The sequence below is a fragment of the Pleurodeles waltl genome, chromosome 7 (assembly GCF_031143425.1).
Source record: "Pleurodeles waltl isolate 20211129_DDA chromosome 7, aPleWal1.hap1.20221129, whole genome shotgun sequence".
Taxonomy (NCBI): Eukaryota; Metazoa; Chordata; class Amphibia; order Caudata; family Salamandridae; genus Pleurodeles; species Pleurodeles waltl.
Window position 1 is genome coordinate 956,620,387 of NC_090446.1, and position 72,089 is coordinate 956,692,475.

Here is a 72,089-nt window from a genome sequence, read left to right on the forward strand (position 1 = left end):
ACAAAGAGTCAGCTGTGCAGCACTGGAGGAGGAGAAGAGTTCCAGGAGTGATGCAGGTGATGTCCCACGATGGTATAAGAGTGGCAGTCAGTCAGTGGTGTTGGAAAACCACCAATAAGCCTTGGCAAAGGCAAAAGTTGTAGATGAAGATTTGCAGACTTGCCGGGGAACAGCAAGGTCTAGAGGGACTAAACCCAAGGAGGGGAGTCCCAGGTGACCCTCGGCAGTGATGAGAGTTGGAAGACAAGGATGCAGCCCCCACAGGCAACTCAAAGGCAGCAGGCACAGGAGTCGCAGCGTGGACCACTCAGCACACCTGGAGAGGAGTCCTACATCGCTGGAGTAGCAGGCAGGATACTGTGCTTTGCAGGGAAGAGTGCTGGAGGCTGGGGCTACACGGAGCCTGAGGATCCCTTGGAGGAGGAACAAACAAGCCATGGTAGCTGCAATAGTCACAGTGCACAGGGATACTGTCCTGCAAGGAGGGGCAAGGGCTTACTGTCTCCCAAGTTGGATAGCTGGCAGAGAAGTCTAAGTAGACCACTCCAGACTACCACCTGTGATGCAGGATCCATGCAGTTCTGGCGGGGAGAGGACCCATGCAGCCGGTCGTTGTTACTGTTGGTGCTTGCGGATGCAGGGGAGTGACTCCTTCACTCCAAGGAAGATTCCTTCTTGATTCTTGTGCAGGCTGAAGACTCGTCGCCCTCAGAGGATGCACAGCCAGGGAAACGTTCCAGGTGTTGGAAGGAGCCGGAGAAACAATTCTGCAGAGCAGAGTGGTTGCTGGAGTTGCAGATTATTGGTTCCTGGAGGGTCCAGTTGCAGTCCCGGTGGCCAGAAGATGAAGTAAACGGTGCAGAGGAGTCCTGCTGGAATCTTGCATGTCAACCCACCCTGGGGGGAGACCCTAAGTTGCCTAGGAAGGGGGATTGGTCATCTAGCAGGGTGATCACCTATCAGGATGGGGCTCTGACATCACTTGCCTGACCTGGCCACTCAGATGCAGCCAGGGGCCTCTGCCCACCTTGGATTTAAGATGGCAGAATCAAGTGACCACCTGGAGGACCTCTGGGCACCATCCCTTGGGTAGTGATGGACAGGGGAGTGGTTACTCCCCTTTCCATTGTCCATTTTCACGCCAGAGCAGGGACCGGGGGTCCCTGGACTGGTGCAAACCAGTTTATGCAAGGAAGGCACCAGATGTGCCCTTCAAAGCATACCAGTGGCTTGGAGAGGCTACCCCTCCCAAGCCATGTAACACATGCTTCCAAAGGGAGAGGGTGTTGCCTCCCTCTCCCAAAGGAAATTCTTTATTCTTCCTTCCTGTGCTTGGGCAGCCAAACAGCAGGAGGGCAGAAACCTGTCTATGGGGTGGCAGCAGCGCGGGTTGTCTGGAAAACCCCAGAAAATTGGTAGGAGTAATGCTGGAGTTCCTATAAGGAGCTCCCAGAGTGCATGGAATCATACAACCAATACTGGTAACAGTATTGGAGTATGATTCCGACGTGTTTGATACCAAACATGCCCAGGTTCAGAACGACCATTTTGTAGCTGGACACACAGTGACCTGTGTCCAGTGCAGGGGTAAAATGGCTTCCCCGCACTTACGAAGTCCAGAAAAATGGAGCTGGAGTTGGTAGGGGTACCTCCGCTCAAGCAGGTGTGCCCTTACACACAGATACTTACACCCTGCCGTCTGGGATAGGAGGGCCTGCCAGAGGGGTGACTTACAGTGACCTGGTGCAGTGACCTGTAATGAAAGGGTGCATGGACCTTTCCATGCAGGCTGCATTGGCAGGCCCACAGACACATTCTGCATGGGGCCCCAGGGGTGGCACAATAAGTGCTGCAGCCCATGGGCAACCCCTGGTACACCAAAGTACCACATAAAAGGGATTTACATGGGCGCACCAGTATGCCAAATGTGGAGTGTGCCAAGTCCTAAGCAACCAAATTTAGAGGGAGAGAGAGACATGTTTAAAATGCTATCCCTGACACCAGTTCTGTCTGACCTGGATCCAGTGTCACGACTGGAGTCCATTGAACAAGTGACTAGATTCTTGTTCTTGAATGTTCTGCCTTGGCCCAGATAGGGGCGACTCTTTCTGGTAGCCACGGTGCTGCAGGCGATAGGAACGCCAAGGGCAGTCCGTGTCCTTCAGAAGTAGTGCCAGAGGGAAAAAAAACCTAAAAGGGGAAAAAAACTCAAAAACGGGAAAACCTGGAATAGGAGCAAAGATCAATACTTAGAATACAAGACCAAAAATGAACAGGAAAATACTGGAACAAAAAGCGTAACCAGTATCTGACGCAAGGGAGAAGGAGCGAAGACACCATCCAACAGGAAGTGTTGCAGCGCAAGGAGGAAATTAATCACAGCCCTTAAATACCCATAGAACAGGAAGCGATCAGCAGGAAGTGCAAGGACACCATATTGGATAGGGAACAATACATAGAAAGCAATGGACAAGGCACCATAGTGAGTAAGGAACCAAGGTATGCTGGGAAGAGAAGGGAATAATGGGAAAAAGGAAAAACATAAAGGGGAGAACAAACAAGGGTGACAGCAAAGAAGGACACAATAGCAGGTGAGTGGGGGGAAATGCTATCTGTAAATGGAGGCGCGCTGCGCCAGAAAGAAACCAGGCCCCATGCCCAATTTGGGGCCTCGAGTGCTGCAGGAGAGGCTGGGGGCGCGTCGCGTCTCAGCGTCGCGCGCCGCAGCCCGAGCCGAGGGTTCGCCTCATGCTGTGCGCGGCCGCGCGACATCCAGGGGACTGGACAGTAGCACTAGATTTGCAGAGCACCTATTTTCACATTCCCGTCCTGCAATATCACAGAATGTTACCTGTGGTTTCAGGTAGGCCAAGAGCACTTTGTTTTCCGTGCTCCTCTTTGGTCTTACCACTGCACTTTGCGTGTTCACAAAGGTAATGGTAGTGGCAGAGCATCTGTGGATGTTAGGAATATCAATTTTCCTATACCTTGACGACTGGCTGCTGAAGGTGGCCTCATCTCAAACAGTGGTAAACTACCTCTAGACAATGGCCAACTGGTTAACATCGTTGGGTTTTTCCATCAACTTGCCAAAGTCACAACTTGCTCCTTCACAGAGGTTCGCCTTCATCAGAGCCATCCTGGATACAGTGGTCTTCCACAACTCTTCTCTGCCTCAACGACACCAAGACATTCAGACTATGATCCGATGTTTCATCCTTTGACCTGGGTCTCAGTGAGAGCAGCTGTGAGACTTCTTGGCCTCCTGAATCTTGCTTGCTTGTGGACCAAGCCAGGTAGGCACATGCCGTCTCTGTAGTGGGATCTGAATTCTTAGTGGGGTTGTGTCAGGAGAGACTGCAAAAGGTATGCAGTGGTAGCTGCTAGACTCCAATTCAACTGGTGGCAGACCCCTTTTTCTACCTTACCCAGAGCAAACAGTTGTGACAAGCCCATCATTGCTGGGTTGGGGAGGTCATCTGGGAGAGGGAGAGATCAGAGAATTCTGGTCTCTGGCAGAAGCTCATCTCCACATCTGCTTGCTGTAATTGCAAACCATTCACTTGGCACTGAAGGTCGTCTTCCTGATCATCAAGAGGCAACATTTACAGTACTCACAGGAAACACAACCACCATGTGGTACTGCAACAAAGAGGGATGTGTGGGGGTCATAGGTCCTGTGCCAGGAGGCTCTACGTCTCTGGAAGTGGCTAAGCGCTCAGAGCATCCCTCTGAAGGCCCAACACCTGGAAGGATCCTTAAGCGTCAGGATGGCCTAACTCAGCCGCAGGTATCTGGCAGATCACAAATTGCAGTTACACCCTGAGGTGGTACAGGGCATCTTCCAAAAGAACAAGTTACTTACCTTCGGTAACGCTTTTTCTGGTGGATACACTGACTACCTGTGGATTCCTCACCTTATGAATTCGATCCCTGCGCCAGCATCCGACGGAAAGTCTTCTTCCTAGCTGTCTACGTCGACGAGGACGTCATAATGGCACGGCTCCACGTGACTCCGTCTGACGTCAGTGTGCCAATAAGAGGTCCCCGTCGGCGTACTAACGTCAGTTTCACCTCACTTTTTTCATGCCTTTAAAGCAAATAGGAGCAAACCGACCATGAAAATTTATAAATAATATAGAAAGATATACACACAAAAACCTTGATCATTTAAATAATCCATTCTTATTGAAAGGTGGGATATATAAATATACAAAATAAATAGAAAAACATCACTATATACATATAAATATACATATATATATATATATATATATATATATATATATATATACACTTTCATTTATATAAATATAAGCTAAATACTGCAAGATAAAAGTGTAACCAGGCAGGCAACGGGGAGGCGGGAGGGACCGTGAGGAATCCACAGGTAGTCTGTGTATCCACCAGAAAAAGCGTTACCGAAGGTAAGTAACTTGTTCTTCTGATGGATACAACTACCTGTGGATTCCTCACCTTATGAATAGAGTCCCAAGCAGTACCGCACTCGGTGGTGGGTGCCCACCTGATTACACTAAGAAATCTTGCAATACCGAGCGAGCAAAGTGACCGTCCCTCCTCATCTCGGAGTCTAAACAGTAATGTTTCACAAAAGTATGGACGGACGCCCAAGTTGCCGCTTTACATATTTCTACCAATGGAACTCCCCTCGCTAGAGCCGAGGATGCAGATTTAGCTCTAGTAGAGTGGGCCCTGATACCTTCAGGAGGGACCTTTTTTGCCAAAGAGTAACAGATCTTGATACACAAGATGACCCACCTGGAGAGTGTCCTTTTCTGTACAGCTCTGCCTTTTTGTTGACCAGCATACCCAACAAACAGTTGCTCATCCAAACGAAAGTCTTTAGTTCTTTCGAGATAAAAACTCAGGGCCCTCCTAGGATCCAACCTATGGAGTCTCTCTTCTTCTTTAGACCGGTGGGGAGGAGGGTAAAAAGCAGGAAGAGTGATATTCTGCCCTAAATGAAAAGGGGTGACAACTTTCGGCAGAAAAGCAGCCCTGGTTTTTAGAGCCACTTTATCAGGGAAAAAAACAGTGAAAGGAGGCTTAACGGAGAGCGCCTGAAGCTCACCAATCCTTCTAGCAGAAGTAATCGCGATCAAGAAAACAGTCTTGAAGGCTAAATATCTCAATGGACATGAATGCATGGGCTCGAAAGGCGAACCCATTAAAAATGTTAAAACAAGATTTAAGTCCCACTGAGGCATGTGAAAAGGAGTAGGAGGAAAGCTATTCACCAAACCCTTAAGGAACCTATGTACAATGGGAGACTTGAATAAAGATGGCTGATCCGGAAGGCAAAGAAATGCCGACAGAGCTGCCAAATTACCCTTAACTGTAGCTATAGCACAGCCTTTCTTCGCCAAACCGAGAACAAACAAGAGTACATCTGAAAGATGGGCCTTTAAAGGATCTTTTTGGTTCTCTCCACACCACAACACAAATTTTGCCCACCTTCCGGCATAAATAGACTTAGTGGAGTGTCGCCTGGCCGATAGTATAACATCCACTACATCCGGTGGGAGAGAAAAGGAACTCAGGTTGCCCCGTTCAATCTCCAGGCATGAAGGTGCAGACTCTGGAGGTGGGGGTGTAGAACCTGCCCCTGCGATTGAGAGAGGAGATCTGCCCTGAGCGGGAGACGGAGCGGAGGGCACTGAGAGAGTTGAAGTAGGTCTGTATACCATACCCTTCTCAGCCAGTCCGGTGCTACCAATATGACTTGGGCCCGGTCTTGACGAACCTTCCTCAAAACCCGAGGAATCAAGGGTTAGGGGGGGAAACGCGTAAAGCAACTGGGCGCTCCAGGACATCTGAAACGCGTCCCCCAACGCCCCTTGCATCGGATACTGGAGGCTGCCGAACAACGGGCAATGCGCGTTCTCCCGAGTGGCAAATAAATCCACCTGAGGAGTACCCCATATCTCGAAGATGTGGAGGACTACATCCGGATGGAGACGCCACTCGTGATCTAATGAGAAGTGACAACTGAGAACGTCCGCATGTACATTCAACACTCCGGCCAAATGATTTGCTATTAAGCAAATCTGATGGTCCTGAGCCCAGGACCAGAGTCGTAGGGCTTCTCGGCAAAGAAGATACAACCCCACTCCTCCTTGTTTGTTTATATACCACATCGCGGTAGTGTTGTCCGTCAGGATCTGAACTGACTGACCGCGAAGGGAAGGTAGGAAGGCCTGGAGCGCCAAACGTACAGCCCGCAATTTCAACAGATTGATATGCAACATCTGCTCTACTGAAGACCAACGACCCTTGATCTCCAGGTCCCCCAGATGAGCTCCCCACCCTAGAGTGGAGGCATCCGATATCACCGTGGCCACCGGAGGTGGTAGTGAAAACGGTTTCCCTTGGGAAAGGTTGCCGTCCACTGACCACCAATGAAGATCTGCTACAGCGTCCCTGGAGATCTTGATTGAATCCCTGAGATCCCCTTTGTGCTGGAACCACTGTCTGCGGAGACACCACTGAAGAGCCCTCATATGACAGCGAGCATGAGTGACCAACAGAGTGCAAGAAGCAAACAGGCCTAGCAGGCGTAAGACTTTGAGGACTGGAACTGCCGCTCCTCTTTGAAACAAAGGAATCAGTGCCTGAATGTCCCGCACCCGCTGAGGCGGGGGTAGGCCCGAAACCTTGTCGTGTCCAATACTGCCCCTATGAACAGGAGGCGTTGAGAGGGCTCCAGGTGAGATTTGGGTACGTTCACCGAAAAACCCAGATCGAACAACAACTGCGTTGTCATTCGCAGATGAGACAACACAATCTCTGGAGACTTGGCTTTGATCAACCATTCGTCCAGGTAGGGAAAAACCACAACCTCCCTCTTTCTGAGATGTGCTGCAACAACTGCCATCACCTTTGTGAAGACCCGAGGTGCTGAAGTAAGACCAAACGGAAGGACCGCGAACTGGTAATGCTGCAATCCGACCACAAAACGGAGATACTTCCTGTGCGACCTGACTATGGGAACATGAAAGTACGCGTCCTGCAAATCGACAGACACCATCCAGTCTCCTTCGTTCAACGCCAACAGCACCTGCGCTAGGGTCAGCATTTTGAATTTTTCCTGCTTGAGGAACAAATTCAAAACCCTCAAGTCTAGTATCGGCCTTAAACGACCGTCCACTTTGGGAATCAGGAAATACCTTGAATAACACCCCTGACCCCTTTCCTGCAACGGTACCAACTCTATAGCGCCCTTTGCCAACATGACTACAACCTCCTGTTGCAACAACAGAAGATGTTCTTCTGAACAAAAGGAGGGACGGGGAGGGAAGGGAGGAGGAAACTCCTGAAAGGGGAGAGCATAGCCCTTTTCCACAATTCCTAGCACCCACGAGTCTGTTGTAATTGACCTCCATTGCTGCAGAAAAAGACTCAATCTTCCTCCTACAGGAGAAACGTGACTGATAAAGTGGGGAAAACTAGGGCTGCTCTGCTGCTGTCCACCTGAGGAGGATGAAGAAGAAGAGAGCTGCTGGGCTGGACCTCTAGCCCTGCCCCTACCTCGCCCCCTGAAGGCACGATAGGGCGGGTTGGCAGGTTGTTGGCCATAAAATTGAGACCTACGAAAGGCAGAACCTCTAGCAAACCCTCGAAACCTACGAAAAGGCCTGTACATAGTAGCAGAAGGGGTCTGCAAACCCAGGGACTTAGCTGTAGCCCGACAGTCCTTAAACCGTTCAAGGGCAGAATCTGCCTTGTCCCCAAACAGCTTTTCCCCATCAAATGGAAGGTCCATTAACGTGGATTGTACATCCGACGAGAAACCCGAAAACCTTAGCCAGGCATGCCTTCTCGTAGCCGCCGATGTTCCCATGGCCCTGGCTATAGAATCTGTAGTATTTAGGCCACATTGAATAATCTGCTGTGCAGCCGCTTGCGCGTCGAAGAAAAGGGCCCCAAAAGATTTTCGCACTTCCAGTGGCAGATCTTTTGCCATCTCCTTCGCAGAGTCCATCAGGGCATGAATGTATCTGCCTAGCACACAAGTGGAATTGGTAGCTTTCAGGGCCATGCTACAAGAAGAGAAAATTTTCTTCGAGGATTGCTCCATCCTCTTGGATTCTCTGTCTGTTGGAACACCAGGGAATGTACCAGGGGCAGATTTCGCAGAACATGATGCCTGAACCACCAAACTCTCCGGAGTCGGGTGATGAGATAGAAATGATGGATCTCCTGGGGCACTCCTATGCCTTCTCGCCACTGCCCTGTTCACTGCAGGAGAAGTCACCGGCTTCTTCCACAGGTCCATAATAGGCTCAGTCAACGCCTCATTAAAAGGCAACAAGGGGTCAGCACTGGAGGAAGAAGGATGAAGAACCTCCGTGAGCAGATTAGTCTTGACTTCTGCCGAGGACAAAGGCAAATCTAGATAGTCAGCCGCCTTCCTCACCACAGCATGGAAAGAAGAGGCCTCCTCAGTAAACTCCCCGGGAGAAGCAATGTCCCACTCCGGGGAAGTATCCAAGCCACTTGCAGTGGCAAGTCCTTGAAAATCATCAGAAGGCTCTCGCTCACCTTCCTCAAGCCTTCCATACTCCTCTTCCTCCAGAAGCCTCAACTCAGCACTGGAGGAAGAAGGATGAAGAACCTCCGTGAGCAGATTAGTCTTGACTTCTGCCGAGGACAAAGGCAAATCTAGATAGTCAGCCGCCTTCCTCACCACAGCATGGAAAGAAGAGGCCTCCTCAGTAAACTCCCCGGGAGAAGCAATGTCCCACTCCGGGGAAGTATCCAAGCCACTTGCAGTGGCAAGTCCTTGAAAATCATCAGAAGGCTCTCGCTCACCTTCCTCAAGCCTTCCATACTCCTCTTCCTCCAGAAGCCTCAACGCCTTCCTCCGAGATCTTAAATGGGTTTCCAGAGCCGGCGTCGACAAGGACTCCATCGACGCCGATGATCTCAGACCTTGAGTTGGTTCCGGAAGACCCCCGGATTCAACCGGCGTCGGTCGATGACCTCCTCGACGCCGAATGTGCAGAAGGAGATGGAGACAGTCTGGAAGAGGCCACCAATGACGCCGGATGGCGTGGAGAAGGAGTCGGACGAGAAGCCGACGGATCCACGGTCCCAGGCGAAGGACTCCTGCCAGGGGAAACCCCGGCGCTGGACCACCAGGCTCTAAAGGGCAGAAGGGCATGAATGGAGCCGCCTTGTACGACGCCGGCGAGCCCAAATTGAATGCCAATGGCCCGTGGGACCCGCCGGTGCACCAGCAGGGGCCATGGCTTGAAACACAGAATACATCGCATTCAAAAATGCGGCCGGATCCGTCCCTGGAGTCGGGAACGTCGGGTACTGCTGTGTAGACGTCTGGGGAACATCAGGATCCCTCGGCGCCGCTGAGAAACGAGGACTACCTTGAATGACCTCGTAGACTGAAGGCGCCGGTGACAACCCCGGACTCTCCGGTTGAGGCGTGACCGTAGGACTCATTTCCCACGTCTTCTGGCGCCGTGACGAACTCGACCTCGACCGACTCCTCGATCAGCTCCGCTCCGACCGGCGGCGAGAGTCATGACGACGCCTGGAGTCATGATGACGCCGCTTCTTATGTTTTTTGGGGGAAACATGGGAAGAAACCTTCTTGTGTTCCTTCTTCTTCGCCTTGGCCAAGAAGAGCTTTGCTTCTCGTTCCTTCAGAGCTTTCGGATTCATGCTCTGGCACGAAGAACAGCCTTCCACATCATGCTCAGAGCTCAAACACCAAATACAATCCGAATGGGGGTCGGTCACTGACATCCGACCCCCGCATTCCCTACACGGCTTAAACCCGGACTTCTTCGGAGGCGACATTGTAATCTCAAGAGATCGCTACAGTAACCAACGGGCCAGGAAGAAAAACCGTTGAAGTCGAATGCACGGAAAAAAGAAAACTGATGTTAGTACGCCGACGGGGACCTCTTATTGGCACGCTGACGTCAGACGGAGTCACGTGGAGCCGTGCCATTATGACGTCCTCGTCGACGTAGACAGCTAGGAAGAAGACTTTCCGTCGGATGCTGGCGCAGGGATCGAATTCATAAGGTGAGGAATCCACAGGTAGTTGTATCCATCAGAAATGGGAAGATCCCTGACATATATTTGCCATTGACGAGAATTTGCAGTGTCCAAGATTTTGCTCACTGGAGTTCCCAAGGCAAGTCTCCCGTGGAGATGCCTTTTGCCAAGGCTGAAGCTCTGGACTCCTGTACACCTTCGTTCCCCTACCCCTTCTACCCAAAGTTCTGAAAAAGTCCTGGACCTGGTTGAAGTCATCTTAGTGGCTCCAGACTCAGTAAGCAGTGTCTGGTACCCAGACGTTTCGTCCAGAAGCATTTGTCCTCTGATTTGGCTGTCCCTTTGTGAGGCCCTTCAGTCACAACAAAAAGGTTAAGCCTTGCACCAGAACCTGAACAATCTGGGCTGCCATGCATGGAGAATGAAAGGTGACAGCTTATTGATTTAAGTGTCTGGTATTCCTCTTGTAACATCCAACCCTCAATTGTAAAGTTGTTGGACATTCTTTTGTTTTGTCTTTCCTTAGCCCAGCGAGGCCTTGCTGTGGCAACTTAGGGTTATCTTTCGTCCCTTTCAGCCTTTTTGCATTTGCTGGACCTTCTTAAAAGGACTGATCCACATGTTCCCACTAACACCTTGTAATGTCACAGTGAGACCTTAATTTAGTTCTTACCCACCTGATGTACACTCCCTTTGAACCTTTGCACAGTTGCTTTCTATGCCTGCTAAACATAAAAACAGTGTTCCTCATCACCATAATATCTGCCAGGCGAGTGAGCAAACTCCCTGCCTTGTCTTCGAAATAACCTCAATCATCCTTTTTTCCCGGCAAGGTTGTCCTTCAGACGAAGGCAGCATTCTTGCTGAAGGTAGTCACGCCCTTCCACAAAGGGCATTCCATCACCTTACTGGCTTTTTACGCTGAACTTGACCCCTCAAAGAAGGAATGGCTCAACCGTCATGACCCCAAAAGTACCCTCAGATTTACACGGGTCAGACCAGAGACCATCAACTCCAGTCTATATCACTCCACTGTATGTTATTCCACTGTGCGCCACTCTACTCTATTATACTCCACTGAATGCTACGCCACTCTACAACATGCCATTCAAAACTACACCACTCCACTCTATGCACTCCACTGTACAGTATTCCATTGGTTGACACTCCACTCTCTGCCACTCCACACTATTCAACTGTATGCCACTCCACTCTATGATATTCCATTGTACTCCACTCCACTGTACACTATGCTCCTGTATAGGACCTCTGACACTGCATCCTTGCAGGCAGGTCGCTTCCTCCTCACCACTGCTCCGGTAAGTGCTGCCATTGTTTTGGGCTTGTTTGGGCTTGCTTGGGCTTCTTGGCTTCTCCTCTACCGGAAGGCCCCGCACCCTTCCCTCCTCCTAGGAGGTCTTCCCGCTCCTGACTCCTGCTGACCCCACCCCCTACACTCCCATTGGAGGTTTCCCTCCCTCCTCCCAGCTGCCACACCCTCCCACCTCCCCTCTTATGCCGGCCGCAGCGCAAGGTTAGAAGCGACCTCTGACCCTGCATCCTTGCAGGCAGGTCACTTCCTCCTCACCACTACTCCGGTAAGTGCTGCCATTGTTTTGGGCTTGTTTTGGGCTTGTCTGGGCTTCTCCTCTCCCAGAAGGCCCCGCCCCCCCCCTCCCTCCTCCTCAGAGCTCTTCCCGCTCCTGATTCCTGCTGCCCCCACCCCCTGCACTCCCATTGGAGGTTTCCCTCCCTCCTCCCAGCTGCCTCTCCCTCCCACCTCCCCTCTTATGCCGGCCGCAGCGCGAGGTTAGAAGCAAACTCTGACCCTGCATTCTTGCATGCAGGTCGCTTCCTCCTCACCACTGCTCTGGATACGTGCTGCCATTGTTTTGGGCTTGTTTGGGCTTGTCTGGGCTTGATTGGGCTTCTTGGCATCCCTCTCCCGGAAGGCCCCGCCCCCCTCCCTCCTCCTCAGAGCTCTTCCCACTCCTGACTCCTGCTGCCCCCGCCCCCTGCACTCCCATTGGAGGTTTCCCTCCCTCCTCCCAGCTGCCACTCCCTCCCACCTCCCCTCTTATGCCGGCCGCAGCGCGGACGCATGCCGCTGGCGCACCGAAGGCGCGCCAAAGGCAAGCCCGTCTGCGCCAAGACCGCGCCCAGCGCCAGACCCCCTGGCCAACACGCCTCCCGTGCCACCAAACACCTTTACACTGCCAACGAACTCCACGCCCTTAATCCAGGACGCTCCTCCATCTGCTTCAAGTCCACACCGACGTGCACCAAAGGACCCTTTGTAGGAAAGTACCATCTTGCCTGGCATGTTACCCCCATATTTCACTGTATATATGTTGTTTTAGTGTATGTGTCACTGGGACCCTGCCAGCCAGGGCCCCAGTGCTCATAAGTGTGCCCTGTATATGTTCCCTGTGTGATGACTAACTGTCTCACTGAGGCTCTGCTAACCAGAACCTCAGTGGTTATGCTCTCTCTGCTTTCTAAATTGTCACTAACAGGCTAGTGACCAATTTCACCAATTCACATTGGCATACTGGAACACCCTTATAATTCCCTAGTATATGGTACTGAGGTACCCAGGGTATTGGGGTTCCAGGAGATCCCTATGGGCTGCAGCATTTCTTTTGCCACCCGTAGGTGGTGCCTGGCACAGTAGAGAAGAGTTCAGAAAACTGACCCAGGAGATTTATGCAGTGGTCTTCCTGCCCAGCAGTAAGACAATCTGCCAGTACTACACCTTCCACTAGAGCATCTTGTTCTGTGGAAGAGAAGAGATCAGGGAGAGGGTCACTCTCTTCTTCCTGTCCTTCATCAGTTGCCATGAGCAGGGTGAGATCAGCCCTGTCATAGTAGGGTTTTAGGTGATTGACATGGAGCACCCTAAGGGGACTACTGGCAGTGCCTAAGTCAAATAAGTAGGTGACTTCACCCTTCTTTTCAACAATTATGTGGGGTCCCCTCCATTTGTCTTGGAGTGCTCTTGGGGCCACAGGCTCCAAGACCCACACTTTCTGCCCTGGTTGGTACTGAACCAAAACAGCCTTCTGGTCATGCCATTGCTTTTGGAGCTCTTGCCTGGCCTGAAGGTTTTTACTGGCCTTTTTCATGTACTCAGCCATCCTAGATCTTAGGCCAAGTACATAGTCCACTATGTCTGCTTAGGAGCTTTTAAAGGTTGTTCCCAACCCTCCTTAACAAGTGTTAGACGACCTCTCACAGGGTGACCAAATAGGAGTTCGAAGGGGCTGAAGCCCACTCCTTTTTGGGGTACCTCCCTGTAAGCAAAAAGGAGGCAAGGTAACAGGATATCCCATCTCCTGCGGAGTTTTTCAGGGAGTCCCATTATCATACATTTGAGAGTTTTGTTAAATCTCTCCACCAGTCCATTTGTTTGTGGATGATAGAGTGTGGTGAACTTGTATGTCACACCACATTCCTTCCACATGGCCTTTAAGTAAGCAGACATGAAATCGCTTCCCCTGTCTGATACCACCTCTTTTGGGAAGCCCACCCTGGAAAAGATTCCCAGGAGGGCCTTTGCCACTGCAGGAGCTGCAGTGGTCCATAGAGGAATTGCTTCAGGATATCTGGTGGCATGGTCCACTACCACCAAGATAAACCTATTGCCTGAAGCAGTAGGAGGATCAAGGGGGCCAACTATGTCAACCCCTACCCTTTCAAAGGGAACCCCAACCACAGGCAGTGGAATAAGGGGTGCCTTTGGGGTGCCACCTGTCTTGCCACTGGCTTGACATGTTTCACAGGACTTACAAAATTCCTTTGTGTCCTCTGACATTCTAGGCCAATGAAACAAGGGGACAAGCCTGTCCCAAGTTTTCATTTGCCCCAAATATCCAGCTAAGGGAATGTCGTGGGCTAGAGTTAGGAGGAACTTTCTGTACTCCTGAGGAATCACCAATCTCCTGGCAGCTCCAGGTTTTGGATCCCTTGCTTCAGTGTACAAGAGGTTGTCCTCCCAGTAAACTCTGTGAGAGTCACTGACATCCCCATTTGCTTGTTTGACAGCTTGCTGCCTTAGACCCTCTAGTGTGGGACAGGTATGCTGTGCCACACTCAGCTCCTCCCTGGCAGCCCCCCCTTCACCCAAAAGCTCAGCAGTGTCTGCTTCCAGCTCCTCTGGTGTAGGTTTTGCACAGGGTGGAAATTCTTCTTCCTCAGAATTAGAATCCACTGTAGAGGGAGGGATAGTAGGTAGTGTTTTACCTTTACTAACCCTAGCTTTAGGGAGCACTTGGTCCATTCTTCCAGGATCCAAGTCACCCTGTCCTTTTTGCTTTTTGGCCTGAGCCCTGGTCAAAGCAAAAATATGCCCTGGAATGCCCAGCACTGCTGCATGAGCCTCCAACTCCACTTCTGCCCAAGCTGATATCTCTAAATCATTCCCTAATAGACAGTCTGCAGGTAAATCTGAGGCAACCACAACTTTCTTTGGACCAGTAACCCCCCCCCCCCCAGTTGAGATTCACAACAGCCATGGGGTGGCTAAGAGTGTTGTTATGAGCATCGGTTACTTGGTACTGGTGACCAAGTAGGTGTTGTTCAGGGTGGAACAGTTTCTCTATTACCATTGTAACACTGGCACCTGTGTCCCTGTAGGCCTGAACCTCAACACCATTTATTAGGGGTAGTTGCTTGTACTTATCCATGTTAAGGGGACAAGCAACCAAGGTGGCTAAATCAATAGCTCCCTCAGAGACTAACACAGCCTCTGTGGTCTCCCTAATCAGACCAACCCCAACTAAATTACCAAAAGTGAGCCCAGCTACTCCCTTGGATTGGCTATTAGTAGGTTTGCTCCCACCACCACTGCTATTACTAGGGGCACTAGGTGTAGCAGCAGGGGTTGTAGTGGTAGGAGGCTTGGTGCTTTTCTTTGGACAACTGAGATCTGTTGTCCAATGGCCTTTTATTTTACATAAATAGCACCATGGTTTCTTTTCTTTGTTTTGATTTGAAGAGGATTTGGGCCCACCACCCCCACCAGAGTGTTTTTGTGGGCCTGATGAAGACTCATTTTTAGATTTGTCCCCACCCTTGTCAGAAGACTTACCATCCTTCTTCTTATTGCCATCATTGTCACCCCCTGTATGAACTTTTCTGTTCACCCTTGTTCTGACCCATTTGTCTGCCTTCTTTCCCAATTCTTGGGGAGAGGTCAGATCAGAGTCCACCAGGTACTGGTGTAACAAATCAGACACACAGGCCCTCATTCCAACCCTGGCGGTCTCTGACCGCCAAGACGGAGGGCAGCGGAAGCACCGCCAACAGGCTGGCGGTGCTTCCTGGGCTATTCTGACCGCGGCGGTAAAGCTGCGGTCAGAAAAGGGGAACCGGCGGTTTCCCGCCGGTTTTCCCCTGGCCCAGGGAATCCTCCATTTCACCGCCAGAAGCAGGATGGCGGGAACGGGTGTCGTGGGGCCCCTGGGGGCCCCTGCACTGCCCATGCCACTGGCATGGGCAGTGCAGGGGCCCCCTAACAGGGTCTGCTTTGCAGATAGTGAAAATCGCGACGGGTGCCACTGCACCCGTCGCACCCCTGCAACTCCGCCGGCTCCATTCGGAGCCGGCTTCCTCGTTGCAGGGGCTTTCCCGCTGGGCCGGCGGGCAGCCTTTTGGCGGTCGCCCGCCGGCCCAGCGGGAAAGTTGGAATGGCCGCCGCGGTCTTTTGACCGCGGGGCGGTCAATCGGCGGTAACCGCATGGCGGGCTGCGACCGCCGACCGCCGCGGTCAAAATGACCGCCACAATTATTAAGAATATGCTCTCTCAGGATTAAGTTATACAGGCTTTAATAGTCAGAAACTTTACTGCCATGTAACCACTCCTCCAAGGCCTTCACTGAATGGTCAACAAAGTCTACCCAGTCTTGTGAAGACTCCTTTTTGGTTTCTCTGAACTTCATCCTGTACTGTTCAGTGGTTAAGCCATAACCAACCAGGAGTGCATTCTTAAGAACTGTGAAATTATTGGCATCACTTTCCTTTACAGTAAGGAGCCTATCCCTACCCTTTCCACTGAAAGATAGCCATAGGATAGCAGCCCACTGCCTTTGAGGGACCTCCTGTACAACACAGGCCCTCTCAAGTGCAGCAAACCACTTGTTAATGTCATCCCCCTCCTTGTAAGGGGGAACTATCTTGTGCAGATTCCTAGAATCATGCTCTCTCGCAGGATGACTATTGGGAATACTGCTGCTGCCACCATGGGTTTCTAAACCTAATTTCTGTTTTTCCCTTTCCACCTCTAGGGACTGCCTATCCAAATCCAGCTGTTGCTTCTTGAGCTTCAGTCTGGTTTGTTCCACTCTCAATCTATTGAGCTTCCTTTCTAACACTCTGTCATCAGGGTTGGTGGGTGTGGCATGTCTGGAAACAGAAGTATGGTGAGAATGAACAGAAGGAGACCTGGCCCTAACAGATGGCACTCTAACAACCTGGCTAACAGAAGTAACACTCCTACTATGATGAGAAGGAACACTCTTACTGTGATGTGAAATCACATCAGTCCCAGTTATGCTAGGTGGTCTGCTAATGGGCAGGTTGAGAAGAGTCCCTCCCAAATCTTTTGCTAGGGGTGCCCCAGGATCAGATTGGGAACCATCAGCTAATTTCTCACCAGAAGTGCCACCTAAGGTCTCATCTTGTTCAATGAGCATATTAACTAACAGTTGTCTTGAGGGATTCTTCCCTACCCCTAAACCTCTATCTATGCAGAGACTCCTTGCTTCCTTCCAGCTAAGGTTGTCATAAGCTATGTTTGACAGATCCAGAGTTTGGCCTGTAGCAGACATTTTAGACAGTGCTTAAGGGATAGAAAAAGTGAGAAAAAAGTTTTTCAGAACTTTTTGAAAGACAGAAAAAAAAACTTTTAAAACTTTTTAAGAACGTTTTAGAAAGTTTAGAGGTACTTTTCAGCACTTAGCAAAGAAGTGAGAGAAGAAAAGCAAAACTTTTTGGTTAGGTGTACATACACTGAACTTGTTTTGTATATTTTTCTCTCATGAAAAGTACAATGACAAAAGTGGTAAGTAGTTGCAAAGTACTTATCCCACCGCTGCACAACCAATGTAGGAGGCTGGACTGGCTTGTAGTGAGTACCAAGGGGTACTTACACCTTGCACCAGGCCCAGGTATCCCTTATTAGTGTAGAGGGGTGTCTAGTAGCTTAGGCTGATAGAAAAGGTAGCTTAGCAGAGCAGCTTAGGCTGAACTAGGAGACGAGTGAAGCACCTACAGAACCACTAGTGTCATATGCACAATATCATAAGAAAACACAATACACAGATATACTAAAAATAAAGGTACTTTATTTTTATGACAATATGCCAAAAGTATTTCAGTGAGTACCCTCAGTATGAGGATAGCAAATATACACAAGATATATGTACACAATACCAAAATATGCAGTAATAGCAATAGAAAACAGTGCAAACAATGTATAGTCACAATAGAATGCAATGGGGGCACATAGGGATAGGGGCAACACAAACCATATACTCTAGAAGTGGAATGCGAACCACGAATGGACCCCAAACCTATGTGACCTTGTAGAGGGTCACTGGGACTGTAAGAAAACAGTGAGGGTTAGAAAAATAGCCCACCCCAAGACCCTGAAAAGTGGGTGCAAAGTGCACCTAAGTTCCCGAAAGAGCACAGACGTCGTGATAGGGGAATTCTGCAGGAAAGACCAACACCAGGAATGCAACAACGATGGATTTCCAGACGAGAGTACCTGTGGAACAAGGGGACCAAGTCCAAAAGTCACGATCAAGTCGGGAGCGGGCAGATGCCCATGAAATGCCAGCTGTGGGTGCAAAGAAGCTGCCACCGGATTGTAGAAGCTGAGGATTCTTCAAGAACGACAAGGGCTATAAACTTCCCCTTTGGAGGATGGATGTCCCACGTCGTGAAGAGTCGTGCAGAAGTGTTTTCCCCGCAGAAAGACCGCAAACAAGCCTAGCTAGCTGCAAAGCTCCTGGTTAGGGTTTTTGGATGCTGCTGTGGCCCAGGAGGGACCAGGATGGATAAGTTACTTACCTGTAAATCCTAGTTCTCTTCCAGGGGTATCCTCATCAAAGTCATAAACATTGAATATTCCCGCCCTTGTGCGGGGACCCCGGAGCATATATAAAATACACACATATTATACATGTGTAAAACAGCAATGCAGGCTATAATGTTAAAAACAGGCTAAAATGCTTTATTTCAATTAAAAAAAAAAAAATGTATATTATAAAATTACAATAGAGAATAAGTATCTACCCAAGCCCCCAAAACTGGGCTTAGGGAAGTAAGCAGCAGTAAACTCTAGAGAAAAAAAGAAAAAACTGCATTGAAAAACAATGGAGCATTCTTAGCCAATAGGCTGCATGCAGGTTAACACAGGAGAACCATAAAAACTTTGGCACCGTGCCTTTAAGACCCTGAGCACCTCCAGTATCCCACCATGCCTCAGGGGTGAAGGAAAGGTGACAGTTGGTTCACAGTTAGGTCAGTTCTTTTTTACGGTGACAATCTGTGTAACTGATTCAAAATACAGTCTGTCCTGCACTTCTAGGAGACGTGCGTCCGGGGAGGAGGGTGGGTTGTTTATGACTTTGATGAGGATACCCCTGGAAGAGAACTAGGATTTACAGGTAAGTAACTTATCCTTCTCTTCCAGGGGATCCTCATCAATAGTCATAAACATTGAATAGATTAGCAAGCCCATCCCTAAACTCTGCGGACTGTCCGATAGAAGTGCAGGAATAGATACGTATTATGCAAATAAATTTCTCAGAGAGGCCTGCCCCACTTGGGCATCCGCTCTTGTATCTGAGTCTAAACAGTAATGTCTAGTAAACGTATGCACAGACTTCCATGTAGCAGCCTTACAAATCTCAGATATTGGAACATTGTTAAGGAGGGCAGCAGTAGCCGCTTTTCCCCTTGTGGAATGCGCTTTAGGCCTCGCTAGTAATTGCTTATTAGCCAGCTGGTAAGTATTAACAATACAAGAAACTATCCATCTTGATATCGTTCGTTTAGATGCTGCCTCTCCTGTCCTCAAATGACCATAATTTACAAACAAGCGGTTAGAGTGTCTAATCGATTTTGTCTTATCCAGATAAAATTTCAGCACTCTTTTCAAGTCTAAGGAGTGCAATGCTTTCTCTGCCGGAGTCTCCGGATTGGGAAAGAAAATCGGTAAAGATATAGTCTGATTGATATGGAATTCTGACACCACCTTCGGAAGGAAAGATGGGTGAGTTCGCAGAACCACTCTATTGCCATGAAAAACCGTGTACGGTTCTTTGGAAGACAAAGCCTGGATTTCGCTGACCCTCCTCGCTGAAGTAATGGCCACTAAAAAAGCCGTCTTCCACGTAAGGTGTTGTAAAGAGGCCTTATGTATAGGTTCAAAGGGAGGGCCCATAAGTTTTGCCAATACTATGTTCAGTTCCCATGGAGGAGAAGGTCTCCGAATGGGCGGAAAAACTTTTTTCAAACCTTCTAAGAAATCCTTGACTACAGGTTTCGTAAAGAAGGATTCCTGAGAAGGTGACTTGCGATAGGCTGTAATAGCAGACAAATGTACCTTAATAGATGATACCTGCAGACCGGACTTTGCCAGATGAAGCAAATAGGACAGTATGACATCCGCCTGAGCCCGTATGGGATTCTGACCTTGTTGACAGCACCATATGTAGAATCTCTTCCACTTAAAAGCGTAAGAACGCCGCGTGGAAGGCCGTTTGGACTCTTTCAAGATGTTCATGCACTCCTGCGAGAGCCCTAGGTGCCCATACTGCAGGAATTCAGGAGCCATGTTGTTAAGCTCAGAGAGGGTAGGTTGGGATGTAGAATCCTGCCCTCCATTCTGCTCAGAAGATCCGGTCTGCACGGCAGCCTCCTGTGAGGTTTTTCCGATAGGTTGAGGAGATCTGTGTACCAGAATTGACGGGGCCATTGTGGCGCTACGAGAATCATTCTGGTTCGGGATCTGTAAAGTTTGTTGATCACTGCCGGTATGAGGGGAATCGGCGGAAAAGCATAGAGAAATATCCCTGACCAGTCGATCAACAGGGCATTCCCTCGAGACCCCGGACGGTAGAACCTGGATGCAAAGTCTGGGCATTTCTTGTTTACTTCGTCTGCGAAGAGATCCAGTTGAGGCCGACCCCATTGAGCGAAGATGTATTCTGCGACTTCGCCGTGTAGGACCCAATCGTGAGCGTCCTCTAGGTGTCTGCTCAGAAAATCTGCTTCCACGTTTTGTTGACCTGGCAGGTGAACCGCTGTAAGTGACATTCCTCTGGCCAGGAGCCAATGCCATATCGCTTGGGACTCTCGAGATAGGGGTAGGGATCTCGTTCCCCCCTGTTTGTTCAAATAATACATCGTGGTTGTATTGTCCGTTTGTATTAGGAGAGTTTTCCCCTGAATTAGTGGTATGAAAGACTTGAGAGCCAGATGAACCGCTCTGAGTTCTAGCAGATTGATGTGGTACTGCTTTTCCTTGTCTGACCACAGGCCCTGAGCTTGAAAGGGACCCAGATGAGCCCCCCATCCCTGAAGAGACGCATCCGTTACCAGAGTGTCGGATGGAATTACCTGGTGAAACGGAGCACCCACTGACAGGTGAGGTCTGTGCATCCACCATCTCAATGACTGAAGTGCTACTGCCGGTAGTCGCACTCTGTCCTCCCAGTGACCTGTCCATTGGCTCCAGTTGCTCTCCAATGCCTCTTGGAGGGGCCTCATGTGGAGTCTGGCATTTGGGACAATAAAAATACATGATGCCATGAAGCCCAGCAGCGATGTCACCTGACGTGCCGTAGGTGCATTGGCTCTCAACAGGTCCTGACACTTCCTGTCTATTGAGGATAGTCGTTCCTCCGAAGGATACACTCTTTGGAGTTCTGTGTCTATGATAGCTCCCAGGTAGTGAAGGTTCTGTGTTGGAATCAAGGTTGACTTTTGGTAATTGACCTGAAGACCTAGAGACTCGCAAACTCCGAGCACAATGTCCCGATGGTTTCTCGCCTGCTCCGGAGAAGAAGCCTTCAGTAACCAGTCGTCTAGGTATGGATATATGAATATCTTTTGTTTTCGAAGATGCGCCGCTACCACTGCCATACATTTCGAGAAGACGCGTGGGGCAGATTTCAGGCCAAATGGTAGAACTCTGAACTGGTAATGCTGTAACGCTACTTGGAAGCGCAGGAATTTTCGATGTTTGGGAGCTATTGGGATGTGAAAATATGCATCCTGCAGGTCGATGGAGCACATCCAGTCTCCCTGATGTAGCTGAGGGAAAATCTGGTGAAGCGCTAGCATCCTGAACTTCTGTTTCCTTATGTATTTGTTCAGCAGCCGTAGGTCCAGAATTGGACTGAAAACACCCTCTCGACCCTTCTTCGCCACCAGAAAGTAACGGGAGTAAACCCCCTTTCCTCTGTGCGCAGGTGGAACCTTTTCTATGGCATTCTTTTGTAGGAGGGCGAGAGCCTCTTTGCGCAGCAGGCTGAGATGAGATGGATTGCCTTTGGCTGGTGGCAAGTGTGGTGGAGGCTGTTTGAAAAGAAGAGAGTAGCCATGTTCGACAATATTGAGCACCCATTTGTCTCTTGTGATAGAGTGCCACTCGTGAAGATAAGCTGTAATACTTCCCCCCACCGGAGTGGTGTACAGTGTCGAGGGAAGCGAGATCTCATTGTTTGGTCAGCGCTTTCGGAGTGGACTGTTGAGGTCTACTTGACCCTCGCTCACTTGTGTTCCTTCGCTGAAACAGAGGGCGTCCCTGCCGTTGCTGTGACCTTTGGGACCAGTGAGGGGTTTGAACCCTCTGCTGGAAAGGGCGCCTGTCATAAGGCCTATACCTCCGCCTGAAATCTTTCTTTCTTTCCAGGCCCACTGCCCTCATGGTATCCACCTTGGTCTTCATGCGGGCCATTTCCTCGTCTGCATGGGCACCAAATAGAGAGTTCCCGGCGAATGGGAGATTCAGGATGCGTTGCTGTGCTTCCTGCTTTAAACCAGTGAGCCTCAGCCAGGAAGACCTCCTTGCACAGATTCCATGCGCGTACCCATGTGCAGCTAAATCCGCCCCATCTGCTGCCGCGCTGATAACCTGGTTGGATACCAGGCATCCTTCTTGCAGGATCTCTTGAAAATCTTGTCTATCCTCTCTGGGCAATTTCTCTGTGAATCTATTGAGAGAGTCCCACAGAGAACGATCATACCTGCCCAGGAGTGCAGAAGCACTGGAGACTTTCATTGCCGAAGCCGCCGCCCGCACATCCTTCTCCCCAGAGAGTCTAGATGCCTGCTCTCTTTATCCGGGGGGACCGTGGATGATGATGCCACCGAGTGGGTCTTTCGGGCTGCGGCTAATATTACCGAGTCCGGTGGCAGATCCTTCCTGAGGAACAAAGGGTCCTGTTCGGGAGCCTTGTATTTCTTGAGAATTCTAGCCGGGGCAGATTTGAGCGAGGCTGGGGCCAGAAAAGTGTCCATGGTTGGCTGCAACAAACCAGGCACTAGAGGCAGCAGCTTTTTTGATGCTGATCTCTGTTGCAGACTTTCAAAGATGATTGACGAGGAGGTAGATGGCTCTGGGACCTCTATGTTTAGTTTCTGCGCTCCTCTTAACAGCACCTCGTTAAACGTGGTAATGTCATCCACCGGTGAGACCCTAACAGGTGGAGAATCTGTTAGGGTGGGGGAGTAACGCCCGACAGATGATCCTGACGACGACCAAGAGGGTGATCTTCTTCGTGAACGAGACCTGGATCGTCGTTGAGAACGAGACCTGCTGCGAGACGCTGTAGCAGGGCGCCCAGGCCTCGCGGCCGGTTGACGAGGAGCAGAACGAGCCCGTCCTGCCCTTGCTGTCGGTGATGGCGTTCTTGGCAGGGATGCAGTAGGCGAGTACATTCGCGAATATTGCGAATCCGGGGAGGCCGCTGGTCTGTTAAGGCTCTCTAGCCATCTTGGAGAGAGATTGATGGGCGAGACATGCCCAGATGATGCCGCTCTTGAATGAGAAGAGCCACTCAGTATGGAGACCACTGGAGATGGTGCGGCCTTGTCTGGCGTGGGGCGACGTTCTACTCTCTGCGGGACAGGTAAAACCTGTGTCGACGTCGACGGCTGTGTCGACGTCGAAGGACGCCCCACCGGTTGCTCTTGCCTCGACGTTGAGTGTCTCGACGTTGAGTGTCTCGACGTCGAACGGCGATCTCTGGACCTCGACCTGCTCGCCGTCGTGTGCCTCGACGTGGAGAGGTGGGAAGCCGACGGCGGATGTCTCTCATGCCGTCGTGGTGATTTCGACGTCGTGTCTCTTGACGTCGGGGGGCGCACAGCCTTTGGCGGTGACCGGGCACGCCGGCGATGGCTCGACGTCGATCGGCGGGCTGCCGTCGACGGAGACCTGCCCCTGCGATGGTGTTCCCTCGACGCCGTCTCCTTCGACGTCGGGTGTCGCCGTCGACGGCGATCTATGCTGGTGAGACGGTGGTAGCGACGACGTCGACGGGGAACAAACAGGCACTTTCCTACCTGCTGACGTCAACCTAGCCATTCTCTCCTGAGAATGGCCTGCTGGTTGTCTGGGAAGTGAAGAGGACGATGTTTTCTGCCTCTCCTGAAGCCCATGTAGTCTGATCTTTTCTCTGTCCTTCAGAGTCCTCTTTGACATATTCTTGCAGTGCTTACAAGTGTCAGGGCAGTGACTCTGAGGCTGGCACACTATGCACAGAGAGTGTGGGTCTGACTGGGCCTTCTTCTTCCCACAAGCAGGGCATTTGACAAAAAGTGAAGGCATTTTTCTGTCAGGAAAAAACTGCCAAGCTCAGACAAAGATGTTATCTGTCGAATGAAAAAGGAAAAAACACTTTTTTAAAGGATTTTTCTGAGAAAAACTCAGAAAAACTGAGAGCTCAATGCTCCAGGATCCTCTCAGAAGAAGCCGGAAAAAAGAACTGACCTAACTGTGAACCAACTGTCACCTTTCCTTCACCCCTGAGGCATGGTGGGATACTGGAGGTGCTCAGGGTCTTAAAGGCACGGTGCCAAAGTTTTTATGGTTCTCCTGTGTTAACCTGCATGCAGCCTATTGGCTAAGAATGCTCCATTGTTTTTCAATGCAGTTTTTTCTTTTTTTCTCTAGAGTTTACTGCTCCTTACTTCCCTAAGCCCAGTTTTGGGGGCTTGGGAAGATACTTATTCTCTATTGTAATTTTATAATATAAAAAAATAAAAAATAAAATATTGAAATAAAGCATTTTTGCCTGTTTTTAACATTATAGCCTGCATTGCTGTTTTACACATGTATAATATGTGTGTATTTTATATATGCTCCGAGGTCCCCGCACAAGGGCGGGAATATTCAATGTTTATGACTATTGATGAGGATCCCCTGGAAGAGAAGTCACCAATTGCGTGAGGGGACAGAGGGGGCGTCCAGCAAGACAAGGAGCCCACTCAGAAGCAAGCAGCACCCACAAAAGTGCCGGAACAGGCACTACGAAGTGGAGTGAATCGGTGCTCACCCGAAGTTGCACAAGAAAGTCCCACGACGCCGGAGGACAACTCAGAAGGTTGTGCAATGCAGGTTAGAGTGCCGGGGACCCAGGCTTGGCTGTGCACAAAGGAAATCCTCAAAGAGTGCACAGGAGCCGGAGTAGCTGCAAAACACGCGGTTCCCAGCAATGCAGTCTAGTGTGGGGAGGCAAGGACTTACCTCCACCAAACTTGGACTGAAGAGTCATTGGACTGTGGGAGCCACTTGGACAGAGTTGCTGAGTTCAAGTGACCTCGCTCTTCGTGCTGAGAGGGGACCCAGAGGACCGGTGATGCAGTTCTTTGGTGCTTACGATTGCAGGGGGAAGATTCCGTCGACCCACGGGAGATTTCTTCGGAGCTTCTAGTGCAGAGAGGAGGCAGACTACGCCCACAGCATGCACCACCAGGAAAACAGTCGAGAAGGTGGCAGGATCAGTGTTACAAGGTCACAGTAGTCGTCTTTGCTACTTTGTTGCAGTTTTGCAGGCTTCCAGCGCGGTCAGCAGTCGATTCCTTGGCAGAAGGTGAAGAGAGAGATGCAGAGGAACTCTGATGAGCTCTTGCATTCGTTATCTAAGGAATTCCCCAAAGCAGAGACCCTAAATAGCCAGAAAAGAGGGTTTGGCTACTTAGGAGAGAGGATAGGCTAGCAACACCTGAAGGAGCCTATCAGAAGGAGTCTCTGACGTCACCTGGTGGCACTGGCCACTCAGAGCAGTCCAGTGTGCCAGCAGCACCTCTGTTTCCAAGATGGCAGAGGTCTGGAGCACACTGGAGGAGCTCTGGGCACCTCCCAGGGGAGGTGCAGGTCAGGGGAGTGGTCACTCCCCTTTCCTTTGTCCAGTTTCGCGCCAGAGCAGGGCTGAGGGATCCCTGAACCGGTACAGACTGGCTTATGCAGAGATGGGCACCATCTGAGCCCATCAAAGCATTTCCAGAGGCTGGGGGAGGCTACTCCTCCCCTGCCTTAACACCATTTTCCAAAGGGAGAGGGTGTAACACCCTCTCTCTGAGGAAGTCCTTTGTTCTGCCATCCTGGGCCAAGCCTGGCTGGACCCCAGGAGGGCAGAAACCTGTCTGAGGGGTTGGCAGCAGCAGCAGCTGCAGTGAAACCCCGGGAAAGGCAGTTTGGCAGTACCCGGGTCTGAGCTAGAGACTCGGGGGATCATGGAATTGTCTCCCCAATGCCAGAATGGCATTGGGGTGACAATTCCATGATCCTAGACATGTTACATGGCCATGTTCGGAGTTACCATTGTGACGCTATACATATGTCGTAATATATGTATAGTGCACGCGTGTAATGGTGTCCCCGCACTCACAAAGTCCGGGGAATTTGCCCTGAACAATGTGGGAGCACCTTGGCTAGTGCCAGGGTGCCCACACACTAAGTAACTTAGCACCCAACCTTTACCAGGTAAAGGTTAGACATATAGGTGACTTATAAGTTACTTAAGTGCAGTGGTAAATGGCTGTGAAATAACGTGGACGTTATTTCACTCAGGCTGCACTGGCAGGTCTGTGTAAGAATTATCAGATCTCCCTATGGGTGGCACAAGAAATGCTGCAGCCCATAGGGATCTCCTGGAACCCCAATACCCTGGGTACCTGTAGGAGGCTGGACTGGCTTGTAGTGAGTACCAAGGGGTACTTACACCTTGCACCAGGCCCAGTTATACCTTATTAGTGTATAGGGTGTCTAGCAGCATAGGCTGATAGATAATGGTAGCTTAGCAGAGAAGCTTAGGCTGAACTAGGAGACGAGTGAAGCTCCTACAGTACCACTTAGTGTCATATGCAAAATATCATAAGAAAACACAATACACAGATATACTAAAAATAAAGGTACTTTATTTTTATGACAATATGCCAAAAGTATCTCAGTGAGTACCCTCAGTATGAGGATAGCAAATATACATAAGATATATGTACACAATACCAAAATATGCAGTAATAGTATTAGAAAACAGTGCAAACAATGTAAAGTTACAATAGGATGCAATGGGGACACATAGGGATAGGGGCAACACAAACCATATACTCCAAAAGTGGAATGCGAACCACGAATGGACCCCAAACCTATGTGACCTTGTAGAGGGTCGCTGGGACTATTAGAAAATAGTAAGGGTTAGAAAAATAGCCCACCCCAAGACCCTGAAAAGTGAGTGCAAAGTGCACTAAAGTTCCCCAAAGGACATAGAAGTTGTGATAGGGGAATTCTGCAGGAAAGACACAAACCAACAATGCAACAACGATGGATTTCCAGTCGAGGGTACCTGTGGAACAAGGGGACCAAGTCCAAATGTCACAAGCAAGTCGGACATGGGCAGATGCCCAGGAAATACCAGCTGTGGGTGCAAGGAAGCTGCTACTGGACAGTAGAAGCTTAGGTTTCTGCAAGAACGACAAGGGCTAGAGACTTCCCCTTTGGAGGACGGATCCCTCACGCCGTGGAGAGTCGTGCAGAAGTGTTTTCCCGCCGAAAGACCGCCAACAAGCCTTGCTAGCTGCAAATCGTGCGGTTAGTGTTTTTGGGTGCTGCTGTGGCCCAGGAGGGACCAGGATGTCGCCAATTGCGTCAGGGGACAGAGGGGGCGTCGAGCAAGACAAGGAGCCCTCTCAGCAGCAGGCAGCACCCGCAGAAGTGCCAGAAACAGGCACTACGAGGATGCGTGAAACGGTGCTCACCCGAAGTCGCACAAAGGAGTCCCACGTCGCCGGAGAACAACTTAGGAGGTCGTGCAATGCAGGTCAGAGTGCCGTCGACCCAGGCTGGACTGTGCACAAAGGATTTCCGCCGGAAGTGCACGGAGGCCGGAGTAGGTGCAAAAGTCGCGGTTCCCAGCAATGCAGTCTGGCGTGGGGAGGCAAGGACTTACCTCCACCAAACTTGGACTGAAGAGTCACTGGACTGTGGGAGTCACTTGGACAGAGTTGCTGGATTCAAGGGACCTCGCTCGTCGTGCTGAGAGGAGACCCAAGGTACCGGTGATGCAGTTCTTTGGTGCCTGTGGTTGCAGGGGGACGATTCCGTCGACCCACGGGAGATTTCTTCGGAGCTTCTAGTGCAGAGAGGAGGCAGACTACCCCCACAGCATGCACCACCAGGAAAACAGTCGAGAAGGCGGCAGGATCAGCGTTACAGAGTTGCAGTAGTCGTCTTCGCTACTATGTTGCAGTTTTGCAGGCTTCCAGCGCGGTCAGCAGTCGATTCCTTGGCAGAAGGTGAAGAGAGAGATGCAGAGGAACTCGGATGAGCTCTTGCATTCGTTATCTAAGGAATCCCAAGAGACAGAGACCCTAAATAGCCAGAAAAGAGGGTTTGGCTACCTAGGAGAGAGGATAGGTTAGCAACACCTGAAGGAGCCTATCAGAAGGAGTCTCTGACGTCACCTGATGGCACTGGCCACTCAGAGCAGTCCAGTGTGCCAGCAGCACCTCTGTTTCCAAGATGGCAGAGGTCTGGAGCACACTGGAGGAGCTCTGGGCACCTCCCAGGGGAGGTACAGGTCAGGGGAGTGGTCACTCACCTTCCCTTTGTCCAGTTTCGCGCCAGAGCAGGGCTAAGGGGTCCCTGAACCGGTGTAGACTGGCTTATGCAGAAATGGGCACCATGTGTGCCCATGAAAGCATTTCCAGAGGCTGGGGGAGGCTACTCCTCCCCTGCCTTCACACCATTTTCCAAAGGGAGAGGGTGTAACACCCTCTCTCAGAGGATGTCCTTTGTTCTGCCATCCTGGGCCAGCCCTGGCTGGACCCCAGGAGGGCAGAAGCCTGTCTAAGGGGTTGGCAGCAGCAGCAGCTGCAGTGAAACCCCGGGAAAGGCAGTTTGGCAGTACCAGGGTCTGTGCTACAGACCACTGGGATCATAGGATTGTGCCAACTATGCCAGGATGGTATAGAGGGGGCAATTCCATGATCATAGACATGTTACATGGCCATATTCGGAGTTACCATTGTGAAGCTACATATAGGTAGTGACCTATATGTAGTGCACGCGTGTAATGGTGTCCCCGCACTCACAAAGTCCGGGGAATTGGCCCTGAACAATGTGGGGGCACCTTGGCTAGTGCCAGGGTGCCCACACACTAAGTAACTTAGCACCCAACCTTTACCAGGTAAAGGTTAGACATATAGGTGACTTATAAGTTACTTAAGTGCAGTGTAAAATGGCTGTGAAATAACGTGGACGTTATTTCACTCAGGCTGCAGTGGCAGGCCTGTGTAAGAATTGTCAGAGCTCCCTATGGGTGGCAAAAGAAATGCTGCCGCCCATAGGGATCTCCTGGAACCCCAATACCCTGGGTACCTCAGTACCATATACTAGGGAATTATAAGGGTGTTCCAGTAAGCCAATGTAAATTGGTAAAATTGGTCACTAGCCTGTTAGTGACAATTTGAAAGAAATGAGAGAGCATAACCACTGAGGTTCTGATTAGCAGAGCCTCAGTGAGACAGTTAGTCATAACACAGGTAACACATTCAGGCACACTTATGAGCACTGGGGCCCTGACTAGCAGGGTCCCAGTGACACATACAACTTAAACAACATATATACAGTGAAAAATGGGGGTAACATGCCAGGCAAGATGGTACTTTCCTACACAACCCCCCCCCAAACGAAGGACAATAAGACTAGCCATGACCTGATGAGTCTTCATTGTCTAAGTGGAAATATCTGGAGAGTCCATCTGCATTGGAGTGGCTACTCCCAGGTCTATGTTCCACTGTATAGTCCATTCCCTGTAGGGATATGGACCACCTCAACAATTTAGGATTTTCACCTTTCATTTGATTTAGCCAAAGTAGAGGTTTGTGGTCTGTCTGAACAATGAAGTGAGTGCCAAACAAGTATGGCCTCAACTTCTTCAGTGCCCAGACCACAGCAAAGGCCTCCCTCTCAATGGCAGACCAACGCTTTTCTCTAGGGGTCAACCTTCTACTAATAAAAGCAACAGGTTGATCCTGGCCCTCAGAATTAAGTTGTGATAGGACTGCCCCTACTACTAATTCAGATGCATCAGTTTGGACATATAATTTTTTAGAGTAACAAGGGCTTTTCAGGACAGGTGCAGAGCACATGGCTTGCTTCAGCTCCTCAAAAGCTTTCTGACAGTTTGCTGTCCATAATACCTTTTTAGGCATTTTCTTGGATGTGAGGTCATTAAGAGGGGCTGCAATGGAGCCATAGTTCTTAATGAACCTCCTGTAATACCCAGTGAGGCCTAGGAAGGCTCTCACCTGAGTCTGAGTAGTAGGGGGAACCCAATCTATAATAGTTTGGATTTTCCCCTGAAGTGGTGCAATCTGTTCCCCACCAACAAGGTGTCCCAGATAAACCACCTTTCCCTGCCCTATCTGGCACTTTGAAGCCTTGATAGTGAGGCCTGCCTTTTGCAGGGCCTCTAAAACTTTCCATAGGTGGACCAGGTGATCATCCCAACTGGAGCTAAAGACAGCTATATCGTCCAAATATGCTGCACTAAAAGCTTCCAGCCCTTGCAGGACTGTGTTCACCAACCTCTGAAAAGTGGCAGGTGGATTTTTCAATCCAAAAGGCATTACTGTGAATTGGTAATGGCCTTGAATGGTTGAAAATGCAGTTTTAGGTTTAGCATCTTCTGATAATTTGATCTGCCAATACCCTGCAGTCAAATCAAAAGTGCTTAGATACTTGGCAGATGCCAGTGTATCTATGAGCTCATCTGCCCTGGGTATAGGGTGAGCATCAGTTTTGGTTACCTGGTTGAGACCTCTATAATCTACACAAAACCGCATTTCCTTCTTTCCATCCTTGGAATGAGGTTTTGGTACAAGTACCACAGGAGAAGCCCATGGACTTTCAGAGTGCTCAACCACTCCCAGTTCTAACATTTTCTACACCTCTTGCTTTATGCAGTCCCTGACATGGTCAGGCTGCCTATAGATCTTACTTTTGACAGGCAAGCTGTCTCCAGTATCTATAGTGTGCTCACACCAAGAAGTGGTACCTGGCACAGTAGAGAAGAGTTCAGAAAACTGACCCAGGAGATTTATGCAATGGTCTTTCTGCTCAGCAGTAAGACAATCAGCCCAAACTACACCTTCCACTAGAGCATCTTGTTCTGTGGAAGAGAAGAGATCAGGTAGAGGATCACTGTCTTCTTCCTGTCCCTCATCAGTTGCCATGAGCAGGGTGAGATCAGCCCTGTCATAGTAGGGTTTCAGGCGATTGACATGGAGCACCGTAAGGGGACTCCTGGCAGTGCCTAAGTCAACTAAGTAGGTGACTTCACCCTTCTTTTCAACAATTATGTGGGGTCCACTCCATTTATCTTGGAGTGCTCTTGGGGCCACAGGCTCCAAGACCCACACTTTCTGCCCTGGTTGGTACTGAACCAAAACAGCCTTCTGATCATGCCATTGCTTCTGGAGCTCTTGGCTGGCCTGAAGGTTTTTACTGGCCTTTTTCATATACTCAGCCATCCTTGATCTGAGGCCAAGTACATAATCCACAATATCTTGCTTTGGAGCTTTTAAAGGTTGTTCCCAACCCTCCTTGACAAGTGTTAGTGGACCCCTAACAGGGTGTCCAAAGAGGAGTTCAAAGGGGCTGAAGCCCACTCCTTTCTGGGGTACCTCCCTGTAGGCAAAAAGGAGGCATGGTAAAAGGATATCCCATCTCCAGCTGAGTTTTTCAGGGAGTCCCATAATCATGCCTTTGAGAATTTTGTTAAATTTCTCCACCAGTCCATTTGTTTGTGGATGATAGGGTGTAGTGAACTTGTAAGTCACACCACACTCCTTCCACATGGCCTTTAAGTAAGCAGACATGAAATTGCTTCCCCTGTCTGATACTACTTCCTTTGGGAAGCCCACCCTAGAAAATATTCCCAGGAGGGCCTTTGCCACTGCAGGTGCTGTAGTGGTCCTTAAAGGAATTGCTTCAGGATATCTTGTGGCATGGTCCACTACCACCAAGATAAACCTATTGCCTGAAGCAATAGGAGGGTCAAGGGGGCCAACTATGTCAACCCCTACCCTTTCAAAGAGAACCCCAACCACAGGCAGTGGAATAAGGGGTGCCTTTGGGGTGCCACCTGTCTTGCCACTGGCTTGACAGGTTTCACAGGACCTCCAAAACTCTTTTGTGTCCTCAGACATTCTAGGCCAATGAAACAAGGGAACAAGCCTGTCCCAAGTTTTCATTTGTCCCAGATGTCCAGCTAGGGGAATGTCGTGGGCTAGAGTTAGGAGGAACTTTCTGTACTCCTGAGGAATCACTAACCTCCTGGCAGTTCCAGGTTTAGAATCCCTTGCTTCAGTTTACAAGAGGTTGTCCTCCCAGTAAACTCTGTGAGAGTCACTGACATCCCCATTAGCTTGTTTGACAGCTTGCTGTCTTAGACCCTCTAGTGTGGGACAGGTATGCTGTGCCACACTCGGCTCCTCCCTGGCAGGCCCCCCTTCACCCAAAAGCTCAGCAGTGTCTGCTTCCAGCTCCTCTGGTGTAGGTTCTGCACAGGGTGGAAATTCTTCTTCTTCAGAAGTAGAATCCACTGTAGAGGGAGGGATAGTAGGAAGTGCTTTACTTCTACGAGCCCTAGCGTTAGGGAGCACTTGGTCCATTGTTCCAGGATCCAAGTCACCCTGTCCTTTTTGCTTGAGCCCTTGTTAAAGCAAAAATATGCCCTGGGATGCCCAGCATTGCTGCATGGGCCTCCAACTCCACATCTGACCAAGCTGATGTCTCCAAATCATTCCCTAATAGACAGTCTACAGGTAAATCTGAAGCTACCACAACTTTCTTTGGACCAGTAACCCCCCCCCCAGTTGAGATTTACAACAGCCATGGGGTGGCTAAGTGTGTTGTTGTGAGCATCGGTTACTTGGTACTGGTGACCAAGTAGGTGTTCAGGGTGGACCAGTTTCTCTATGACCATAGTCACACTGGCACCAGTGTCCCTGTAGGCCTGAACCTCAACACCATTTATTAGGGGTAGTTGCTTGTACTTATCCATGTTAAGGGGACAAGCAACCAAGGTGGCTAAATCAATAGCCCCCTCAGAGACTAACACAGCCTCTGTGGTCTCCCTAATCAGACCAACCCCAACTAAGTTACCAAAAGTGAGCCCAGCTACTCCCTTGGATTGGCTATTAGTAGGTTTGCTCCCACCACCACTGCTATTAGTAGGGACACTAGGTGTAGCAGTAGGGGTTGTAGTGGTAGGAGGCTTGGTGCTTTTCTTTGGACAACTGGGATCTGTTGTCCAATGGCCTTTTATTTTACATAAATAGCACCATGGTTTCTTTTCTTTGTTTTGATTTGAAGAGGATTTGGGCCCACCACCCCCACCAGAGTGTTTTTGTGGGCCTGATGAAGACCCATTTTTAGATTTGTCCCCACCCTTGTCAGAAGACTTACCATCCTTCTTCTTGTTGCCATCTTTGTCACCCCCTGTATGGACTTTTCTGTTCACCCTTGTTCTGACCCATTTGTCTGCCTTCTTTCCCAATTCTTGGGGAGAGGTCAGATCAGAGTCCACCAAGTACTGGTGCAACAAATCAGACACACAATTATTAAGAATATGCTCTCTCAGGATCAAGTTATACAGGCTGTCATAATCAGTAACTTTACTGCCATGTAACCACCCCTCCAAGGCCTTCACTGAATGGTCAACAAAATCAACCCAGTCTTGTGAAGACTCCTTTTTGGTCTCTCTGAACTTTATCCTGTATTGTTCAGTGGTTAAGCCATAACCATCCAGGAGTACATTCTTAAGAACTGTAAAATTATTGGCATCACTTTCTTTCACAGTAAGGAGCCTATCCCTACCCTTTCCACTAAATGATAGCCATAGGATAGCAGCCCACTGCTTTTGAGGGACATCCTGTACAACACAGGCCCTCTCAAGTGCAGCAAACCACTTGTTAATGTCATCCCCCTCCTTATAAGGGGGAACTATCTTGTGCAGATTCCTAGAATCATGCTCTTTTGCAGGATGACTATTGGGAATACTGCTGCTGCCACCATGGATTTCAAAACCCAACTTCTGTCTTTCCTTCTCTACTTCTAAGGACTGTCTATCCAAATCCAGCTGTTGCTTCTTGAGCTTCAGTCTGGTTTGTTCCACTCTCAATCTATTGAGCTCCCTTTCTAACAATCTGTCATCAGGGTGGGTGGGAGGGACATTCCTTGACACAGAAGTGTGGTGAGAATGGACAGAAGGAGACCTGTCCCTTACAGAAGGCATCCTAACAGCTTGGTTAACAGAAACATCACTTCTACTGTGGTGAGAATGAATGCTCTTGCTATGATGTGAGACAACACTATCTGTATGGTGTGACTCAACCTCAGTACCAACTATGCTAGGCTGTCTAGTATTGGGCAGGCTAGGAAGGATAAGTTACTTACCTGTAAATCCTAGTTCTCTTCCAGGGGTATCCTCATCAAAGTCATAAACATTGAATATTCCCGCCCTTGTGCGGGGACCCCGGAGCATATATATAAAATACATACATATTATCATGTGTAAAACAGCAATGCAGGCTATAATCATAAATAGGCTAAAATGCTTTATTTCTATGAAGTTTTTTTTTTTTTTTTTTTTTTTTATATTATAAAATCACAATAGATCATAAATATCTACCTAAGCCCCCAAAAACTGGACTTAGGGAAGTAAACAGCAGTAAATAGCAGAGAAAAATAGAAAAAACTACATTGAAAAACAATGAAGCATTCTTAGCCAATAGGCTGCATGCAGGTTAACACAGGAGAACCATAAAAACTTTGGCACCGTGCCTTTAAGACCCTGAGCACCTCCAGTATCCCACCATGCCTCAGGGGTGAAGGGAAGGTGACAGTTGGTTCACAGTTAGGTCAGTACTTTTTTACGGTGACAATCTGTGTAACTGATCAGAAAGATAATCTGTCCTGCACTTCCAGGAGACTTGAGTCCGGGGAGGAGGGTGGGTTGTTTATGACTTTGATGAGGATACCCCTGGAAGAGAACTAGGATTTACAGGTAAGTAACTTATCCTTCTCTTCCAGGGGATCCTCATCAATAGTCATAAACATTGAATAGATTAGCAAGCCCATCCCTAAACTCTGCGGACTGTCTGAAAGAAGTGCAGGAAAAGATATATATTCATGCAAATAGATTTCTAAGAGAGGCCTGCCCCACCTGGGCATCCGCTCTTGCATCCGAGTCTAAACAGTAATGCTTAGTAAAGGTATGCACAGACTTCCATGTAGCAGCCTTACAAATCTCGGAAATTGGTACATTGTTAAGGAGGGCAGCAGTAGCCGCTTTTCCCCTTGTGGAATGCGCTCTTGGCCTAGCCAGTAATCTCTTATTAGCCAGTTGGTAAGAGTTAACAATACAAGACACAATCCATCTTGATATCGTTCGTTTAGACGCTGCCTCTCCTGTTCTTAAATGACCATAATTTAGAAACAAATGGTTAGAATGTCTAATCGGTTTTGTTTTGTCCAAATAGAATTTCAGCACTCTTTTCAAGTCTAAGGAGTGCAATGCTTTCTCAGCCGGAGTCTCCGGCTTGGGAAAGAAAGTCGGTAAAGATATAGTCTGATTGATATGGAATTCTGACACCACCTTCGGAAGGAAAGATGGGTGAGTTCGCAGAACCACTCTATTATCGTGAAAAACCGTGTACGGTTCTCTGCAAGACAGAGCCTGAATTTCGCTGACCCTCCTCGCTGAAGTAATGGCCACCAAAAAAGCCGTCTTCCACGTAAGGTGCTGTAAAGAGGCCTTGTGGATAGGTTCAAAAGGAGGGCCCATAAGTTTTGACAGGACTACATTCAGTTCCCATGGAGGAGAAGGTCTCCGAATGGGAGGAAAAACCTTTTTCAAGCCTTCTAAAAAATCCTTGACTACAGGTATCGTAAAGAAGGATTCCTGAGAAGGCGACTTACGATACGCTGTAATTGCAGACAAATGAACCTTAATAGAAGATACCTGCAGACCAGACTTCGCCAGATGAAGTAAATAGGATAGTATGACGTCCTCCTGAGCTCGTATGGGATTTATACCTTGTTGAGAGCACCAGATGTAAAATCTCTTCCACTTAAAAGCGTAAGAACGCCGCGTGGAAGGTCGTTTTGACTCTTTCAAGATGCTCATGCACTCCTGTGAGAGCCCTAGGTGCCCATACTGTAGGAATTCAGGAGCCATGCTGTCAAGCTCAGAGAGGGAAGGTTGGGATGTAGGATTCTGCCTTCCATTCTGCTCAGGAGATCCGGTCTGCACGGCAACCTCCTGTGAGGTCTTTCCGATAAGTTGAGTAGGTCCGTGTACCAGAATTGGCGGGGCCATTGTGGCGCTATCAGAATCATTCTGGTTCTGGAGTTGTAAAATTTGTTGATTACTGCCGGTATGAGGGGAATCGGTGGAAAGGCGTAGAGAAATGTCCCTGACCAGTTGATCAACAGGGCATTCCCTTGAGATCCCGGACGGCAGAACCTGGATGCGAAGTCTGGGCATTTCTTGTTTGTTTCGTCTGCAAAGAGATCCAACTGAGGTCGACCCCATTGACCGAAGATGTCCTCGACGACTTCGTCGTGTAGCACCCAGTCGTGCGCGTCTTCCAGATGTCTGCTCAGGAAATCTGCCTCTACATTTTGCTGACCTGGCAGGTGTACCGCTGTGATAGACATTCCCCTGGCCAGGAGCCAATGCCATATCGTTTGGGATTCTCGAGACAGAGGTAGTGATCTTGTTCCCCCCTGTTTGTTCAGGTAATACATTGTGGTTGTATTGTCTGTCTGAATTAGGATAGATTTCCCCTGAACCAATGGAGAGAAAGATTTGAGAGCCAGATGGACTGCTCTGAGTTCCAGTAGATTTATGTGATAGTTCTTTTCCTTGTCGGACCACAGACCCTGAGCTTGGAAGGAACCCAGATGAGCACCCCAACCCTGAAGAGACGCATCCGTTACCAGAGTGTCGACTGGAATTGTCTGGTGAAACGGAGAACCTATCGACAGGTGAGGTCTGTGCATCCACCATTGTAGTGATTGAAAAGCCACTGCTGGTAGTCGAACTCTGTCCTCCCAGTGACCAGTCTTTTGGCTCCAATTGTTCTCTAATGCCTCCTGAAGGGGCCTCATGCGTAGCCTGGCATTCGGGACAATGAAGATGCATGAAGCCATGGAGCCCAGAAGCGATGTCACCTGACGAGCTGTAGGTGCATCGGCTGTTAATAGTTGTTGACACTTCCTGTGGATTGATAAAAGTCGTTCCTCCGAAGGATACACTCTTTGGAGCTCTGTGTTTAGTATCGCTCCCAGGTAGTGGAGGTTTTGTGTTGGAATCAAGGTTGACTTGTCGTGGTTGATTTGAAGACCTAGAGACTCGAAAGTTCTTAGAACGATATCTCGATGTTTTCTCGCCTGATCCGGAGATGAGGCCTTCACTAGCCAGTCGTCCAGGTAGGGGTAGACGAATATTTTTTGTCTTCGAAGGTGTGCCGCTACCACTGCTACACATTTTGAAAAGACTCGGGGTGCAGACTTCAGGCCGAATGGAAGGACTCTGAATTGGTAGTGCTGTGACGCTATCTGGAAACGTAAAAATTTCCGATGTTTGGTTGCTATTGGGATGTGAAAATATGCATCCTGTAGGTCGATGGAGCACATCCAGTCTCCCTGATGCAGTTGCGGGACAATCTGGTGAAGGGCTAGCATCCTGAACTTTTGTTTTCTTATGTACTTGTTCAGGAGCCGTAAGTCCAGAATTGGCCTGAAGAGGCCCTGTTGACCTTTTTTCGCCACCAGAAAGTAACGGGAGTACACCCCTTTTCCTTTTTGTGCCGGAGGAACCTTTTCTACAGCTTTCTTTTGTAGGAGTGCGAGAACTTCCTTGCGTAGCAGGCTGAGATGAGAAGGAAAACACCTTGCTGGCGGCCAGTGTGGAGGAGGTTTTTTGAAAAGGAGAGAATAGCCATGTTCGACAATATTGAGCACCCATTTGTCTTTTGTGATTGAGTGCCACTCGCGAAGATGATGCGTAACACTTCCCCCCACCGGAGTGGTGCACAGTGCTGAGGGAAGCAATGCCTCATTGCTTTGATGGTGTCTTTGCTGTAGACTGTTGAGGTCTACTTGACCCTCTGTCTCTTGTGGGTCTACGTGCCTGAAACAGGGGACGTCCCTGTCGTTGTTGTGGCCTTTGAGACCAGTGAGGGGTTTGAACCCTCTGCTGGAATGGTCGTCTGTCATACGGCCTGTACCTCCGCCTGAAGTCTTTTTTACGTTCCAGGCCCACTGCCCTCATCGTGTCGACTTCCGTTTTCATTCGGGCCATCTCTTCATCCGCGTGGGTACCGAACAACGAACTCCCGCTGAATGGGAGGTTCAAAATGCGCTGCTGTGCTTCCTGTTTCAGACCCGTGAGCCGTAGCCAGGAAGACCTCCTAGCGCAGATTCCGTGCGCATACCCATGCGCAGCCAAATCCGCCCCGTCCGCCGCCGCGCTGATGACCTGGTTAGATACTAGGCCCCCTTCCTGCAAGATTTCCTGGAAGTCCTGTCTATCTTCCCTGGGCAACTTTTCTGTAAATCTGTGGAGTGAGTCCCACAGAGAGCGGTCATATCTGCCCAGAAGTGCTGAGGCGCTGGAGACCTTCATAGCAGATGCCGCCGTACCGCACATCTTTCTCCCCAGAGAGTCTAGGTGTCTGCTCTCCTTATCCGGGGGGACTGTGGAAGATGATGCCACAGAGTGTGTTTTTCTGGCTGCGGCTAAGATCACAGAGTCCGGTGGCGGATCCTTCCGCAGTAATAAAGGATCTTGTTCCGGAGCTTTGTATTTCTTTTGAATCCTAGCCGGGGCAGACTTGAGAGTGGCTGGAGACAGAAAAGTGTCCATAGTCGGTTGCAGCAAACCCGGTACTAGTGGCAGCAGTTTTCTCGAGACTGATCTGTGTTGTAGGGTCTCAAAGATAACTGAGGATGAGGTGGCCGGCTCCGGTACCTCAATATTTAGCTTCTGCGCTCCCCTTAGAAGAACCTCATTAAAAGTGGTGATATCATCCACCGGGGAAATCCTAGCAGGTGGAGAATCTGTGAGTGTGGGGGAGTAGCGCCCAACAGACGATCCTGAAGAAGACCAAGAAGGTGATCTTCTGCGTGGTGTTCGTGACCTGGTTCTCCTTCGGGAACGGGACCTGCTCCGAGAGGCTGTAGCAGAGTGTGCAGGTCTTGTGGTCGGCTGACGAGAAGCAGAACGAGCCCGTCCTGCTCTAGCTGTAGGCGATGGCGTTCTCGGTAATGAGGCAGTAGGAGAATTTATCCTAGAGTATTGTGAATCCGGGGATGCTGCCGGTCTATTCAGGCTCTCTAACCATCTGGGTGATAGAGTGATGGGAGAAACATGCCCCGATGCTCTGGAATGGGATGATGCACTCCTTATAGAGACCACCGGTGAGGGAGCTTTGTCCGCTGGCTCTACTGCCTGTGACACAGCTGAAGGTTGTGTCGACGTCGATTGCATCCTCGACGTCGAAGGTTGCGATGGCTGATCTGTTCTCGACGTCGAAGGTCTTGACGTCGGAGGTCTTGTCGTCGAGTGTCTTGACGCCGATCGCGGGACCTGGACCTACTCGCCGTCGTGTGTCTCGACGTTGAGTGGCGAGTGGTCGACGGCGGATGTTCATGCCGTCGAGGTGTTTTTGGTGTCGTGTCCTTCGACGCCAAGGGGTGAGACGTTCTCAACGGCGAACGGGAGCGCCGGAGATGGCTCGACGCCGAACGGCGGCCTGCCGTCGACGGAGATGTACCCCTGTGTCCATGCTTCGACGTTTGGTCCCTCGACGTCGGTCTGGTCGCCGTCGACGGCGATCTATGCCGGTGAGACGGTGGTGCCGATGACGTCGATGGAGAACAAACAGGTACAATCCTACCTGTCGACGTCGATCGGGCCATTCCTTCTGCTGTAGGTCTGGGAAGTGAAGAGGATGTTGACTTTTTCCTCTCCTGAAGCCCATGTAGCCTGATCTTCTCTCTGTCTTTGAGAGTCCTCCTTGACATGTTCTTACAATACTTGCAGGTGTCAGGACAGTGACTCTGTGGCAGGCAGACAATACACAGAGAGTGTGGGTCTGACTGGGCTTTCTTCTTCCCACAAGAAGGACATTTTACAAAAAGAGATGGCATTTTCTGTCAAAAAAGACTTCCAAACTCAGACAAAAGATGTTATCTGTCGAGTAAATAGGAAAAACACTATTTTTAAGGATTTTTCTGAAGAAAAACTCAGAAAAACTGAGAGCTCAATGCTCCAGGATCCTCTCAGAAGAAGCCGGAAAAAAGAACTGACCTAACTGTGAACCAACTGTCACCTTCCCTTCACCCCTGAGGCATGGTGGGATACTGGAGGTGCTCAGGGTCTTAAAGGCACGGTGCCAAAGTTTTTATGGTTCTCCTGTGTTAACCTGCATGCAGCCTATTGGCTAAGAATGCTTCATTGTTTTTCAATGTAGTTTTTTCTATTTTTCTCTGCTATTTACTGCTGTTTACTTCCCTAAGTCCAGTTTTTGGGGGCTTAGGTAGATATTTATGATCTATTGTGATTTTATAATATAAAAAAAAAAAAAAAAAAAAAAAACTTCATAGAAATAAAGCATTTTAGCCTATTTATGATTATAGCCTGCATTGCTGTTTTACACATGATAATATGTATGTATTTTATATATATGCTCCGGGGTCCCCGCACAAGGGCGGGAATATTCAATGTTTATGACTATTGATGAGGATCCCCTGGAAGAGAAGTTTATTTCCTGAATCTTTTCCTAGGGGAGTCCCTGGATCTGATTGGGAACCATTAGCTACTTTTTCAACAGATGGGGCCCTTGTGGTCTTACCTTGTTCTCTAAGCATGTTAAGCAATAATTCCAAGGAAGGATTCTTCCCTACACTCAAACCTCTTTCTACACAGAGACTCCTTGCTCCTTTCCAGCTAAGGTGGTCATATGCAAGTTTGGACAGATCAACATTTTGGCCTGTGCCAGACATTTTTAGAAAGAGTTAAAGTGATAGAAAAAGAGAAAAAAGTTTTCAGAACTTTTAGAAAGACAGAAAAAAACTTTTTAAACTTTTAAGAAAGTTTGGAAGTACTTTTCAGCACTTAGAAAAGAGTGAAAAGAGGAAATGCAAAACTTTTTGGTTATGTGTACATACACTGAACTTGTTTTGTATATTTTTCTCTTATGAAAAGTACAATGACAAGAGTGGTAAGTAGTCTCAAAGCACTTATCCCACCGCTGCACAACCAATGTAGGAGGCTGGACTGGCTTGTAGTGAGTACCAAGGGGTACTTACACCTTGCACCAGGCCCAGTTATCCCTTATTAGTGTATAGGGTGTCTAGCAGCATAGGCTGATAGATAATGGTAGCTTAGCAGACTAGCTTAGGCTGAACTAGGAGACGAGTGAAGCTCCTACACTACCACTTAGTGTCATATGCACAATATCATAAGAAAACACAATACACAGATATACTAAAAATAAAGGTACTTTATTTTTATGACAATATGCCAAAAGTATCTCAGTGAGTACCCTCAGTATGAGGATAGCAAATATACACAAGATATATGTACGCAATACCAAAATATGCAGTAATAGTATTAGAAAACAGTGCAAACAATGTATAGTTACAATAGGATGCAATGGGGACAGATAGGGATAGGGGCAACACAAACCATATACTCCAATAGTGGAATGCGAACCACAAATGGACCCCAAACCTATGTGACCTTGTAGAGGGTCGCTGGGACTATTAGAAAATAGTAAGGGTTAGAAAAATAGCCCACCCCAAGACCCTGAAAAGTGAGTGCATAGTGCACTAAAGTTCCCCAAAGGACATAGAAGTCGTGATAGGAGATTTCTGAAGGAAAGACACAAACCAACAATGCAACAACGATGGATTTCCAGTCGAGGGTACCTGTGGAACAAGGGGACCAAGTCCAAAAGTCACAAGCAAGTCGGAGATGGGCAGATGCCCAGGAAATGCCAGCTGTGGGTGCAAGGAAGCTGCTACTGGACAGTAGAAGCTTAGGTTTCTGCAAGAACGACAAGGGCTAGAGACTTCCCCTTTGGAGGACTGATCCCTCAAGCCGTGGAGAGTCGTGCAGAAGTGTTTTCCCGCCGAAAGACCACCAACAAGCCTTGCTAGCTGCAAATCGTGCGGTTAGTGTTTTTGGGTGCTGCTGTGGCCCAGGAGGGACCAGGATGTCGCCAATTGCGTCAGGGGACAGAGGGGGTGTCGAGCAAGACAAGGAGCCCTCTCAGCAGCAGACAGCACCCGCAGAAGTGCCACAAACAGGCACTACGAGGATGCGTGAAACCGTGCTCACCCGAAGTCGCACAAAGGAGTCCCACGTCGCCGGAGAACAACTTAGGAGGTCGTGCAATGCAGGTTAGAGTGCCGTGGACCCAGGCTGGACTGTGCACAAAGGATTTCCGCCGGAAGTGCACGGAGTCCGAAGTAGCTGCAAAAGTCGAGGTTCCCAGCAATGCAGTCTGGCGTGGGGAGGCAAGGACTTACCTCCACCAAACTTGGACTGAAGAGTCACTGGACTGTGGGAGTCACTTGGACAGAGTTGCTGGATTCAAGGGACCTCGCTCGTCGTGCTGAGAGGAGACCCAAGGTACCGGTGATGCAGTTCTTTGGTGCCTGCGGTTGCAGGGGGACGATTCCGTCGACCCACAGGAGATTTCTTCGGAGCTTCTAGTGCAGAGAGGAGACAGACTACCCCCACAGCATGCACCACCAGGAAAACAGTACAGAAGGCGGCAGGATCAGCGTTACAGAGTTGCAGTAGTCGTCTTCGCTACTATGTTGCAGTTTTGCAGGCTTCCAGCGCGGTCAGCAGTCGATTCCTTGGCAGAAGGTGAAGAGAGAGATGCAGAGGAACTCGGATGAGCTCTTGCATTCGTTATCTAAGGAATCCCAAGAGACAGAGACCCTAAATAGCCAGAAAAGAGGGTTTGGCTACCTAAGAGAGAGGATAGGCTAGCAACACCTGAAGGAGCCTATCAGAAGGAGTCTCTGACGTCACCTGATGGCACTGGCCCCTCAGAGCAGTCCAGTGTGCCAGCAGCACCTCTGTTTCCAAGATGGCAGAGGTCTGGAGCACACTGGAGGAGCTCTGGGCACCTCCCAGGGGAGGTACAGGTCAGGGGAGTGGTCACTCACCTTCCCTTTGTCCAGTTTCGCGCCAGAGCAGGGCTAAGGGGTCCCTGAACCGGTGTAGACTGGCTTATGCAGAAATGGGCACCATGTGTGCCCATGAAAGCATTTCCAGAGGCTGGGGGAGGCTACTCCTCCCCTGCCTTCACACCATTTTCCAAAGGGAGAGGGTGTAACACCCTCTCTCAGAGGAAGTCCTTTGTTCTGCCATCCTGGGCCAGGCCTGGCTGGACCACAGGAGGGCAGAAGCCTGTCTGAGGGGTTGGCAGCAGCAGCAGCTGCAGTGAAACCCCGGGAAAGGCAGTTTGGCAGTACCAGGGTCTGTGCTACAGACCCCTGGGATCATGGGATTGTGCCAACTATGCCAGGATGGTATAGAGGGGGCAATTCCATGATCATAGACATGTTATATGGCCATATTCGGAGTTACCATTGTGAAGCTACATATAGGTAGTGACCTATATGTAGTGCACGCGTGTAATGGTGTCCCCGCACTCACAAAGTCCGGGGAATTGGCCCTGAACAATGTGGGGGCACCTTGGCTAGTGCCAGGGTGCCCACACACTAAGTAACTTAGCACCCAACCTTTACCAGGTAAAGGTTAGACATATAGGTGACTTATAAGTTACTTAAGTGCAGTGTAAAATGGCTGTGAAATAACGTGGATGTTATTTCACTCAGGCTGCAGTGGCAGGCCTGTGTAAGAATTGTCAGAGCTCCCTATGGGTGGCAAAAGAAATGCTGCAGCCCATAGGGATCTCCTGGAACCCCAATACCCTGGGTACCTCAGTACCATATACTAGGGAATTATAAGGGTGTTCCAGTAAGCCAATGTAAATTGGTAAAATTGGTCACTAGCCTGTTAGTGACAATTTGAAAGAAATGAGAGAGCATAACCACTGAGGTTCTGATTAGCAGAGCCTCAGTGAGACAGTTTTTCATAACACAGGTAACACATTCAGGCACACTTATGAGCACTGGGGCCCTGACTAGCAGGGTCCCAGTGACACATACAACTAAAACAACATATATACAGTGAAAAATGGGGGTAACATGCCAGGCAAGATGGTACTTTCCTACAGTACCTCAGTACCATCTACTAGGGAATTATAAGGGTGTTCCAGTATGCCAATGTAAATTGGTGAAATTGGTCACTAGCCTGTTAGTGACAATTTGGAAAGAAATGAGAGAGCATAACCACTGAGGTTCTGGATAGCAGAGCCTCAGTGAGACAGTTAGTCATAACACAGGTAACACATACAGGGCACACTTATGAGCACTGGGGCTCTGGCTGGCAGGGTCCCAGTGACACATACAACTAAAACAACATATATACAGTGAAATATGGGGGTAACATGCCAGGCAAGATGGTACTTTCCTACAACAATCTTAACTTTAAGAGCCTAAGGAGTCTCTGCATTGATAGAGGTTTAGTGGTATGAAAGAACCCTACTAGAGAATTTCTGTTTAACATGCTCATTGAGAATGATAAGTCCCTAGCTGGCACTTCATCTGAGAAGTTAATAGATAGCTCACACTCTGACTCAGGGGAGCCCCTTGAGGGAGGTGTACAGGGTTCTCTTCCTAATCTGCCCCTTAGCAGACCACATAGCAATGCTGGTAGTAATAGAAGCTCGCATCATAACAGGCATGTTTTTGTTCCTGAAGGCCAGGTTGTTAGAGTGCAAGCTGTTTGGTCTCCCTCTGTTAATTCCAATATATCTTCTGTGTCCAAGCATTCCCAACCCACCCACCCTGAAGAAAAAATGTTAGAAAGGGAACTCAACAAGTTGAGAGTGTAAGAGACCAGACTGAAGCTTAAACAGCAACAGTTGGCTCTAGACAGGGAATCCCTAGATCTGGAGAAGGAGAGACAGAGGTTGGTGTTTGGACCCCATGGGGGCAGCAGCAGTATTCCTGATAGCAATCCTGTGAGAGAGCATGATTCCAGGAATCTGTACAAGATAGTTCCCCCTTACAAGGAGGGGGATGACATTAACAAGTGGTTTGCTGCACTTGAGAGGGCCTGTATGGTACAGGGGGTCCCTCAAAGGCAGTGGGCTGCTATTCTATGGCTATCTTTCAATGGAAAGGGTAGGGATAGGCTTCTTACTGTGAGAGAAAGTGATGCCAATAATTTTGCAGTTTTGAAGGATACACTCTTGGATGGATTTGGCCTAACCACTGAACAATACAGGATTAAGTTCAGAGACAACAGAAAAGAGTCCTCACAAGACTGGATAGACTTTGTTGACTGTTCAGTGAAGGCTTCGGAAGAGTGATTACATGGCAGTAAAGTTTCTGACTATGAAAGCCTGTATAATCTAATTCTGAGAGAGCATATTCTGAATAACTGTGTGTCTGACTTGTTACACCAATATCTAGTGGACTCAGATCTGACCTCTCCCCAAGAATTGGGAAAGAAGGCAGACAAATGGGTCAGAACAAGAGTGAACAGAAAAGTTCATACAGGGGGTGACAAGGATGGCAAGAAGAAAGATGGTGAGAAATTTCAGGATAAGCATGGGGATAGAGCCAACTATCCCGGTTCCTGGAAGACAGCAAGGTACTCAACACCTCCCAATTTGGATTCCGCAGAAACCACAGCACTGAGACTGCACTCATTGCTGCCACAGACGACATTAGGACCATGCTCGACGAAGTAGAAACAGCAGCACTCATCCTCCTGGACCTCTCCGCAGCTTTCGACCCGGTATGTCATCACACTCTCCGCACACGCCTACACAACGCAGTAATCCGTGACAAGGCACTCGACTGGATCTCGTCATTTCTCTCAGGCAGAACCTAGAGAGTCTGCCTCCCACCGTTCCTGTCAGAAGCTTCCAGAATCATCTGTGGCGTTCACCAAGGATCTTCGCTCAGCCCCACGCTCTTCAACCTTTACATGGCCCCCCTCGCCAACATCGCACGAACCCACCACATCAACATAGTTTCCTACGCAGACGACACTCAGCTCATCCTCTCCCTCACGAAAGACCCTACAACTGCAAAGAACAACCTCCACAATGGACTTCACGCCATCGCCAGCTGGATGGAATCAAGCCACCTCAAGTTAAACACAGACAAGACAGAAATCCTCATCTTTGGCACCAACCCCTCAACTTGGAATGACTCCTGGTGGCCCACCTCCCTAGGAACAGCGTCCTCACCCACCACCCACGCACGCAACCTAGGCTTCATCTTGGACTCCACACTCAGCAAGACTCAGCAGGTCAATGGCATCTCCTCTTCCTGCTACAACACTCTTTGCATGCTCCGCAAAATCTTCAAGTGGATTCCCGTTGAAACCAGGAAAACTGTCACCCACGCCGTGGTCAGCAGCCGATTGGACTACGGAAATGCCCTATATGCAGGAATAACAACCAAACTCCTAACAAAACTGCAAAGAATCCAGAGCGCATCTGCCCGCCTCATTCTGAACATCCCACGCCGTGACCACATTTCCCCCCACCTCAGAGACCTTCACTGGCTACCAGTGTCAAAGAGGATCACCTTCAAACTCCTCATCCACGCACACAAGGTCCTCCACAACACAGGCCCAGCCTACCTCAACGACAGACTCACCTTCCACACCTCCACCCGCAATCTTCGCTCCGCCAGCCTCGCCCTCGCCTCCATCCCCCGCATCCGCCGCACCACCGCCGGAGGAAGATCCTTCTCTCACCTAGCCACCAAGACCTGGAACTCCCTACCGCTTCACCTTCGCCAGACCCAAGACCTCTTGACATTCAGGAAACGCCTCAAGACATGGCTCTACGACCTGTAGCTCCCCCACCCCCCCAGCGCCTTGAGACCCAAACGGGTGATTAGTGCGCTCTATAAATCCTTGATTGATTGATGGATTGATTGTATTTCACTCCAGTCTATGCCAATACACTGTACAACACCATTCACTATTCCCTCTATGCCACTCCACATTCCGCCACCCTACTTTCCTCCACTCCACTCTACAGTATTCCACTGTACGGCACTCCACTCTAACGTACAAAAGAGGTGTGGAATCTACAGCACTGCTATTCTACGTCACTCCACTGTACACCACTCCACTTTACTGTACATCATGCCGCTCCACTCTACTGTATGACATGCCACTCCACTGTATGCTGTTATATTCTACGCATTCCACTGTATGGTAATCCACTCTACACCAGTCCACTCCACACCACTCCATTGTAAGTTATTCCATTCTATGCCACTCTCCTAGTCAACACTCCAATCTGTGCTATTCCACTTTATGCCATTCCACTGTATGCTACTCAACAATACAAGACTCCAATCTATGGCACACCAGTCTACTCAACTCTACCCCACTCCAATCTCTGCCACTCCACTGTACGCCCCTCCACTCTACGACACATCACCCCCCTGTACGCCACTCAACTCGTCTCTATGACCTTCTACTTTACTGTACGCCACTCCAGTCTATGCTGTTACACTATTCGACTGTACGGTATTCCAATGTACACCACTCTACGCCACTCCACTCTATGACAATTTACTCGAAAGTATGGTATGCCATTCTACTCCACTCCATGCCACTCTACTCTACATCACAACACACCACTTTATGAAACTTTACTCCACTGGTCTTCACTCCACTCTACGATAGTTCATCCTACTCCATGCCACTGTACGACACCACACTCTACACTGATCCACTCTACTCCACTCTATGTAACTCCACTGTATGAGACTATTACAATATACAGCACTGCACAACACTCTACTCCTCTCTATTCCCCCACACTGCCCTGTACAAAACTCTACTCCACAAGACTTTCCAACACTGATACATCACTGCACTCTACTGTATGACATGCCACTCCAATTTACTCTACGCTATGCCACTCCACTACACTCTATTCTGACACACCACACCACACCACTCTACTCCACTCTACACTATACTATACAACACTACCCTGTTGTAGTAAAGTACCATCTTGCCTGGTATGTTACCCCCATATTTCACTGTATATATGTTGTTTTAGTTGTATGTGTCACTGGGACCCTGCCAGCCAGGGCCCCAGTGCTCATAAGTGTGCCCTGTATGTGTTACCTGTGTTATGACTAACTGTCTCACTGAGGATCTGCTAATCAGAACCTCAGTGGTTATGCTCTCTCATTTCTTTCCAAATTGTCACTAACAGGCTAGTGACCAATTTTACCAATTTACATTGGCACACTGGAACACCCTTATAATTGCCTAGTATATGGTACTGAGGTAACCAGGGTATTGGGGTTCCAGGAGATCCCTATGGGCTGCAGCATTTCTTTTGCCACCCATAGGGAGCTCTGACAATTCTTACACAGGCCTGCCACTGCAGCCTGAGTGAAATAAAGTCCACGTTATTTCACAGCCATTTACCACTGCACTTAAGTAACTTATAAGTCACCTATATGTCTAACCTTTACCTGGTAAAGGTTGGGTGCTAAGTTACTTAGTGTGTGGGCACACTGGCACTAGCCAAGGTGCTCCCACATTGTTCAGGGCAAATTTCACGCGTGCACTACCCATAGGTCACTACCTATGTGTAGCTTCACAATGGTAACTCCGAATATGGCAATGTAACATGTCTAAGATCATGGAATTGCCCCACCAATGCCATCCTGGTATTGGGGAGACAATCCCATGATTCCCCGGGTCTCTAGCACAGACCCGGGTACTGCCAAACTGCCTTTTCAGGGGTTTCACTGCAGCTGCTGCTGCTGCCAACCCCTCAGACAGGCTTCTGCCCTCCTGGGGTCCAGCCAGGCTTGGCCCAGGAAGGCAGAACAAAGGACTTCCTCAGAGAGAGGGTGTTACACCCTCTCCCTTTGGAAAAATGTGTTAAGGCAGGGGAGGAGTAGCCTCCCCCAGCCCCTGGAAATGCTTTCATGGGCACAGATGGTGCCCATTTCTGCATAAGCCAGTCTACACCGGTTCAGGGACCCCTCAGCCCTGCTCTGGCGCGAAACTGGTCAAAGGAAAGGGGAGTGACCACTCCCCTGACCTGCACCTCCCCTGGGAGGTGCCCAGAGCTCCTCCAGTGTGCTCCAGACCTCTGCCATCTTGGAAACAGAGGTGCTGCTGGCACACTGGACTGCTCTGAGTGGCCAGTGCCACCAGGTGACGTCAGAGACTCCTTGTGATAGGCTCCTTCAGGTGTTGCTAGCCTATCTTCTCTCCTAGGTAGCCAAACCCTCTTTTCTGGCTATTTAGGGTCTCTGTCTCTTGGGATTCCTTAGATAACGAATGCAAGAGCTCATCCGAGTTCCTCTGCATCTCTCTCTTCACCTTCTGCCAAGGAATCGACTGCAGCCCGCGCTGGAAGCCTGCAAAACTGCAACATAGTAGCGAAGACGACTACTGCAACTCTGTAAGGCTGATCCTGCTGCGTTCAAGACTGCTTTCCTGGTGGTGCATGCTGTGGGGGTAGTCTGCCTCCTCTCTGCACTAGAAGCTCCGAAGAAATCTCCCGTGGGTCGACGGAATCGTCCCCCTGCAACCGCAGGCACCAAAGAACTACATCACCGGTACCTTGGGTCTCCTCTCAGCACGACGAGTGAGGTCCCTTGAATCCAGCAACTCTGTCCAAGTGACTCCCACAGTCCAGTGACTCTTCAGTCCAAGTTTGGTGGAGGTAAGTCCTTGCCTCCCCACGCCAGACTGCATTGCTGGGAACCGCGACTTTTGCAGCTACTCCGGCCTCCGTGCACTTCCGGCGGAAATCCTTAGTGCACAGTCCAGCCTGGGTACACGGCACTCTAACCTGCATTGCACGACCTCCTAAGTTGTTCTCCGGCGACGTGGGACTCCTTTGTGCGACTTCGGGTGAGCACCGTTTCACGCATCCTCGTAGTGCCTGTTTCTGGCACTTCTGCGGGTGCTGCCTGCTGCTGAGAGGGCTCCTTGTCTTGCTCGACGCCCCCTCTGTCCCCTGACGCAATTGGCGACATCCTGGTCCCTCCTGGGCCACAGCAGCATCCAAAAACACTAACCGCAAGATTTGCAGCTAGCAAGGCTTGTTGGCGGTCTTTCGGCGGGAAAACACTTCTGCACGACTCTCCAAGGCGTGAGGGATCCGTCCTCCAAAGGGGAAGTCTCTAGCCTTTGTCGTTCTTGCAGAAACCTACGCTTCTACTGTCCAGTAGCAGCATCTTTGCACCCACAGCTGGCATTTCCTGGGCATCTGCCCATCTCCGACTTGCTTGTGACTTTTGGACTTGGTCCCCTTGTTCCACAGGTACCCTCGACTGGAAATCCATCGTTGTTACATTATTGGTTTGTGTCTTTCCTGCAGAATTCCCCTATCACGACTTCTATGTCCTTTGGGGAACTTTAGTGCAATTTGCACTCACTTTTCAGGGTCTTGGGGTGGGCTATTTTTCTAACCCTTACTATTTTCTAATAGTCCCAGCGACCCTCTACAAGGTCACATAGGTTTGGGGTCCATTCGTGGTTCGCATTCCACTTTTGGAGTATATGGTTTGTGTTGCCCCTATCCCTATGTGTCCCCATTGCTTCCTATTGTAACTATACATTGTTTGCACTGTTTTCTAATACTATTACTGCATATTTTGGTATTGTGTACATATATCTTGTGTATATTTGCTATCCTCATACTGAGGGTACTCACTGAGATACTTTTGGCATATTGTCATAAAAATAAAGTACCTTTATTTTTAGTATATCTGTGTATTGTGTTTTCTTATGGTATTGTGCATATGACACTAAGTGGTACTGTAGGAGCTTCACTCGTCTCCTAGTTCAGCCTAAGCTGCTCTGCTAAGCTACCATTATCTATCAACCTATGCTGCTAGACACCCTATACACTAATAAGGGATAACTGGGCCTGGTGCAAGGTGCAAGTACCCCTAGGTACTCACTACAAGCCAGTCCAGCCTCCTACACATTGGCATACTGGAACACCCTTATAATTCCCTAGTATATGGTACTGAGGTACCCAGGGTATTGGGGTTCCAGGAGATCCCTATGGGCTGCAGCATTTCTTTTGCCACCCATAGGGAGCTCTGACAATTCTTACACAGGCCTGCCACTGCAGCCTGAGTGAAATAACGTCCATGTTATTTCACAGCCATTTTACACTGCACTTAAGTAACTTATAAGTCACCTATATGTCTAACCTTTACCTGGTAAAGGTTGGGTGCTAAGTTACTTAGTGTGTGGGCACCCTGGCACTAGCCAAGGTGCCCCCACATTGTTCAGGGCCAATTCCCCGGACTTTGTGAGTGCGGGGACACCATTACACGCGTGCACTACATATAGGTCACTACCTATGTGTAGCTTCACAATGGTAACTCCGAATATGGCCATGTAACATGTCTAAGATCATGGAATTGCCCCCTCTATGCCATCCTGGCATTGTTGGCACAATCCCATGATCCCACGGGTCTGTAGCACAGACCTGGGTACTGCCAAACTGCCTTTTCAGGGGTTTCATTGCAGCTGCTGCTGCTGCCAACCCCTCAGACAGGTTTCTGCCCTCCTGGGGTCCAGCCAGGCTTGGCCCAGGATGGCAGAACAAAGGACTTCCTCTGAGAGAGGGTGTTACACCCTCTCCCTTTGGAAAATGGTGTGAAGGCAGGGGAGGAGTAGCCTCCCCCAGCCTCTGGAAATGCTTTCATGGGCACACATGGTGCCCATTTCTGCATAAGCCAGTCTACACCGGTTCAGGGACCCCTCAGCCCTGCTCTGGCGCGAAACTGGACAAAGGAAAGGGGAGTGACCACTCCCCTGACCTGCACCTCCCCTGGGAGGTGCACAGAGCTCCTCCAGTGTGCTCCAGACCTCTGCCATCTTGGAAACAGAGGTGCTGCTGGCACACTGGACTGCTCTGAGTGGCCAGTGCCAGCAGGTGACGTCAGAGACGGATAAGTTACTTACCTGTAAATCCTAGTTCTCTTCCAGGGGTATCCTCATCAAAGTCATAAACATTGAATATTCCCACCCTTGTGCGGGGACCCCGGAGCATATATAAAATACACACATATTATACATGTGTAAAACAGCAATGCAGGCTATAATGTTAAAACAGGCTAAAATGCTTTATTTCTATGAAGTTTTTTTTTTTTTTTTTTTTTTTATATTATAAAATTACAATAGAGAATAAATATCTACGCAAGCCCCCAAAACTGGGCTTAGGGAAGCAAACAGCAGTAAACTCTGGAGAAAAAGAGAAAAAACTGCATTGAAAAACAATGGAGCATTCTTAGCCAATAGGCTGCATGCAGGTTAACACAGGAGAACCATAAAAACTTTGGCACCGTGCCTTTAAGACCCTGAGCACCTCCAGTATCCCACCATGCCTCAGGGGTGAAGGAAAGGTGACAGTTGGAAGGGGGGTTGGGAGCACACTGCCTCACATCCCAGTCGAGTTCGCCCCTTTGCATCCTGGTAAATGCAGTTCAAATTTAACGCTTACTTGAAAGTGTCCGTAGTTTTTCACTAAAGTTAGTGCAGTCATTGCTGTTCATCTCTATACACGTGTTTCAGGGTAATTGCCCTTCATCAGTAGAGAGTAGAAAGCATCAAAAAATATCTGGGGTTGCTGGAAATGCTGCCAAAATCGTCTCAGGTCTAGTACCACTCACAGGCTCACAGGTGCGTCTCCAGAGCTCGTCAGCTCAGTGGCTCAAGGGAGCCTTTTAACAGGAAGGGGGGTTGGGAGCACACTGCCTCACATCCCAGTCGAGTTCGCCCCTTTGCATCCTGGTAAATGCAGTTCAAATTTAACGCTTACTTGAAAGTGTCCGTAGTTTTTCACTAAAGTTAGTGCAGTCATTGCTGTTCATCTCTATACACGTGTTTCAGGGTAATTGCCCTTCATCAGTAGAGAGTAGAAAGCATCAAAAAATATCTGGGGTTGCTGGAAATGCTGCCAAAATCGTCTCAGGTCTAGTACCACTCACAGGCTCACAGGTGCGTCTCCAGAGCTCGTCAGCTCAGTGGCTCAAGGGAGCCTTTTAACAGGAAGGGGGGTTGGGAGCACACTGCCTCACATCCCAGTCGGGTTCGCCCCTTTGCATCCTGGTAAATGCAGTTCAAATTTAACGCTTACTTGAAAGTGTCCGTAGTTTTTCACTAAAGTTAGTGCAGTCATTGCTGTTCATCTCTATACACGTGTTTCAGGGTAATTGCCCTTCATCAGTAGAGAGTAGAAAGCATCAAAAAATATCTGGGGTTGCTGGAAATGCTGCCAAAATCGTCTCAGGTCTAGTACCACTCACAGGCTCACAGGTGCGTCTCCAGAGCTCGTCAGCTCAGTGGCTCAAGGGAGCCTTTTAACAGGAAGGGGGGTTGGGAGCACACTGCCTCACATCCCAGTCGAGTTCGCCCCTTTGCATCCTGGTAAATGCAGTTCAAATTTAACGCTTACTTGAAAGTGTCCGTAGTTTTTCACTAAAGTTAGTGCAGTCATTGCTGTTCATCTCTATACACGTGTTTCAGGGTAATTGCCCTTCATCAGTAGAGAGTAGAAAGCATCAAAAAATATCTGGGGTTGCTGGAAATGCTGCCAAAATCGTCTCAGGTCTAGTACCACTCACAGGCTCACAGGTGCGTCTCCAGAGCTCGTCAGCTCAGTGGCTCAAGGGAGCCTTTTAACAGGAAGGGGGGTTGGGAGCACACTGCCTCACATCCCAGTCGAGTTCGCCCCTTTGCATCCTGGTAAATGCAGTTCAAATTTAACGCTTACTTGAAAGTGTCCGTAGTTTTTCACTAAAGTTAGTGCAGTCATTGCTGTTCATCTCTATACACGTGTTTCAGGGTAATTGCCCTTCATCAGTAGAGAGTAGAAAGCATCAAAAAATATCTGGGGTTGCTGGAAATGCTGCCAAAATCGTCTCAGGTCTAGTACCACTCACAGGCTCACAGGTGCGTCTCCAGAGCTCGTCAGCTCAGTGGCTCAAGGGAGCCTTTTAACAGGAAGGGGGGTTGGGAGCACACTGCCTCACATCCCAGTCGACTTCGCCCCTTTGCATCCTGGTAAATGCAGTTCAAATTTAACGCTTACTTGAAAGTGTCTGTAGTTTTTCACTAAAGTTAGTGCAGTCATTGCTGTTCATCTCTATACACGTGTTTCAGGGTAATTGCCCTTCATCAGTAGGCGTTAAATTTGAACTGCATTTACCAGGATGCAAAGGGGCGAACTCGACTGGGATGTGAGGCAGTGTGCTCTCAACCCCCCTTCCTGTTAAAAGGCTCCCTTGAGCCACTGAGCTGACGAGCTCTGGAGACGCACCTGTGAGCCTGTGAGTGGTACTAGACCTGAGACGATTTTGGCAGCATTTCCAGCAACCCCAGATATTTTTTGATGCTTTCTACTCTCTACTGATGAAGGGCAATTACCCTGAAACACGTGTATAGAGATGAACAGCAATGACTGCACTAACTTTAGTGAAAAACTACGGACACTTTCAAGTAAGCGTTAAATTTGAACTGCATTTACCAGGATGCAAAGGGGCGAACTCGACTGGGATGTGAGGCAGTGTGCTCCCAACCCCCCTTCCTGTTAAAAGGCTCCCTTGAGCCACTGAGCTGACGAGCTCTGGAGACGCACCTGTGAGCCTGTGAGTGGTACTAGACCTGAGACGATTTTGGCAGCATTTCCAGCAACCCCAGATATTTTTTGATGCTTTCTACTCTCTACTGATGAAGGGCAATTACCCTGAAACACGTGTATAGAGATGAACAGCAATGACTGCACTAACTTTAGTGAAAAACTACGGACACTTTCAAGTAAGCGTTAAATTTGAACTGCATTTACCAGGATGCAAAAGGGCGAACTCGACTGGGATGTGAGGCAGTGTGCTCCCAACCCCCCTTCCTGTTAAAAGGCTCCCTTGAGCCACTGAGCTGACGAGCTCTGGAGACGCACCTGTGAGCCTGTGAGTGGTACTAGACCTGAGACGATTTTGGCAGCATTTCCAGCAACCCCAGATATTTTTTGATGCTTTCTACTCTCTACTGATGAAGGGCAATTACCCTGAAACACGTGTATAGAGATGAACAGCAATGACTGCACTAACTTTAGTGAAAAACTACGGACACTTTCAAGTAAGCGTTAAATTTGAACTGCATTTACCAGGATGCAAAGGGGCGAACTCGACTGGGATGTGAGGCAGTGTGCTCCCAACCCCCCTTCCTGTTAAAAGGCTCCCTTGAGCCACTGAGCTGACGAGCTCTGGAGACGCACCTGTGAGCCTGTGAGTGGTACTAGACCTGAGACGATTTTGGCAGCATTTCCAGCAACCCCAGATATTTTTTGATGCTTTCTACTCTCTACTGATGAAGGGCAATTACCCTGAAACACGTGTATAGAGATGAACAGCAATGACTGCACTAACTTTAGTGAAAAACTACGGACACTTTCAAGTAAGCGTTAAATTTGAACTGCATTTACCAGGATGCAAAGGGGCGAAGTCGACTGGGATGTGAGGCAGTGTGCTCCCAACCCCCCTTCCTGTTAAAAGGCTCCCTTGAGCCACTGAGCTGACGAGCTCTGGAGACGCACCTGTGAGCCTGTGAGTGGTACTAGACCTGAGACGATTTTGGCAGCATTTCCAGCAACCCCAGATATTTTTTGATGCTTTCTACTCTCTACTGATGAAGGGCAATTACCCTGAAACACGTGTATAGAGATGAACAGCAATGACTGCACTAACTTTAGTGAAAAACTACGGACACTTTCAAGTAAGCGTTAAATTTGAACTGCATTTACCAGGATGCAAAGGGGCGAACTCGACTGGGATGTGAGGCAGTGTGCTCCCAACCCCCCTTCCTGTTAAAAGGCTCCCTTGAGCCACTGAGCTGACGAGCTCTGGAGACGCACCTGTGAGCCTGTGAGTGGTACTAGACCTGAGACGATTTTGGCAGCATTTCCAGCAACCCCAGATATTTTTTGATGCTTTCTACTCTCTACTGATGAAGGGCAATTACCCTGAAACACGTGTATAGAGATGAACAGCAATGACTGCACTAACTTTAGTGAAAAACTACGGACACTTTCAAGTAAGCGTTAAATTTGAACTGCATTTACCAGGATGCAAAGGGGCGAACTCGACTGGGATGTGAGGCAGTGTGCTCCCAACCCCCCTTCCTGTTAAAAGGCTCCCTTGAGCCACTGAGCTGACGAGCTCTGGAGACGCACCTGTGAGCCTGTGAGTGGTACTAGACCTGAGACGATTTTGGCAGCATTTCCAGCAACCCCAGATATTTTTTGATGCTTTCTACTCTCTACTGATGAAGGGCAATTACCCTGAAACACGTGTATAGAGATGAACAGCAATGACTGCACTAACTTTAGTGAAAAACTACGGACACTTTCAAGTAAGCGTTAAATTTGAACTGCATTTACCAGGATGCAAAGGGGCGAAGTCGACTGGGATGTGAGGCAGTGTGCTCCCAACCCCCCTTCCTGTTAAAAGGCTCCCTTGAGCCACTGAGCTGACGAGCTCTGGAGACGCACCTGTGAGCCTGTGAGTGGTACTAGACCTGAGACGATTTTGGCAGCATTTCCAGCAACCCCAGATATTTTTTGATGCTTTCTACTCTCTACTGATGAAGGGCAATTACCCTGAAACACGTGTATAGAGATGAACAGCAATGACTGCACTAACTTTAGTGAAAAACTACGGACACTTTCAAGTAAGCGTTAAATTTGAACTGCATTTACCAGGATGCAAAGGGGCGAACTCGACTGGGATGTGAGGCAGTGTGCTCCCAACCCCCCTTCCTGTTAAAAGGCTCCTTTGAGCCACTGAGCTGACGAGCTCTGGAGACGCACCTGTGAGCCTGTGAGTGGTACTAGACCTGAGACGATTTTGGCAGCATTTCCAGCAACCCCAGATATTTTTTGATGCTTTCTACTCTCTACTGATGAAGGGCAATTACCCTGAAACACGTGTATAGAGATGAACAGCAATGACTGCACTAACTTTAGTGAAAAACTACGGACACTTTCAAGTAAGCGTTAAATTTGAACTGCATTTACCAGGATGCAAAGGGGCGAACTCGACTGGGATGTGAGGCAGTGTGCTCCCAACCCCCCTTCCTGTTAAAAGGCTCCCTTGAGCCACTGAGCTGACGAGCTCTGGAGACGCACCTGTGAGCCTGTGAGTGGGACTAGACCTGAGACGATTTTGGCAGCATTTCCAGCAACCCCAGATATTTTTTGATGCTTTCTACTCTCTACTGATGAAGGGCAATTACCCTGAAACACGTGTATAGAGATGAACAGCAATGACTGCACTAACTTTAGTGAAAAACTACGGACACTTTCAAGTAAGCGTTAAATTTGAACTGCATTTACCAGGATGCAAAGGGGCGAACTCGACTGGGATGTGAGGCAGTGTGCTCCCAACCCCCCTTCCTGTTAAAAGGCTCCCTTGAGCCACTGAGCTGACGAGCTCTGGAGACGCACCTGTGAGCCTGTGAGTGGTACTAGACCTGAGACGATTTTGGCAGCATTTCCAGCAACCCCAGATATTTTTTGATGCTTTCTACTCTCTACTGATGAAGGGCAATTACCCTGAAACACGTGTATAGAGATGAACAGCAATGACTGCACTAACTTTAGTGAAAAACTACGGACACTTTCAAGTAAGCGTTAAATTTGAACTGCATTTACCAGGATGCAAAGGGGCGAACTCGACTGGGATGTGAGGCAGTGTGCTCCCAACCCCCCTTCCTGTTAAAAGGCTCCCTTGAGCCACTGAGCTGACGAGCTCTGGAGACGCACCTGTGAGCCTGTGAGTGGTACTAGACCTGAGACGATTTTGGCAGCATTTCCAGCAACCCCAGATATTTTTTGATGCTTTCTACTCTCTACTGATGAAGGGCAATTACCCTGAAACACGTGTATAGAGATGAACAGCAATGACTGCACTAACTTTAGTGAAAAACTACGGACACTTTCAAGTAAGCGTTAAATTTGAACTGCATTTACCAGGATGCAAAGGGGCGAACTCGACTGGGATGTGAGGCAGTGTGCTCCCAACCCCCCTTCCTGTTAAAAGGCTCCCTTGAGCCACTGAGCTGACGAGCTCTGGAGACGCACCTGTGAGCCTGTGAGTGGTACTAGACCTGAGACGATTTTGGCAGCATTTCCAGCAACCCCAGATATTTTTTGATGCTTTCTACTCTCTACTGATGAAGGGCAATTACCCTGAAACACGTGTATAGAGATGAACAGCAATGACTGCACTAACTTTAGTGAAAAACTACGGACACTTTCAAGTAAGCGTTAAATTTGAACTGCATTTACCAGGATGCAAAGGGGCGAACTCGACTGGGATGTGAGGCAGTGTGCTCCCAACCCCCCTTCCTGTTAAAAGGCTCCCTTGAGCCACTGAGCTGACGAGCTCTGGAGACGCACCTGTGAGCCTGTGAGTGGTACTAGACCTGAGACGATTTTGGCAGCATTTCCAGCAACCCCAGATATTTTTTGATGCTTTCTACTCTCTACTGATGAAGGGCAATTACCCTGAAACACGTGTATAGAGATGAACAGCAATGACTGCACTAACTTTAGTGAAAAACTACGGACACTTTCAAGTAAGCGTTAAATTTGAACTGCATTTACCAGGATGCAAAGGGGCGAACTCGACTGGGATGTGAGGCAGTGTGCTCCCAACCCCCCTTCCTGTTAAAAGGCTCCCTTGAGCCACTGAGCTGACGAGCTCTGGAGACGCACCTGTGAGCCTGTGAGTGGTACTAGACCTGAGACGATTTTGGCAGCATTTCCAGCAACCCCAGATATTTTTTGATGCTTTCTACTCTCTACTGATGAAGGGCAATTACCCTGAAACACGTGTATAGAGATGAACAGCAATGACTGCACTAACTTTAGTGAAAAACTACGGACACTTTCAAGTAAGCGTTAAATTTGAACTGCATTTACCAGGATGCAAAGGGGCGAACTCGACTGGGATGTGAGGCAGTGTGCTCCCAACCCCCCTTCCTGTTAAAAGGCTCCCTTGAGCCACTGAGCTGACGAGCTCTGGAGACGCACCTGTGAGCCTGTGAGTGGTACTAGACCTAAGACGATTTTGGCAGCATTTCCAGCAACCCCAGATATTTTTTGATGCTTTCTACTCTCTACTGATGAAGGGCAATTACCCTGAAACACGTGTATAGAGATGAACAGCAATGACTGCACTAACTTTAGTGAAAAACTACGGACACTTTCAAGTAAGCGTTAAATTTGAACTGCATTTACCAGGATGCAAAGGGGCGAACTCGACTGGGATGTGAGGCAGTGTGCTCCCAACCCCCCTTCCTGAAAGGTGACAGTTGGTTCACAGTTAGGTCAGTTCTTTTTACGGTGACAATCTGTGTAACTGATTTAAAATACAGTCTGTCCTGCACTTCTAGGAGACGTGCGTCCGGGGAGGAGGGTGGGTTGTTTATGACTTTGATGAGGATACCCCTGGAAGAGAACTAGGATTTACAGGTAAGTAACTTATCCTTCTCTTCCAGGGGATCCTCATCAATAGTCATAAACATTGAATAGATTAGCAAGCCCATCCCTAAACCCTGCGGACTGTCCGATAGAAGTGCAGGAATAGATAAGTATTATGCAAATAAATTTCTCAGAGAGGCCTGCCCCACTTGGGCATCCGCTCTTGCATCTGAGTCTAAACAGTAATGTCTAGTAAACGTATGCACAGACTTCCATGTAGCAGCCTTACAAATCTCAGATATTGGAACATTGTTAAGGAGGGCAGCAGTAGCCGCTTTTCCCCTTGTGGAATGCGCTTTAGGCCTCGCTAGTAATTGTTTATTAGCTAGCTGGTAAGTAGTAACAATACAAGAAACTATCCATCTTGATATCGTTCGTTTAGATGCTGCCTCTCCTGTCCTCAAATGACCATAATTTACAAACAAGCGGTTAGAGTGTCTAATCGATTTTGTCTTATCCAGATACAATTTCAGCACTCTTTTCAAGTCTAAGGAGTGCAATGCTTTCTCTGCCGGAGTCTCCGGATTGGGAAAGAAAGTCGGTAAAGATATAGTCTGATTGATATGGAATCCTGACACCACCTTCGGAAGGAAAGATGGGTGAGTTCGCAGAACCACTCTATTGTCATGAAAAACCGTGTACGGTTCTTTGGAAGACAAAGCCTGGATTTCGCTGACCCTCCTCGCTGAAGTAATGGCCACTAGAAAAGCCGTCTTCCACGTAAGGTGTTGTAAAGAGACCTTATGTATAGGTTCAAAAGGAGGGCCCATAAGTTTTGCCAATACTATGTTCAGTTCCCATGGAGGAGAAGGTCTCCGAAGGGGCGGAAAAACTTTTTTCAAACCTTCTAAGAAATCCTTGACTACAGGTTTCGTAAAGAAGGATTCCTGAGGTGACTTGCGATAGGCTGTAATAGCAGACAAATGTACCTTAATAGATGATACCTGCAGACCGGACTTTGCTAGATGAAGCAAATAGGACAGTATGACATCCTCCTGAGCCCGTATGGGATTCTGACCTTGTTGACAGCACCATATGTAGAATCTCTTCCACTTATAAGCGTAAGAACGCCGCGTGGAAGGCCTTTTGGACTCTTTCAAGATGTTCATGCACTCCTGTGAGAGCCCTAGGTGCCCATACTGCAGGAATTCAGGAGCCATGCTGTTAAGCTCAGAGAGGGTAGGTTGGGATGTAGAATTCTGCCCTCCATTCTGCTCAGAAGATCCGGTATGCACTGCAGCCTCCTGTGAGGTTTTTCCGACAGGTTGAGGAGATCTGTGTACCAGAATTGACGGGGCCATTGTGGCGCTACGAGAATCATTCTGGTTCTGGATCTGTAAAGTTTGTTGATCACTGCCGGTATGAGGGGAATCGGCGGAAAAGCGTAGAGAAATATCCCTGACCAGTCGATCAACAGGGCATTCCCTTGAGATCCTGGACGGTAGAACCTGGATGCGAAGTCTGGGCATTTCTTGTTTACTTCGTCTGCGAAGAGATCCAGTTGAGGCCGACCCCATTGCGCGAAGATGTATTCTGCGACTTCGCCGTGTAGGACCCAATCGTGAGCGTCCTCTAGGTGTCTGCTCAGAAAATCTGCTTCCACGTTTTGCTGACCTGGCAGGTGGACTGCTGTAAGTGACATTCCTCTGGCCAGGAGCCAATGCCATATCGCTTGGGACTCTCGAGATAGGGGTAGGGATCTTGTTCCCCCCTGTTTGTTCAAATAATACATCGTGGTTGTATTGTCCGTTTGTATTAGGAGAGTTTTCCCCTGAATTAGTGGTATGAAAGACTTGAGAGCCAGATGGACCGCTCTGAGTTCTAGCAGATTGATGTGGTACTGCTTTTCCTTGTCTGACCACAGGCCCTGAGCTTGAAGGGGACCCAGATGAGCCCCCCATCCCTGAAGAGACGCATCCGTTACTAGGGTGTCGGATGGAAGTACCTGGTGAAACGGAGCACCCACTGACAGGTGAGGTCTGTGCATCCACCATCTCAATGATTGAAGTGCTACTGCCGGTAGTCGCACTCTGTCCTCCCAGCGACCTGTCCTTTGGCTCCAGTTGCTCTCCAATGCCTCTTGGAGGGGCCTCATGTGGAGTCTGGCATTTGGGACAATAAAAATGCATGATGCCATGGAGCCCAGCAGCGATGTCACCTGACGTGCCGTAGGTGCATTGGCTCTCAACAGGTCCTGACACTTCCTGTCTATTGAGGATAGTCGTTCCTCCGAAGGATACACTCTTTGGAGCTCTGTGTTTATGATAGCTCCCAGGTAGTGAAGGTTCTGTGTTGGACTCAAGGTTGACTTTTGGTAATTGACCTGAAGACCTAGAGACTCGCAAACTCCGAGTACAATGTCCCGATGGCTTCTCGCCTGCTCCGGAGAAGAAGCCTTCAGTAACCAGTCGTCCAGGTATGGATATATGAATATCTTTTGTTTTCGAAGATGCGCCGCCACCAATGCCATACATTTCGAGAAGACGCGTGGGGCAGATTTTAGGCCAAATGGTAGAACTCTGAACTGGTAATGCTGTAACGCTACTTGGAAGCACAGGAATTTTCGATGTTTGGGAGCTATTGGGATGTGAAAATACGCATCCTGTAGGTCGATGGAGCACATCCAGTCTCCCTGATGTAGCTGAGGGAAAATCTGGTGAAGTGCCAGCATCCTGAACTTCTGTTTCCTTATATATTTGTTCAGCAGCCGTAGGTCCAGAATTGGCCTGAAAACGCCCTCTCGACCCTTCTTCGCCACCAGAAAGTAACGGGAGTAAACCCCCTTTCCTCTGTGTGCAGGTGGAACCTTTTCTATGGCATTCTTTTTTAGGAGGGCGAGAGCCTCTTTGCGCAGCAGGCTGAGATGAGATGGATTGCCTTTGGTTGGTGGCAAGTGTGGTGGAGGCTGTTTGAAAAGAAGAGAGTAGCCATGTTCGATAATATTGAGCACCCATTTGTCTCTTGTGATAGAGTGCCACTCGTGAAGATAAGCTGTAATACTTCCCCCCACCGGAGTGGTGTACAGTGTCGAGGGAAGCGAGATCTCATTGTTTGGTGGGTGCTTTCGGAGTGGACTGCTGAGGTCTACTTGACCCTCGCTCCCTTGTGTTCCTTCGCTGAAAAAGAGGGCGTCCCTGTCGTTGCTGTGACCTTTGGGACCAGTGAGGGGTTTGAACCCTCTGCTGGAAAGGGCGCCTGTCATAAGGCCTGTACCTCCGCCTGAAATCTTTCTTTCTTTCCAGGCCCACTGCCCTCATGGTATCCACCTCGGTCTTCATGCGGGCCATTTCCTCGTCTGCATGGGCACCAAAAAGAGAGTTCCCGGCGAATGGGAGATTCAGGATGCGTTGTTGTGCTTCCTGCTTTAAACCAGTGAGCCTCAGCCAGGAAGACCTCCTTGCACAGATTCCATGCGCGTACCCATGTGCAGCTAAATCCGCCCCATCTGCTGCCGCGCTGATAACCTGGTTGGATACCAGGCATCCTTCTTGCAGGATCTCTTGGAAATCTTGTCTGTTCTCTCTGGGCAATTTCTCTGTGAATCTATTGAGAGAGTCCCACAGAGAACGATCATGCCTACCCAGGAGTGCAGCAGCACTGGAGACTTTCATTGCCGAAGCCGCCGTCCCGCATATCTTTCTCCCCAGAGAGTCTAGATGCCTGCTCTCTTTATCCGGGGGAACCGTGGATGATGATGCCACCGAGTGGGTCTTTCGGGCTGCGGCTAATATTACCGAGTCCGGTGGCGGATCCTTCCTTAGGAACAGAGGGTCCTGTTCGGGAGCCTTGTATTTTTTGAGAATCCTAGCCGGGGCAGATTTGAGCGGGGCTGGGGCCAGAAAAGTGTCCATGGTTGGCTGCAACAAACCAGGCACTAGAGGCAGCAGCTTTTTTGATGTTGATCTCTGTTGTAGAGTCTCAAAGATGACTGACGAGGAGGTAGATGGCTCTGGAACTTCTATGTTTAGTTTCTGCGCTCTTCTTAGCAGCACCTCGTTAAACGTGGTAATGTCATCCACCAGTGAGACCCTAGCAGGTGGTGAATCTGTTAGGGTGGGTGAATAACGCCCGACAGATGATCCTGAAGACGACCAAGAGGGTGATCTTCTTCTTGAACGAGACCTGGATCGTCGTTGAGAACGAGACCTGCTGAAAGACGCTGTAGCAGAGTGCCCAGGCCTCGCGGCCGGTTGACGAGGAGCAGAACAAGCCCGTCCTGCCCTTGCTGTCGGTGATGGCGTTCTTGGTAGGGAGGCAGTAGGCGAGTACATTCGCGAATATTGCGAATCTGGGGAGGCCGCTGGTCTGTTAAGGCTCTCCAGCCATCTTGGAGATAGATTGATGGGCGAGACATGCCCAGATGATGCCGCTCTTGACCGAGAAGAGTCGCTCGGTATGGAGACCACTGGAGATGGTGCGGCCTTGTCTGGCGTGGGGAGATGTTCTACTCCCTGCGGGACAGGTAAAACCTGTGTCGACGTCAATGGCTGAGTTGACGTCGAAGGGCGCCCCACCGGTTGCTCATGCCTCGACGTTGAGTGTTTCGACGCCGAGTGTCTCGACGTTGAGTGTCTCGACGTCGAACGGCGATCTTTGGACTTCGACCTGCTCGCCGTCGTGTGCCTCGACGTGGAGCGGTGGGAAGCCGACGGCGGATGTCTCTCATGCCGTCGTGGCGATTTCGACGTCGTGTCTCTTGACGTCGGGGGGCGCACAGCCTTTGGCGGCGACCGGGCACGCCGGCGATGGCTCGACGTCGATCGGCGGGCTGCCGTCGACGGAGACCTGCCCCTGCGATGGTGTTCCCTCGACGCCGACTCCTTCGACGTCGGGTGTGTCGCCGTCAACGGCGATCTATGCCGGTGAGACGGTGGTAGCGACGACATCGACGGGGAACAAACAGGTACTTTCCTACCTGCTGACGTCGACCTAGCCATTCTCTCCTGAGAATGGCCTGCTGGTTGTCTGGGAAGTGAAGAGGACGATGTTTTCTGCCTCTCCTGAAGCCCATGCAGCCTGATCTTTTCGCTGTCTTTCAGAGTCCTCTTTGACATATTCTTGCAGTGCTTACAAGTGTCAGGGCAGTGACTCTGAGGCAGGCACACTATACACAGAGAGTGTGGGTCTGACTGGGCCTTCTTCCCACAAGCAGGGCATTTGACAAAAAGTGAAGGCATTTTTCTGTCAGGAAAAAACTGCCAAGCTCAGACAAAGATGTTATTTGTCGAATGAAAAAGGAAAAAACGCTTTTTTAAAGGATTTTTCTGAGAAAAACTCAGAAAAACTGAGAGCTCAATGCTCCAGGATCCTCTCAGAAGAAGCCGGAAAAAAGAACTGACCTAACTGTGAACCAACTGTCACCTTTCCTTCACCCCTGAGGCATGGTGGGATACTGGAGGTGCTCAGGGTCTTAAAGGCACGGTGCCAAAGTTTTTATGGTTCTCCTGTGTTAACCTGCATGCAGCCTATTGGCTAAGAATGCTCCATTGTTTTTCAATGCAGTTTTTTCTCTTTTTCTCTAGAGTTTACTGCTGTTTGCTTCCCTAAGCCCAGTTTTGGGGGCTTGCATAGATATTTATTCTCCATTGTAATTTTATAATATAAAAAAAAAAAACTTCATAGAAATAAAGCATTTTAGCCTGTTTTAACATTATAGCCTGCATTGCTGTTTTACACATGTATAATATGTGTGTATTTTATATATGCTCCGGGGTCCCCGCACAAGGGCGGGAATATTCAATGTTTATGACTATTGATGAGGATCCCCTGGAAGAGATTCCTTCTGATAGGCTCCTTCAGGTGTTGCTAGCCTATCTTCTCTCCTAAGTAGCCAAACCCTCTTTTCTGGCTATTTAGGGTCTCTGCTTTGGGGATTTCCTTAGATAACGAATGCAAGAGCTCATCCGAGTTCCTCTGCATCTCTCTCTTCACCTTCTGCCAAGGAATCGACTGCTGACCGCGCTGGAAGCCTGCAAAACTGCAACAAAGTAGCGAAGACGACTACTGCAACTCTGTAACGCTGATCCTGCCGCCTTCTCGACTGCTTTCCTGGTGGTGCATGCTGTGGGGGTAGTTTGCCTCCTCGCTGCACTAGAAGCTCCGAAGAAATCTCCCGTGGGTCGACGGAATCATCCCCCTGCAACCGCAGGCACCAAAGAACTGCATCACCGGTACCCTGGGTCTCCTCTCAGCACGACGAGCGAGGTCCCTTGAATCCAGCAACTCTGTCCAAGTGACTCCCACAGTCCAGTGACTCTTCAGTCCAAGTTTGGTGGAGGTAAGTCCTTGCTTCCCCACGCCAGACAGCATTGCTGGGAACCGCGACTTTTGCAGCTACTCCAGCCTCCGTGCACTTCCGGCGGAAATCCTTTGTGCACAGTCCAGCCTGGGTCCACAGCACTCTAACCTGCATTGCACGACCTCCTAAGTTGTCCTCCGGCGGCGTGGGACTCCTTTGTGCAACTTCGGGTGAGCACCGTTTCACTCCACTTCGTAGTGCCTGTTCCGGCACTTCTGCGGGTGCTGCCTGCTTCTGAGAGGGCTCCTTGTCTTGCTCGACGCCCCCTCTGTCCCCAGACGCAATTGGCGACATCCTGGTCCCTCCTGGACCACAGCAGCATCCAAAAACCCTAACCGCACGATTTGCAGCTAGCAAGGCTTGTTGGCGGTCTTTCTTCAGGAAAACACTTCTGCACGACCCTCCACGGCGTGAGGGATCCGTCCTCCAAAGGGGAAGTTCCTAGCCCTTGTCGTTCCTGCAGAATCTTCAGCTTCTACTGTCCAGTAGCAGCTTCTTTGCACCCACAGCTGGCATTTCCTGGGCATCTGCCCATCTCCGACTTGCTTGTGACTTTTGGACTTGGTCCCCTTGTTCCACAGGTACCCTCGTTTGGAAATCCATCGTTGATGCATTGCTGATTTGTGTCTTTCCTGCAGAATTCCCCTATCACGACTTCTATGTCCTTTGGGGAACTTTAGTGCACTTTGCACTCACTTTTCAGGGTCTTGGGGTGGGCTATTTTACTAACCCTAACTGTTTTCTTACAGTCCCAGCGACCCTCTACAAGGTCACATAGGTTTGGGGTCCATTCGTGGTTCGCATTCCACTTTTGGAGTATATGGTTTGTGTTGCTCCTATCCCTATGTGTCCCCATTGCATCCTATTGTAACTATACATTGTTTGCACCGTTTTTAAATACTATACTGCATATTTTTGGTATTGTGTACATATATTTTGTGTATATTTGCTATCCTCATACTCAGGGTACTCACTGAGATACTTTTGGCATATTGTCATAAAAATAAAGTACCTTTATTTTTAGTATATCTGTGTATTGTGTTTTCTTATGATATTGTGCATATGACACTAGTGGTACTGTAGGAGCTTTACACGCCTCCTAGTTCAGCCTAAGCTGCTCTGCTAAGCTACCTTTTCTATCAGCCTAAGCTGCTAGACACCCCTCTACACTAATAAGGGATACCTGGACCTGGTGCAAGGTGTAAGTACCCCTTGGTACCCACTACAAGCCAGGCCAGCCTCCTACACCTGTATGACAATCTTCTCCATTGTACTGTATGACACCCTACTTAACACTCAACTATACGACACTGTACTCTACGACTTGATACACATTTTTATTTAAAAACAACATTGGAATTCAATGAACAAAACAAAGGTAAACCTTAGTTATAGTTAGGAAAATGAATGGTTTCTTACCTATAATTCTAGTTCTCTCTCAGGGGAAAATCCACTGAAATCATAAGCACTGAAAAGCCCTGCCCACGTGCAGGGATCCCAGAGCACTCGTTTGCAATATTTCTTCTTGAGTGTAGATGTTCGCCTTTCTTGATATATGATATGATTTAATATGATATGTGTAAGGAAATGCCTCCTTGGCATGGTTACCCCCTGACTTTATGCCTTTGCTGATGCTAAGTTATGATTTTAAAGTGTGCTGGGACACTGCTAACCAGGCCCCAGCACCAGTGTTCTTTCCCTAAACTGTACCTTTGTCTCCACAATTGGCACAACCTTGGCACCCAGGTAAGTCCCTTGTAACTGGTACCCCTGGTACCAAGGGCTCTGATGCCAGGGAAGGTCTCTAAGGGCAGCAGCATGTATTATGCCACCCTAGGGACCCCTCACTCAGCACATGCACACTGCTTCACAGCTTGTGTGTGCTGGTGGGGAGAAAATGACTAAGTCGACATGGAACTCCCCTCAGAGTGCCATGCCAACCTCACACTGCCTGTGGCATAGGTAAGTCACCCCTCTAGCAGGCCTTACAGCCCTAAGGTAGGGTGCACTATACCACACGTGAGGGCATATGTGCATGAGCACTATGCCCCTGCAGTGTCTAAGCAAAACCTTAGACATTGTAAGTGCGGGGTAGCCATAAGAGTGTATGGTCTGGGAGTTTGTCAAACACGAACTCCACAGTTCCATAATGGCTACACTGAAAACTTTTGGTATCGAACTTCTCAGCACAATAAATGCACACTGATGCCAGTGTACAATTTATTGTAAAATACACCCAGAGGGCATCTTAGAGATGCCCCCTGAAAACATACCCGACTTCCAGTGTAGGCTAACCAGTTTCTGCCAGCCTGCCACACACCAGACATGTTGCTGGCCACATGGGGAGAGTGCCTTTGTCACTCTGTGGCCAGGAACAAAGCCTGTACTGGGTGGAGGTGCTTCTCACCTCCCCCTGCAGGAACAGTAACACCTGGCGGTGAGCCTCAAAGGCTCACCCCTTTTGTTACAGCGCCCCAGGGCATCCCAGCCAGTGGAGATGCCCGCCCCTCCGGCCACTGCCCCCACTTTTGGCGGCAAGGCTGGAGGAGATAATGAGAAAAATAGGGAGGAGTCACCCACCAGTCAGGACAGCCCCTACGGTATCCTGAGCTGAGGTGACCCCTGCCTTGAGAAATCCCCTATCTTGAGTTTGGAGGATTCCCCCAATAGGATTAGGGAAGTGATCCCCTCCCCACAGGTAGGCGGCACAAAGAGGGTGTAGCCACCATCAAGGACAGTAGCCATTGGCTACTGCCCTCCAAGACCTAAACACACCCCTAAATTCAGTATTTAGGGGTACTCAGAACCTAGAAAACTAGATTCCTGCAACCTTAACAAGAAGAAGGACTGCTGACCTGAAGCCCTGTAGAGAAGAGGGAGACGACAGCTGCTTTGGCCCCAGTCCTACCGACCTGTCTCCCAACTTTGAAAAAAACTGCAACAGCGACGCATCCAACAGGGACCAGCGACCTCTGAAGCCTCAGAGGACTGCCCTGCACCCAAGGACCAAGAAACTCCTGTGAACAGCGGCTCTGTTAAAAAACCTGCAACTTCTTTGCAACAAAGAAGCAACTTTAAAGACTTCACGTTTCCTGCCGGAAGCGTGAGACTTTCCACTCTGCACCCGACGCCCCCGGCTCGACCTGCAGAAAACAAACACCTCAGGGAGGACTCCCCGGCGACTGCTAGCCCGTGAGTAACCAGAGACGACCTCCCTGAGCCCCCACAGCGACACCTGTAGAGAGAATCCAGAGGCTCCCCCTGACCGCGACTGCCTGTAACAAGGGACCAGACGCCTGGAACCAACACTGCACCCACAGCCCCCAGGGCCTGAAGGAACCGAACTCCAGTGCAGGAGCGACCCCCAGGCAATCCTCTGCCTAGCCCAGGTGGTGGCTACCCCGTCGAGCACCCCCTGTGCCTGCCTGCATTGTTGAAGTGACCCCCTGGTCCCTCCATTACTTCCTATCTAAAACCAGATGCTTGTTTTGCACACTGCACCCTGCCACCCCTGTGCCACTGAGGGTGTACTTTCTGTGTCTTCTTGTGTCCCCCCCGGTGCCCTACAAAACCCCCCTGGTCTGCCCCCGGAGAACGCGGGTACTTACCTGCTGGCAGACTGGAACCAGGGCACCCCTGTTCTCCATTGAAGCCTATGTGTTTTGGGCACCTCTTTGACCTCTGCACCTGACCGACCCTGAGCTCCTGTTGTGGTAACTTTGGGGTTGTCTTGAACCCCCAACGGTGGGCTACTTATGCCCCATTTTGAGACTTGTAAGTGTTTTACTTACCTGCAAACCTAACCTTCACTTTCCTCCCCCAGGAACTGATGATTTTTGCAGTGTCCACTTTAAAAATAGCTTATTGATATTTTTACACAGACTGCATATGATATTGCTTTTATTCAAAGTTCCTAAAGTATCTAAGTGAAGTACCTTACATTTAAAGTATTACTTGTAAATCTTGAACCTGTGGTTCTTAAAATAAACTAAGAAAATATATTTTTCAATATAAAAACCTATTGGCTTGGAGTACGTTTTTGAGTGTGTGTTCCTCATTTATTGCCTGAGTGTGTACAACAAATGCTTAAGAGTACCCTCTGATAAGCCTACTGCTCGACCACACTACCACAAAATAGAGCATTAGAATTATCTACTTTTGCCACTATCTTACCTCTAAGGGAACCCTTGGACTCTGTGCACACTATTTCTTACTTTGAAATAGTATATACAGAGCCAACTTCCTACAATATGTTCTATGTGCATGGATACCCAGGTGCGCCTTGGCGCTGCATCTGTTCAAAAGGTCAGGAGTAAGTCCTTACTGATTAACAAAAAACAAGGATTTTAAAGGTTTTCTGTGTGATAGGAGATTAGCCATGGATTTGATGTTTGGCGGTAGGCTGTTCCATGCTTTGGTAGTGCAAATGACAAGGCTTCTAACGCCCCAAGAGGAGCATTTGAACTTAAGAACTGTAACATTTTGGCCGAAGTGGAGTGTAGCAGCTTGTTAGGAAAGTACAATTAAAAGATACCTTTCAGATTGTCTGGCCTCACGTCGTGAAGCACTTTGTAGCGAGCAATACACAGGGCCTTAAAGGTGATACGCTGCTTGATCCATAGCCAGTGCAGCTTTCATAAGCCATGGGATGCAGATTGAAACATGGGGATTCCTAAAAGCATGTGTGCTGCAGTGTTCTAGTGTTTGAAGCTTATTCATATATAGCTGTTGCCTATTTAAATAAAGCCCATTACAGTAATCTATTTTAGATAGAACTAGTGCTGTCACTACCGTCTTCTGTAGTTCATCAATGTATGGAAATATTTTTTTTATTGTCCTTGGAGTATAAAATGTAGAAGTAATGACAGTATTGACTTGATCACCATAGGTGAGCTTGTCGTCAGTTATAACTCCCAGGTTCCTTAGCTTCCTGACCACGGTCGTAAGAGTTTCCAGTACTTGGGGCCACCAAGAAAGGGTCCAAAAAGAAGCACCACTGCCAAACAGGAGGACCTCTATCTTCCCAGAATTTAACTTAGGCACTTATTGTGCCTCACCACCCGCATGCAGTTATGAAATCTATTTCCAGTGTTGTTATCATTATTACAGAGAGAGAGAGACGACAATTTGTGTGTCGTCAGCATATGATACCAAGGAAAACCCAAATGATCTGATCAGACTGGCCAAAAAAGTAACATAAATGTTAAATAACGGACTCTGAGAGGACCCCTGGGGGGGCACCACAGGACAGTGAAAAGGGTTTAGATACAAACAGATTTTTCTTGTGCAGAAAGGAAAGATCTTAGTAGGATCATCGTTGCTCCATTGATCCTGATGTTATGGAGACCGTCAATCAGCAGATCATGATTGATCATAACAAATGGTACCAATAGATCAAGTAAGATAAGGGCTTCAGTATGGCCTGGGCAACAATTAAGATAGTGATGTTTTCCAGCATTTAAGAAGGCTATATTGGCCGATTGCTTCAGAGTGCACTTGAAAAAGGGTTATATATATACAAAATCACGATTGCCTTATTGGACTATGTAAATCACATTCACAAACCATTTTTAAAAGGAAAAGGATGAAGGGGGAGAGGACAATGTTGCCCTAAAGGCTGCAACTGTGCAGATATGAAAAAGTCTGTGCCTTTAAGGGCTCACAGCCCACCAGAATCCCATCAGGAACAGCAAATAGTAGTTGCCTCCGTTCTTTTTACTGAGACATTGAAAGTATTAGGAAGGGAAATTAAATGTTCATTAATCGTTTCTGTTTCTTCCACAGGGGAGGAGGGCAGGTTGCTTATGATTTCAATGAAGATTCACCTAGGAGAGAACTAGCATTACAGGTATGAAACCATTCCTTCTCTCCCAGTCATCTCCACTGATAATCATAAGCACTGAATAGAGCAGCAAATCCATCCGTACAAATTGCAGAGGAAAAGAAAAGACGACCCTTGGACCAGATTAAGCAAATAGATTCCTCACAGAGGCCTGTCCTACTTGAGCATCTGCTCTAGCACCTACGTTCAAGCAACAGCGTTCTGTAAAGGTGGAACAGATCTCCGTGTAGCTGCTTTCTTCATCAAAGCAACTATAGCCACTTTTCCTCTAATGGAATGAGCTTTAGGTTTACTGGATATAACCTTAGTGGCTTTCTGGTAGCATAATAAGATGCAAGATGCAATCCATCGGGATATAGATTGTTTAGACATGGCTAAACCTGTACAGACTGGGCCATTGTTTATGAAAAATTGATCAGACTTGCAGATTTTTTTTGTTTTACCCATAAAATTTTAAGACACGTCTGACATCCAGAGTATGAAGAGTGCTTTCAAATGGAGGGGAAGGGTGCTGAACGAAAGTAGGCAAAGAAATGGTCTGGTTAATGTGGATATCAGAAACAACTTTTGGTAAGAATTTCAGATGACAATAAGCTTGAGTCTCACTAACACTACGTGTTGATGTAGTAGCTGCAAGGGAATCAGCT